The 71259-nt window shown below is 39.4% G+C and overlaps 3 protein-coding genes and 1 non-coding gene across 8 annotated transcripts; 3 read left to right on the top strand and 1 right to left on the bottom strand.

Moving 5' to 3' along the window:
* Window positions 1-31695: 31695 nt before the first annotated feature.
* Window positions 31696-33509, top strand: LOC126695986 (PR5-like receptor kinase). The gene is made up of 2 exons (XM_050392775.1): window positions 31696-31708; window positions 32248-33509. The coding sequence occupies exons 1-2, from the start codon at window positions 31696-31698 to the stop codon at window positions 33357-33359; spliced, it is 1125 nt and encodes a 374-aa protein (XP_050248732.1). The 3' UTR covers window positions 33360-33509.
* Window positions 33510-35493: 1984 nt separating this feature from the next.
* Window positions 35494-46356, bottom strand: LOC126694897 (2-methoxy-6-polyprenyl-1,4-benzoquinol methylase, mitochondrial-like). 4 transcript variants are annotated; one of them, XM_050391432.1, is made up of 9 exons: window positions 46176-46356; window positions 44155-44258; window positions 41772-41898; window positions 41614-41675; window positions 39390-39548; window positions 39115-39259; window positions 37765-37836; window positions 36969-37021; window positions 35494-35815 (listed from the first exon to the last, which is right to left on the bottom strand). In XM_050391432.1, the coding sequence occupies exons 2-9, from the start codon at window positions 44246-44248 to the stop codon at window positions 35769-35771; spliced, it is 759 nt and encodes a 252-aa protein (XP_050247389.1). In that variant the 5' UTR covers window positions 44249-44258; window positions 46176-46356; the 3' UTR covers window positions 35494-35768. The 4 variants fall into 4 exon arrangements, with proteins under 4 accessions (XP_050247389.1, XP_050247391.1, XP_050247387.1 ...); XM_050391434.1 differs by having other exon boundaries at window positions 36969-36989; XM_050391430.1 differs by having other exon boundaries at window positions 36913-37021; window positions 46176-46355.
* Window positions 46357-51177: 4821 nt separating this feature from the next.
* LOC126694895 (6,7-dimethyl-8-ribityllumazine synthase, chloroplastic-like) lies at window positions 51178-58595 on the top strand. 2 transcript variants are annotated; one of them, XM_050391429.1, is made up of 9 exons: window positions 51178-51484; window positions 52102-52285; window positions 52373-52488; window positions 52625-52720; window positions 54466-54561; window positions 54705-54783; window positions 56855-56901; window positions 56997-57056; window positions 58226-58595. In XM_050391429.1, exons 2-9 carry the CDS (start codon window positions 52120-52122, stop codon window positions 58262-58264), a joined length of 699 nt encoding a protein of 232 aa, XP_050247386.1. In that variant the 5' UTR covers window positions 51178-51484; window positions 52102-52119; the 3' UTR covers window positions 58265-58595. The 2 variants fall into 2 exon arrangements, with proteins under 2 accessions (XP_050247386.1, XP_050247385.1); XM_050391428.1 differs by having other exon boundaries at window positions 51179-51484; window positions 52099-52285.
* LOC126697996 (U6 spliceosomal RNA) lies at window positions 51180-51282 on the top strand. The gene has a single exon (XR_007646361.1). It is a non-coding gene; the product is annotated as a U6 spliceosomal RNA (small nuclear RNA).
* Window positions 58596-71259: the final 12664 nt, after the last annotated feature.

Raw genomic sequence — 71259 nt, 5'->3', positions numbered from 1 at the left:
TACTAAAATGAATTCTTTATAGGACGAATTTTGCATTTTAGCCAAGTTAATACTTGTTATTCATATGTATTTTCAACAAAACTCGTATAAATGCATGGAAATTGTGAATCTAAGTCACGATTTTAAATTTTAAAATGTGACTTCGAGTGTGTTTGGATACCGTTAATTTTGCTAAAACTAAAAACTTATTGTTGAAAATACTGTAGAGAAAAGTAAAAATTAGTTGAAATAGTACAGTGGGGCCCATGAATAGTGTCAAAAAGTGCAATGGGACCCATAAATAGTAGAAAAAATAAACTGAATATTGAAATAATTTTCATTTTTTAATCTCTTCCCAAATGCACACTTAGGGTGTGTTTGGTTGGGGTGAAAACAGGGAGGATGGAAAATAGGGAGAGAAAAATAGGGTGAAAAATGTTGTTTTTCAATGTTTGGTTGAGGAAAGAAAATAGGAGAAACAGAAAATAGGGGAGAAAGGTTTCCCTCTTGGGTCCACTTTTTTTATCCACCCAAATTGGAAGGAAAATGAGGAGGAAAAAGTTATGAGAAATGCATTTTACACAAATACTCCTTCTTTATTACACTCACCTACCCCTCTCACTTTCCCAATATTATATAGTAAGGACATAATAGTCAATTTATATAAACTAAATTTTCCATCCTCCCCTTTTTCTCTCCAACCAAACAAAAAAAAATTTCACCCTCCCACTTTTCCATCCCTCCAACCAAACACACATGAAGAAAAACCAAATCTTTTCCATCTTCCCACTAATTTTCCATCCTCCAACCAAACGGACCCTTAGAGCCACAATTTCAATTCATTTACATACTTGAATATGTACATATTAGTGTGTAGACAATGTCCGATATTTTAACTATGAAATAATTTTTTATTAATTTTTATTGAACTTCTGTAAAACTTCTACTTAATAATGCATGTTGTATATTTTTATTTATATAAAAAAAAAAAGCTTTATTAATAATTTTTTATAAAAAAAAAATTAATTTTCAATGTGGAACAAATTCTATGAATTAAAATTCTATTATAGTTACTAGCCTTTGAACATGAGGCTCTTCTATTTTTGGGGTAAAAGTTAATAATTTGCATAAATTATAATTTAGGATTAATATATTTTACAATCACAAAAAAAAAAAAAAAAAAAAAAAAAAAAAAAACCCTAGGGGTGTGAATAAGTGTGATAAGTGTTAAGTGTTTATGGGTGAAATAATTTTTTCATCACACCCCAGGTTTTTTTATAATTGAAAAATATATTAATCTCAAATTATAATTTATGCAAATTATTAACCTCTACCCAAAAAATAGAAGAGCCTAGCCTCTGTGCATGCACTCACACGCATGCTCAAAGGCTAGTTTGTAAAATAATATTGCAGAATTGAAGGTGGACAGCAGACATTCCACTGTTGTCCACGTTTTTTTATTTATATTCAAAATATACACTTGATGAAAATGTACATGAGTTACAACTAAAAGATAATTACTACCTTTAAAGCTAAGTATAAACTCAAATAAAAACCATAATTAGAGTTTAGGAGAAGTTTTCTCAAAAAAAAAAAAAAAAAAAGAGTTCAGGAGAAGTTGTTGTTGGGCTATTAGAATCCTCAAGTAAAAAAATGGTAAAAAGAAAAGATTTTAAAAGTTGAGTATTTTAAATTTTAAATTTTGAAGAGGTATGCTAAATTTTAGAAAAATGGGTGAATGTGGGATTTGATTTTTTTTTTTTTTTTTTTTTACTTAGATAAGTGAGATATGTTGGTGGATAATAATTATAAAAAAAGGGATAAAGATAATAATTATTTTTTTTAAAAAAAAAGGGATAAGGTTAAGGGTTTTTCCCAATTAAAAAAAATAAGGGTTTTAAAAAAATTATTAAAAAAAAAAAAACCAACTTCACGCGAAGGAGAGGGGAAAATAGGAGATCTCGCAAAAGGGATTTTTTTTTTTTTTTTTTTATGATGAGATAATGATAATAATTTAAAATGTTTTGAACATAATATTTCTTTTTTAAAAAAAGGTCAATACCTTCCATTAATCATAATTCAGGATTACTACATTTTTTCAATCACAAAAATACGTAGATATGTAATAAGATTTATGTGAGTTAAATAATTTTTTTGTATATAAATCTTATCATACCACATTTCACTTATTTGAAATTGGGTATTGTACATTTCAAAAGTATAAACATTTTTGATGAAGTAACGACCTAAAAATTTTCATAAATATTCCATGAAAAGACCCATCAACCCCAATTGAAAGCATAATTTTCTTATGTAAAGTTTACCCATCTAAAAAGGGCCAAACACTACAAAAGAGATAAAACTACAACTACAATATACAAATCACGTGAATGAATACAAATCTTTTGTGTTCCACTTCATAGTCTACCAATCATAATGTTCTTTGTGTTTGATTTTTTTTTTTTTTTTTTTTTCCATTTTAAACTTGACATATCTATCTTCTAGACCAACAAACTCTCTACCTAAATTAAAACATTAGCATTCCATGCCTCAAAATCTTTATAGCCGAACCTGCATCAAATTTTGTATTTGTTGGCACTACCACCTCCATCTACATTGAATCTCCCTCACCACCATAATACTGGGGAAAAAGAACCACAATAGGATTACCAAATCAGAAAATATATAATAAAACATTACTTAAGTGGAAAAATAATTCAGATATAGGATTAGGCTAGTGAATTTATTGAAATAAATAAATTCATTAATACATACACACCTGGTAAATTCTTTTGTGGACGCCCATCATAAGTAAGTCAATTCCTACAAATCATATATAGCCTTAGGTGAAGGATCCTTATACCACCAATTAATATGACCGCAGTGAATTAGTAATAACATAAAAAATTTTAAAATGTTTTCTCAAGAGCCAAAGTTTGTGCCAAGTATCAATTCAACGCAATTTGGGTATATAGATGAAGTGGTTTCAACACCATTTATTTCATTTTGCTTCTGAAAAAAGAAAATGAAAAGGAAAAAACATTTTATAATACATACTTCCAAATCTAAAATTACATTCAATTGGCAGTGGTACTAACCATTAATAACAAAGTATAACTTTCTGTGTCTAGTTTAATGCTCACCCCTCATTAAAATAAAATATAAATTGATGATACCGAAAACAATACCACCAATGAGTCACACGCTCCTCGTTTGATCGCCAATGGCACCTGCACAACGAAAAGGAGTAACCTAACAGAGAGCGTACCGGTGTGGTACCGGCCGAATACCCTCCGAAGGTCAAGTTAGAACTATTCTCACTGCTCTAGAGTGCTAGAGAGGGTAAAATTATGCGTACCTTGGATCACGAGGGTGTTAAGGTTTTTATAGTAGCAAGGGTCATCCCCTTTTCCCTTGGAGTAGAAGTCTTTTCCTTATAGGAGTCCTTTTTGGGCGTATTTTTCGGGATCCTTTCCTTATAGGGGTTTCTTGAATATTCTATAGCGTGGGAAACAAGTCAATCCCTTACTTGTAGCGTGGGGAGCAAGTCATATTACATTGTCCGTCATCCTCAATTCATTTCCTTCAGCTTTTAGACCGTCAGCTATTAAGACCGTCACACTTAGAGACCGTCTGCTATGGCTCCGTCAGCTTATGTATGGAAGGTCGCACAGAACCGTCGGTCCGAGGCCAGACTCCTTTTATCCTTATCAGTTGCCCCCTACTCTACATGTTCGACGCTTACAACCGTCAGCATGTTGAGTTATTTTTGAAACAGAAAAAGAACTATGAATGCCTCCTCGAGCTGCGAGCTATTTAATGCAAGGTTACGTGGCGAGTGGTCGTTGGCCTCGTTTCTGGGCACGGACGTCGCCTCGCATTCCGTGCGTTTTTTCCCTTATATAAATATCACGCTTTGCTTCATTTTGTCATTTTAACTTTGCAGATCTTTTTAACAGAGAAACCGTCACTCTCGCTCACGTTTTGCTCCGTCAGCTCTTACCAGTACCGTCACACTTTGTTCCATTTATTCAAGATCTATTTCACCTGTAAGTTCCTCTTCCTCTCTTTTTGCTTCCTTTTTATTTTTATTTTTTGCCCAAGAATTTTTCTTTTATTGAGAACGTCAGTCTAGGAACTTAGGGTGTATCCGTCACTTGTAGGTAGTCAGATGTCAAGTGACGCGTCGAGTGATCAGTCGTCAATCCGCGACGGAGCGGGCTACGACGAAGTCTTTGGCTCAAGTCAAGAGTCCGACGGCTTTTTGGAGTCGTCAGGAAAAGAAGCGTCCACCCAATCCTTTAGTGTTGATGTAGAGGACCGTGTTGAGGGAGTTAAGGGAAAGGTGTTAAGTGAGGTTGAGGTCGAGGGGATCGATGAGGAGGTTGTTGATGACGGGAACTGGGAGGAAGGTGACGAAGAGATCTATAGTGACGGAGCTAGGGATGACGGTAGCGAGGTTAGTAGTGACGGTAATGAGGATGAGGATGACGAAGAGTCCAGTGAGGGAACTTCAGGGAGTTCCGGAGGTAATCGTCCCTTCATCCTTCCAGAGGAGTGGGCCGTCAATAAATTTCTCCCCAAGATGAGCAACAGAGTTTTTTCTGAGTTGCGTATTCGCTTCCAGATCCCAGATCACATTCCCCTCCGTCTCCCTAAAAAGAATGAGAAGTGTTATACAGGGAGGACGGCTGATGTGGGGATGTATGATGCCATGTTCGCAGCTGGCCTTAGACTTCCACTGACGGCTTTACACCGTCAGCTGGCGGATTTCTTAGGATTGTCCGTCAGCCAGATCTCTCCGAATGCCTGGAGGATTTTTATTGGAGCTGAAGTTCTTTGGGGTCGCTTGAGTGGAGGGAACCGTCAACTTTCGATAGACGAGTTCTTTTACTGCTACCGACCTCAGCATAAAGTATCCGCCAAGGGGACATATCACTTTGCACCTCGTGAAAAGAACTTAAGATTAGTGTTTGATATGCCGGATTCGAATAGGAACTGGAAGAATAGATTTTTCTTCGTTAAAGGGACGGACTGGGTGTGTCGCCCAGATGAATGGGATAAGTTGCCCGGGGGTTATTTTGATAACACCTGGGCTTATATTAAGGAGTTAGGTTGCCCCAGTCTCTTTCTTTTTACCGTCGCTTTTCATTTTTCAGGAAATTTTAACCGTCTCTTTTCTTTTGTTCCAGCCGTCGCTCGTCCGGAGGTGTCTGACGAACAAAAAGAATTCATCCGTCGGATACTCACCATCCCACTTGAGCAACGTAAGTGCAGGGATTTAATAACCCTAGACACTCTACATTTGTATTGTGGTGGTCCTGAGCCGACGGTCGAAGCCCGGAAGTTGGAATAATTTTCAAGAAAGCGTAAGTAAATGTATTATTTTAATCCGTCGGTATTTTATTCCGTCTGCTATTACTTATCCGTCACCTTACTTTGTGCAGAGATGGAAGCTGCAAAGCAGAGGGTGAGGGCCGCTGTTGCCCGTAAGAAGGAAGAAGACAAGGCTAAGGGGAAAGAGGGAACGTCAACCCCTCATTCTTCTTTGAAGGGTCCGATCAAGAGAAAGGCTGACGGAAAAGATGATCCTCCAGCCAAGAAGGCAACCGTCAGCCCTATGGACGTCCCTTCCAAGAAGTCGCCCCCCAAATCTGGCCATGGTGCTGGGAAAGGGGTGATGACCTCTTCTGGCCCCGTCATTGAGGGGCCCCGTTTCTTGCTGACTCACAAGGATTACGCTGTCGAGAGCCTGGAATCTCTTATCAAACAGACGGATCTGGATCCTTGTGCTCAGCTTGGGACGGATGACCTGGGGGCGTCAGCCTTCTTTGATATTGCACGGGTATGCTTCCTTATTTTGATTAATCTGATCTTTACCTTGCTCAATAGCTGACGGTTGTGTTTCCTTCAGGCCTTGGTTCGTGTTAAAGCACTTCAAGATCGATGCGTGGCCAAAGAAGGCGTCGTCTCTCGGGTGAGGAGGCACAATTCCACCCTGATGGATCAGCAGGCGCAATACAAGGAGGCCGTCCGTCTCTTAAACACAGATTTGAAGGACGTGAAGGAGAAGTTAGGGAAGCAGAGGGTGAGCAGAAGAAACTTGAGGAGGAGGTTTCATCTTTGCGTGCGCAAGTGGTGACGGCTGGGACTGATGCAGTTGAAAAATTTAAGACAACTCAGTCCTTCATCGACTCCTGTGCTGATTACTATGGCGCAGGTTTCGATGATTGTCTGAAGCAAGTGTCGTTAGCTTATCCGGAGCTGGATCTGTCTGGAATCACCATGGATACTTCCGTTCCGATGACTCCTGCCGCTGATAGAGATGACGAACCCCTCAGCTTGGATTCTTTGCTTAACGATGCTGGGGTTGTTTTGGCCCAGCCTGCCGTCGCTACCCCTGCTGGGCCTTCAGATCAGATTGTGAAGGATAAAGCTGACGGGGTCTCCAAGGACGCTCCTGCCGCTTAATTTGTAATTTTTGAACAATGTCTTCAAGTGCCCGTATGTTTGTTGGGCTTTTTGCTTGTAATTCCATCTACTCCCTGTTGTCCGTTACTTTGAACATATACACTGACTTTTATTGTTTGACTAATTTTAATGAGATCGCCTATTATTTTTATATTTAGCCTTTTTGATTAGCTCGTCATCTTTACAGGCTTGTTGGTTGGAGAAACTTATTTGTAAGAAGTCTCATTTTTTGGTAAGACCGTCAATAATTTGACCGTCTACCATATAAATTTTTCATCCATTGGACCGTCAGTTTTGAGGGCCCGATCCATATGATAACTCTATTTATTGGACCGTCAGCTTTTAGCTTTAGCCTTTTCGGTCCGTTATTTTGATGGCCATTGGCCTCGATGTCTTTTGACATCTCCGTTGGTCCGTTGGTTTTGAAGGCTCGATCCATATGATAACTCTATCTATTGGACCGTCAGCTTTTAGCTTTAGCCTTTTCGGACCGTTGTCTTTATGGCCATTAGCCTCGATGTCTTTTGACATCTCCGTTGGTCCGTCGGTTTTGAAGACTCGATCCATATGATAACTCTATCTATTGGACCGTCAGCGTTTAGCTTTAGCCTTCTCGGACCATTGTTTTCTTTGGCTTTTTTAGCCTTGATGCCTTGACATCTTTCATTAGTCCGTCAGGTTTTTCCTTAGTCCGTGAGTTATGGACTTAGTCGTTTTTGGGTCGTAAACTTAGTGGACCGTCGGAGGAAAAATATACTTCAGCGATTTCTGAATAAAACTCCTCTTATTGCCATGCATTTAAATAAAAGTAATTAAAACCAAATCCTGCCCCTTGGGCTAAAAAAAGTATTGTTGCGAAAAAACTAAAGTAAACGATAAATCTGAGGAGTTAAACTATAATTTGCTGAAAAATAAAAGAAGTTGGTCTTCATGCTGCTGCTTCTATTGGTAGTACTTCCGTAGGTGCTCGGTGTTCCATGGATGTGGTAGTTTCTGTCCCTCCAATGTTTCAAGGTGATAAGTACCTTTTCTCTGCCACGACGAGACTCGGTAAGGACCTTCCCAATTGGGGCCGAGTTTCCCTTGGGTAGGGTCCCTAGCGGCGCCCATGACCTTCCTAAGAACAAGGTCTCCGACTTGGAAGTCTCTGTGTCGGACCTGAGAGTTGTAGTATTTGGCCATGCGATCCTGGTACCTAGCGAGCCTTTGTTCTGCTGCTGCCCTGATCTCATCCACTAGGTCGAGCTGTAGTCGCATAGCTTCATCGTTTTTGTCCTCATCATGGTTGTGTACCCTATAGCTTGCGAGTCCGACTTTTGCCGGGATGACTGCTTCGGCTCCGTACGCCAGGCGGAACGGTGTCTCTCCTGTGGGTGTTCTTGTCGTCGTCCTGTATGCCCATAGTATACTCGGCAATTCTTCAGGCCATATACCCTTCGCCCCCTCGAGCCGAGTCTTGATGATCTTGAGCAAGGATCGGTTTGTGACTTCGACCTGTCCATTAGCTTGAGGGTGGGCGGGGGAGGAGTAGTGATTCTTTATTCCTAACTGGGAGCAAAAATCCCGGAAATGGTCGTTGTCGAACTGCCTCCCGTTGTCCGAGACAAGGACCCTAGGAATGCCAAACCTGCATATGATGCATCTCCAGACGAAGCTCCTTACGTTCTTCTCTGTGATTGTGGCCAAAGCTTCAGCTTCCACCCATTTCGTGAAATAGTCGATACCTACTACCAGGAATTTCAGCTGTCGTACGGCTGTAGGGAATGGTCCCATAATGTCTAATCCCCACTGTGCGAACGGCCACGGGGCCGTCATTGGGGTCAGTTCTTCGGTCGGTTGTCTAATAATGTTGCTGAACCTTTGGCATTTGTCACAGGCTCTAACGTAGGTTTCGGCGTCCTTCTGCATGGTGGGCCAATAGTAACCTGCTCGGACAAGCTTGTGTACCAATGATCTGGATCCTGAGTGGTTTCCACAGATTCCTTCATGCACTTCTCTCATAATGTAGTCCGCCTCTTCCGTACCCAAGCATCTTAGATATGGTCGGGAGAAACCTCTCTTGTACAGGACGTCTTTTATCAGGACGAACCTCGCCGCCTGGACTTTAAGTTTTCTTGCGGCTTCCTTCTCGTCCGGCAAGATGCCGTCTTTTAGGTACGAGACTAACGGCGCTGTCCAGCTGCTGTCGGAGCATATTTCCTGCATGTCACTGATATCTGTCAGCGGGGAAAGCTGTACAAAGGAGAGTACATTACCAGGGACGACCATTCGTTCTGCTGAGGCGGCCTTCGCGAGACGGTCTGCTCGCTCGTTTTCCCCTCTGGGAATCTGGATGATTTTCGCTTCTAAGTCGCCCACTCTTGCCCTTACTTCATCAAGGTACTTCTTCATCTTTTCGCTCTTGCACTCGTAGTCTCCATTTATCTGGTTGGTGACGACCTGCGAATCGCAGTAGACGACTACCCTTGCAGCTCCTGCTGCTTTGGCGAGGTCGAGTCCTGCTATCAGAGCCTCATATTCTGATTCATTGTTGGTGGCGGGAAAGTTCAGACGGACCATACATTCAATGGTGTCTCCTTCAGGCGATAGCAATACAATGCCGGCCCCTGCGGCTTGCCTGTTGGATGATCCGTCCGTATGTATGCTCCATTGAGGGGACTCTGCTGCCCCCTGGTCCTCGTCGTGGGTGAATTCAGCTATAAAGTCGGCAACAGCCTGTCCCTTGATGGCGGTCCGTGGACGATACTGAATGTCAAATTCGCTCAGCTCGATTGCCCATAATGCCAGTCGTCCCGCGGCCTCGGGGCTGCTCATTGCTCACCGTAAAGGCTTGTCAGTCAGGACGTTTACCGTATGAGCTTGGAAGTACGGTTTGAGCTTTCGGGCTGCCGTGACCAATGCGAAGGCAAGTTTTTCCATCGGCGGGTATCTTTCCTCGGCACCGCGAAGCGCTCGGCTTGCGTAGTATACGGGTTTTTGCACTCTTTCTTCTTCTCTCATCAAGGCTGAGCTAACAGCTGCGGAGGAGACGGCCAGATAGAGAAAAAGCTCTTCTCCCGGCTGCGACGGGCTCAACAATGGTGGAGAGGAGAGGTAAATCTTCAATTCTTCGAACGCTTGCTGGCATTCGTTGGTCCATTCAAAGGATTTTTTCAATGTTCGGAAGAAGGGCAAACACTTGTCCGTTGCTCTCGACACAAACCTGTTAAGTGCCGCTATTTTTCCATTTAGGCTCTGTACCTCCTTTACACTTCTTGGCGGTGTCATTTCCATAATGGCTCGGATCTTATCCGGGTTCGCCTCGATTCCCCTTTGAGACACCATGAATCCCAAGAATTTTCCTGCCGTTACTCCAAAGGCGCACTTCCCTGGGTTGAGCTTCATATTGTAGGAGCGGAGTGTATCAAATGTTTCTTTGAGATCTTCTAGATGCTCTTCCTCCCTCCGGCTCTTAACTAGCATGTCGTCCACGTAGACCTGGACATTCCTCCCAATCTGTTGCGCGAACATTTTGTTCATGAGCCTTTGGTACGTTGCGCCTGCGTTCTTCAGGCCGAAGGGCATGACCTTGTAACAGAATAGGCCTTGGCTGGTTACGAACTACGTTTTCTCCTGGTCGGCTTCGTGCATTCGGATTTGGTTGTACCCCGAGAAAGCGTCCATGAAGCTCAGCAACTGGTGTCGGGCCGTGGAGTCTACTAGGACATCGACCCTCGGTAGGGGGTAGCTGTCCTTGGGACAGGCTTTGTTAAGGTCGGTGAAGTCCACACACATCCGCCATTTCCCGCTCGCTTTCTTCACCATTACTACATTTGCTAACCAGTCGGGATAGTACACTTCCCTGATGAAGCTTGCTTCCCGTAGCTTTCTGACTTCCTCTGCTATGGCCCGGTCTCGCTCCGGGGCAAACACCCTCTTTTTCTGTCTGACGGGTGAAAAGGCGGGCGACACATTCAGCTTATGCACCATGATTGAAGGATCTATTCCTGGCATATCCTCATGACCCCATGCGAATACGTCTTGATTGCGTCTAAGGAAGGTTATGAGCTCCTGACGGATGGTGGGGTTAGCGAGCGTTCCGATTTTGGTCGTTCGGCCAGAATCGGAACTGTCAAGGGGTACCTCTTCTAACTTCTCAACCGGCTCCGTTACCGTCCGGTGCTCTTCTATACTCAAAGCCTGAACCTGATCCTCCATTTCCATCATTGCTATGTAGCACTCGCGCGCGGCCATCTGGCTCCCGCGCAGCTCCCCTACTCCGTAGTCAGTTGGGAACTTTATCATCAGGTGGTAGGTGGAGGTTACTGCCTTCCATGAGTTGAGCGTGGGTCGCCCGAGGATAGCGTTGTAGGCGGATGAGCAATCAACAACCAAGAATGTCACGTCCCTGGCTATCTGTTGGGGGTAATCACCTACAATTACGGGTAAGGTGACCGCACCCAGTGGGAATACTCGGCTCCCGCCGAAGCCAACAAGCGGGGCATTTGTTGGGATCAGTCGCTCCCTCTCGATCCTCATCTACTGGAACGCGGTGTAGTATAAGATATCTGCTGAACTGCCATTATCGACCAGCACCCGGTGCATATTGTAATCTCCTACACGTAAGCTGACGACGAGTGCGTCGTCATGTGGGTGGTGAAGGCGTCGCGCGTCTTCTTCCGAGAATCCGATTACGGGACCTTCTCTTCGTGTTATCTTCGGCACGGCTCCCGTCAGTTGAACATTTTGTACCATCCGAAGATAGGTCTTGCGGGCCTTCTTGGATGACCCGGCAGCGGTCATTCCTCCTACGATCATCCTTATATCTCCAATTGGGGGCCTTGGTCGCTCATTGTCCCGTCGGGGTTGTTGGTGTTGCGCGGGGGGATCCGCTCTCTCTTTGCTAACGAATCTCTGCAGCTTTCCTTGTCTGATAAGGGCTTCAATCTGCTGCTTGAGGTCATAGCAATCAGCTGTGTCGTGGCCGTGGTCGCGATGGAATCGGCAGTATTTATCTCGGGAGCGCTTGCTGGGGTCACTCTTCAGCTTTCCTGGGAATGTCAGCGATTCCTCGTCCTTGATCTGCATAAGGACTTGGTCTATCGGGGCTGTTAGCGGAGTGAAGCTCGTGAACCTTCCACCCAGGGGCTTAGGGCGTCTCTCGTCCCTTCGGTCTGCGGTTCTTGCCTTCTTTCGGCTTTGGTCCTGCCGATTGTCTTCCTGCCGTTCCCTTTTCCTAGGCCTCTCTTCCCGGGCTAACAGTGCATCTTCGGCGTTCATATACTTTGTGGCGCGATAAAGTACTTCTGACATGGTTTTTGGGTCGTTTTTGTATATGGAGAACAAAAACTTGCCCTTCTTCAAGCCATTGGTAAAGGCCGCGACAAGTATCTTGTCGTCAGCTTCGTCGATCGAGAGTGCCTCTTTGTTGAAGCGGGAGATGTAGGCTCTAAGAGTTTCGTCTTCCCGCTGCTTCATACTCATCAAGCAAGCCGTAGACTTCTTGTACCGATGGCCTCCAATAAAGTGTGCGGTAAACTGAGCGCTGAGTTCTTTGAAGGTGCTGATGGAGTTTGGTGCCAGTCGACTGAACCAAATTCTTGCTGCGCCCTTCAGCGTTGTAGGGAAGGCCCTACACATGATGGCGTCCGCTACTCCTTGAAGGTGCATTAGGGTTTTGAAGGTCTCCAGGTGGTCCAACGGGTCCTTGATCCCGTCATAACTGTCTATCTGCGGCATGCGGAATTTACTTGGTAAGGGGTAGGAGTTGACGGCGGCGGTGAACGGCGAGTCAGTTCGGTTGACAAGGTCGTCAAGGTCGCTTGATACTCGTCCCTTAAGAGCATTCATCATGACCTCCATTTGTTCCTTCATGGCTTGCATCTCTGCGAGAACGAGTGGCGGAGTGGTTTCCGCGAGGGAAGGGATGCTCGTGTTCTGTCGTTCAGGTTTGCTCGGGGCGTTGCTGGCCTGGGGTCCTTCCTGGTTTCTCCTGTCGGCGCTGGTTCCTTCCTGCTCTGCTCCTTGGTTGTTGGGAGCCGCATTCTTCTGTCTCAGTTGCTCTTCTAAGTCGTGGTTTTGTTTTGTGAGGCGCTCCACGGCGGCGACGAGCGTCCTCACCTGTCTTTCAAGCGCAGTTGTCGGAGTTTCTTCTTTTTGAACGTCGTTGATGGTTGCCATTGAGCGAGTGAGTACCATGTAACTCTTTTGCCTTGGAAGCGAGAACGTGTTAAAGCGCTTCCCACAGACGGCGCCAACTGATGATACCGAAAACAATACCACCAATGAGTCACACGCTCCTCGTTTGATCGCCAATGGCACCTGCACAACGAAAAGGAGTAACCTAATAGAGAGCGTACCGGTGTGGTACCGGCCGAATACCCTCCGAAGGTCAAGTTAGAACTATTCTCACTGCTCTAGAGTGCTAGAGAGGGTAAAATTATGCGTACCTTGGATCACGAGGGTGTTAAGGTTTTTATAGTAGCAAGGGTCATCCCCTTTTCCCTTGGAGTAGAAGTCTTTTCCTTATAGGAGTCCTTTTTGGGCGTATTTTTCGGGATCCTTTCCTTATAGGGGTTTCTTGAATATTCTATAGCGTGGGAAACAAGTCAATCCCTTACTTGTAGCGTGGGGAGCAAGTCATATTACATTGTCCGTCATCCTCAATTCATTTCCTTCAGCTTTTAGACCGTCAGCTATTAAGACCGTCACACTTAGAGACCGTCTGCTATGGCTCCGTCTGCTTATGTATGGAAGGTCGCACAGAACCGTCGGTCCGAGGCCAGACTCCTTTTATCCTTATCATAAATAAAGAAGAAGAAAGAAAGAAAGATTGATGCTCACCCATTGAAGAATAACTAATTGATGCCTACCGCTGGTTAATCTAGTCAAATGTTCTAAACATGCACAGTTTGATTTTTATAGCAATATCTATCCACTCAAGTAAAATGTGGATGAAAGAGAAAAAAAAAAAAAAAAGGTTCATCAATCCTTCAAGAGAAATTGGCGTTACATACAGGTATTGCAGCCTTTGATCTATCCATCCTTGAACAACTTTTTATTGCTACACTTAGTATTGGGCTTTCATTCCAATCAACGATATTTGCTCCATTTCCTAGGTTTTGTTTTGATTTGGTTCGATCAAAACAATCACAAAATATGTGGTAATACTAATAGAGGCCAGGTAATAACTTAAAATTTAAGCATATCTTCAAATTTCCTCAGCCAATAGCGCACATAGTTAAGACTCTTAGTAGTCATCAAATGAGGAGAAGAAGGAATAAAGATTGCAGAATAGGGGAGTGATGAACAAAGAAGAAGGAAAAGTTTTTTTTGAAAAGACTCAAACTGAAGATGTTTCTGATAAGGGGGAAAAAACTAAAAGGCAAGTGGCAAGTAATTTGAGAACGTGAATATATCTATTTAGTTTAGGTTTTTTTTTTTTTAATATAAATTTTAGTTTTTTTTATAACTATTTAGTTTTTTTAGTTTTTTTTTTTTTTTAGCTTTGTTTTTGGATAAATGTGGGGTGTTTTTTTATAGGAAAAAAAACAATGTTGCTGGGTTGTTTAACTTGTTTTTCTATTTTAAAAAAAATAAAATAAAATAAACGTGTAGTTGCTTTGAAGAAGTGGGTTAGTGGAAGAGTGTTTCTATTTTATAGGCAATGTTTTAGTGCAAGTTAGACATGTATTTTTACCAGACTATCATTTAGTTTTATCTTTACTTAAACCTAGAGGTGTAGAGGTATTTTGAAACAAAAAACAAAATCTAGTCCAAACAGGGGAAACCTATTAAATAGTACGGAGTAGTATAAATAAAAAGGGAAAAATTTAAATAGTATAAATAAAAAGGGAAAATTTTAAATAATATTACTTTTCATCTCCTTATGAGTATCAAGGTGATAGGTTCATTAGTTATTACTTTTCATGCCATTAATTTCCTTTCCTACATTCAAATAAGGGAGATATAAATTAATATGGTTAAAGTTTTTCTCCAACTAAACCCATTACTTGGCTATTCATTACACTATAGACATGTATTATTTAAACTAGTATGTAACTCATGCTTACGCATGAGAATGATGAATTGTAGTGGTGCTATTGATGTTATCTTAGGTTATAAAACATATAAGATATTAGTTCAACTAGGATATTTGGAGGTACTAAAATATTTTTTTATTGCAATTTTCATGATATTAGTTAGGGTAAAATTCTCATTACATTGTTATTATGTATATAATTTTGAAAATTACTACTGGATATTACATATACAATATCAATTCATAATCACTAACAATGAAATTATACTAAATACAACATAAAATATGTAAGGTCCAGTTTTGGCTTTCTAGCCCAACGTTAGGATGAACTTAGGCCCAAAACAATAAATTTATAGAGAATGGGTTAGAAAATTGGGCTTTAGTCGATCACACGATGAATAAGATAGGTTTGATGACAAAAAGATGAAAATAGACAACAGTAATATGAAGAAGATACATCCTCGGCGAAGTCTGAGGACACTAATTCTTGTATATAGTTCTTGAGTAATGTTACAGATTTGATTATAGATTGCTACAGTGTTTCTTTCCTCAATTTTTTGATCCCTTTATCTTATTGCCTCCCCTCTCTTTTATACTGTCTTTCCTTTTCACATGTTCCCTTCACGTGCTTGTTAAACCGTTGGTCTGGATACTTGTCCCATCGGCACTACCGATAAGTCCTCATATAGTAGCTGTAAGACTGAAATACAATGTTCAGGTATCACTTCCACATTAATACCGCTAGGGAGTTAGCTAGAGTACATTTAATGCGAAGATAGCAACTTTCTCCCTAGATATTTTAAGGTTCCTCCTTATCTGATATCTCTGCATACTTGTCCGCTCCAACTTAATTTCCGAGGTAATCACCCTTGTTGTCCAACTATCTTCCAAGACCTCAGCTTAGCCTGGCCGAGGACGTTTTCATCCTCGGTACAATTTCCAGGGCTATTACGACCAAACCCCACCTTTTTATTTTTCAACAGTCTCATCTGACGTAGGCCTCCCCTCCTCAGACGGGTCCTTATCCTCGGCCTGAGCCACAGGCCCAGTATTCGGGTAGATAATGTACCTCAGGGCCCAAGGACCCTACAATAGCCCCTTGAAATTCTTCTTTCTAGCTCCTTGGGAAGAAAAAAAGGATTTCGAAGACTCTACACGAGCTCTGTGCCCAATTCGCCCTTCCTCTGCTTGTAAAACGCCTTTTTAACTACCCGAGGCACACGTTTTAACATTCGAAGCACGCCTGCAATGAATGCCTGTGGCTTCTTGTCCCCTACGTTTGATGGTGTGATGCGAATCTGATGGCTGAGAACTCCGTTGGGACTTGGGCGGGAATTTTCCTACTCTGTAGCCCTCTCTTTGGTATAAATATCACTCAAATCGAACTTTCTCTTCATTTTAGCAATCATTTGACTCCTAGCACTCATACACTGAACCTGTCAACTCTCCCATCTTTCTCGTGCTTCTACAAATACTAAAAGCTTGTCCGAGGAGACACTCGTTATTTTTGTAAGTCTTCACGAACCTTCGCACTCTATTTTTTTGTACATTCATCAATTCTTTATACTTTTTCTCTTCGGCCCCAATTTTTCTTTTTTCTCTTTTTCTAATCTCTATTATTTTTACCCCACTCTTCCAAAGATGGGTAGGTTTAAGTGTCTGGTAGACTTCAAGGAGAGAATAGAGAATTTTAGGACTACGTATAGGATCCTTCCTGGGGTAGGAATTAGATACTGTGAGGAGGGGCAATGGCATGAAGAGAGGCATGAGGGGGAAGTAGTAATCCCAAAGATTGCTTTCATAGAGGGAGGGATGACAATCTTGATGGGTAGTGTCACCAGAAATTACCTTAGGGCCTTTAGGTTAGCCCCGACCTAGTGTGCCCCCAATATGTTCAGAATACTAGGGTGTGTAGATGCCCTTAACGAAAAAATGGGTTTAGGGTTTACCTACCACGACGTCAACTAGATCTACAATCTCCACCACCTAAAGGGGCAAGGGTATTACCTGAAGTCCAGGTACCCTAAAGTCAGGCTTATTCAGTGCCTACCTGAATCCAACAAAGGTCTGAAGAAAGACTTTCTTATCGTGACGGGGAACTGGGTTGATGATCTCCCTTGCCTAACAAGAGAGGGGCAGCCAGGTGGGGTTTTAGACTTAGGATTGCTATTTTAAAGTTATGTTTTCTACATTTTTCTTCCTTTCATACCATTGCTGACCCTTATAGCTTTTCGTTCTTTAATGATTTTGCAGATAGACATGCTGCCGCACCGAACTTCAATGTGGTCAACAAGGATAGTCTAGACAAAATCCTTAAGGTCGAGGTATTTGTGAACTCGGACGGCCAGTTACGAGCGGCTCACTTGATCTTGGGATACACGCCAATCTCATCAAGCTTCCAAGCTCCCAAGTGCATCATAAAGGCTAGAGACCCCCGCCTTCACTGGATAAGCGTAGCTGCGCTAGGTTTCCTTCTTCCTGTTCCTAAACTAGAGGGTGTAGAAATCACTACCCCAATTCCTGAAGGCATACTAAAAGTAGGGGCCTCGTTGCTACAACAAACAAACAGTGCGGCCACTTCATCTCATTCCTCCAACATACAAGAAGAAGAAGTGGTAGAAGTAGCTGATTCCGAAGACAAGTTTGAAGTTTTCAACCGAGCCTTTTCCCCAAAAATTTCAAATCCTGATCTCGGCCCTCTATTCTTACCAATAATCGATGAGATGGGGATACAGCGCACACCAAAGTCCAGTTTGATGGACTTGATAGAGTCCCAGCCAGGGAAGGCTGCACTGGTAAAGATTGTCCAGACCAAGCTCCCCATTCCTCCACCTACTTTGCCTCTCCCTCCTGGACCTGCTAACCTAAAGAGGAAAAGGGAGAGTAAAGGCAAGGAGGTGGTAGATGCTAGTAAATCCCTCCCCTCTCAGGAGGATAAGGCCCTAAGGGTGGTCGAGCAGGCCAAAGTAGGGCAGAGGGGTGCTAAAAGGAGAGGCAACCTTCAGGCCGAGCCTTCAGCTTGGCTTCCCACGCCAATGCTATATGGGGCCCCTCTTTTAGCCGACACCTCCATCAGGGACTTTCAAGGAGGAAAAGCTAGTTATATAGCCAACGCAGTGGAGCAGGATTTATTGCTTCCTGGGGACATGGTCGAGCTTCGGTCCATGAGAAGGCATGAGGTCTTTCTGCCATGGTATAATCTCCTATTTTCCTTTCCTTTTCAGTTTGTTTCCTTAACTTTCTTTTCTCAACTATTGTTTCTCTCTTTGGTAGGCCGTTCAAGCCATCTTCCGGGCAGAAGAGATGACCAATTACTGTCATCGGTAGATGAAAGAAGAGGAAGGAAGGCGTATCGCCACTGTGGAGGCTTTTCAAGTGGCTGACAAGAGCATCCAAGAGCTCAAGAAGAAGCTACAGGAGGAGGAGAAAGAAAGAAAGTATGCAGCGGTAGCCTTAAATAATGTTGAGAAACAAGTTGAAAGCCAAAGGCTGCTGCTGCGTACTACTGTAGACAACCTGGCCTCCTCCAAAACTCAGATTGCCACACTAAAAAAGAAATTGGAGGAGACTGAGAAGGCTAGAGTTCTCGCCGAGAAGGCCCAAAAGGAGGCAGAGAGTGTCAGAGATGAAGCAAAGCAGCATGGCTATGACGTAGGCGTGGCTGAGACCGAGGATGCCCTTACGGCTGAGGTCCCTACTGTTTGCAAAACTTGCTGTGCCTTGACATGGGACGAAACCCTCAATCAGGCTAGGGTTGAGGCCTTTTCCATGCTTAGAAGGGCAAAAAATGTCTACTATTCGCTAGCCATACACCTTGTGAGCTCTTCGGATTCTAAGACTGACCCAGCACTCTTGAAAGCATTTGAAGCCTAAGGGAGCCCACCCAAAGCCCTTCCCGTAACTAATACTTCTTCTGAGGGTGAGGAGCAAGTCGAGGACATTGCAAGAGCTGAGGATGCCAATAAAAGCACAGTCCAAGGCGCTGACTTAGCTCCAACTGTTCCAGGGGATCTTTTCAAAGAAAAAGAGACTTCCCAGAGTATGGAGCTGGTGTTGGCAACTCTTACCATACCCCCAAAAGTGGACCCAAAGGGTAAGGCCCAAGTACCCCCCACAGCAGCGGATATCCAGCCTCCCAAAGATGCAAAGGAAAAACTTGTAATAAAGATGAAGAAATAGTTATATTTATTTATTTATATATATTTTTTTCTTGTTATCTAGCTGCCTTTGTTAGAGGCCTAATTAATGGAAGTTGCAGATTTTCTTCTTATGATTTTGGTTTTTATGTTTCCCCTACTTTAAACTTTGCTTGTTGTGAGGGGATATACCTTGAGTGACCAATCCGTCTAAGTAACAACACATACCTTACGCAAAAATATGATCAGTATTAAAACAAATTGAATCTACTAAGTTAATCACCTCGGCCATGCCTAATTATAACTTGAAAAACCTATACAACATTGTGACGTGAACATAGGTCTTAAAGTTACAATCTGCCTTACTTAAAAACAACTTTATAAAACCTGAGAGGCAGACCACTTTCATATAAACATGGGCATGCTTGCAAATGATTTAAGTGATGCTCATGAACATCTGATTGAGACCATTGTTGCAATGACACTTACTGCCACCCATTGTAACTATACCCAAAGTACGTCATACTTAGACACTTAGGTAATGATCATGATGTGTTAATTTTTCTTAGGCAGATGGTTCAGGGACACAGGCTTAGCTAAGGTTTTGTTTAATACATAGAATAATAAACAAAGTTATCAATTTTTCCAAGGCATGTGGTCCGAGGAGCCAGGCATGGCCAAGGTTCAGTTTGATACTTAGATAGATGCCAAGGAGTATTAATTTTCCGAAAGCAAGTAGTCTGAGGAACCATGCATAGCTAAGGTTCTATTTAATACTTAGAATAATGAATAAAGTTATCAATTTTCCCAAGGCATGTGGTCCAAGGAGCCAAGCATGGCCAAGGTTCAATTTGATACTTAGATAGATGCCAAAGAGTATTAATTTTCTCAAAGCAGGTGGTTCGAGGAACCAGACATAGCTAAGGTTCTGTTTAATACTTAGAATAATAAGTAAAGTTATCAATTTTTCCAAGGCATGTGGTCCAAGGAGCCAAGCATGGCCAATGTTCAATTTGATACTTAGATAGATGCCAAGGAGTATTAATTTTCCCAAAGCAAGTGGTCCGAAGAATCAGGCATAACTGAGGTTCTGTTTAATACTTAGAATAATGAATAAAGTTATCAATTTCCCAAGGCATGTGGTACGAGGAGCCAAGCATGGCCAATGTTCAGTTTGATACTTAGATAGATGTCCAGAACATATGACAAGCAATATAACAAACCCAAAATAGGGTGCAGAGAATCTCCATTAATAATAATATCTCCTTAGGTTGTATACATTCCAGGGGCGTGGTACTGCCCTTTCCTCTAGATCTTCTAGGTAATATGCATCAATCCCAGCCACTGATGTAATACGATAGGGCCCTTTCCCAGTTGGATCCCAACTTTCCCCATGTTGGGTTTTTGGCAGTCTCCATAACCTTTCTTAGAACCAAATCTCCAAGTGCCAGTGGCCTTAACTTCACGTTGGCATCGTATCCTTGTTTAAGCTTGTGTTGATAGTAAGCCAATTGGACCTTGGCATTTTCTCTCCGTTCTTCAATTAAATCTAGGCTCTTTTCCAATAACCCATCGTTACTGCCCGGAGAGAAAGAACTTGTTCTGAGTGTGGGGAACCCAATTTCCAAACAAATGACAGCCTCGGTACCATAGGTCATTGAGAAAGGCATCTCTCCAGTGGATATACGAGATGTAGTCCGATAGGTCCACAGGACGTTTGGCAGTTCTTCCACCCACTTCCCCTTTGCGTCATCTAGTCTTTTCTTGAGTCTACTCATTATAACCTTGTTGATAGCCTCGGCCTGCCCATTTCCTTGCCGATAGGCCGAAGTGGAATACCTATTCTTTATTCCCAGATCGCAGTAGTACCTCCTAAAGGTTTTACTATCAAATTGAAGTCTATTATCCGAGATGAGGGTATGAGAAATTCCAAACCGTGTGACAATATTCTTCCAAACAAATTTCTTGGCGTCCATGTCTCTAATGTTTGCAAGGGGTTTAGCTTTGACCCATTTAGTGAAGTAATCCGTGCCGACCAGCAAATACCTCTTATTTCCTGCTGCCTTAGGGAAAGGCCCCACAATATCCAAGCCCCATTGAGCAAAAGGCCAAGGACTGGTCAAGGGATTAAGGACTCCTCCAGGTTGGTGGATATTTGGCGCAAATCTTTGGCATTAGTCACACTTCTTCACATAGTCTTGTGTTTCCCTTTGCATGTTTGGCCACCAGTAGCCTTGTGTAAGGGCCCTGTGAGACAGAGATCTGCCTCCCGTGTGGCTTCCAAAAATTCCTTTCATGCAATTCTTCCAGGAGCAATTCCACTGCTTCAGGGTGCACGCACAATAGATACGGGACAGAAAAAGATCTCTTATACAGTTTCTGGTCCTTGGATAGCCAAAACCGAAGAACTTTTCTTCGTACCACGTCTGCCTTGGATTTATTCTCGGGCAAAACATCTTCTTTAAGGAATAGCGCAATAAGGTCCATCCAGCTAGGCCCTACCCTTATTTGGTGAACATGAACCACATTCCTCCCTACCTCAGAAGGCTTACATAAGTCCTCCACAAGGATTACCCGCGGTAAGTCCTGTGCCGAGAAGGTTGCCAATGTGGTGAGAGAGTCCGCATATGCATTCTTACTTCTAGGAACTTGTGATAAAACAAAATATTCAAATCCAGATTGCAAGTGTCTAACCTGGCTCAAATACTCCTGCATTCGGGGATCTCTTACCTACAACTCCCCTTGGACTTGGCCTACTACCAGCCTTGAATCAGAGAATATTTCCACTGCTTTTCCACTCATTTTTTGAACCGTGGTCATCCCTACTAAGAGAGCTTCGTATTCGGCCTCATTGTTTGTAGCTGAGAATCCCAATCTCAAGGATTTCTCGATTGTGATCCTTTCTGGGGATACTAGGACCAGCCCCAATCTAGATCCTCTATGATTAGCTGCACCATCAACGTAAACTTTCCAAGACAAAGGCTCTTGCAAGGAGATTGTGTCAACCGATTTTTCATCTATGTTTTGCTTTTCTATTTTATCTTCTGATGGGGTCTTGGCGAACTCAGCTACCAAATCGACGAGGACCTGACCTTTGACCGAGGTGTGAGGCATATACTTAATATCAAAAGGCCCTAAGATCGTGTCCTACTTTGCAATTCTCCCTGTATAGTCAGCACTGCGAAGTAGGGATCTAAGCGGGAGCTGAGTCAAGACAACAACCGTATGTGATTGGAAATAATGGGAGAGCTTGCGTATGCCATGTACTACCGCCAAAATGGCATTTTCAAGTGATAAGTACCGGACCTCAGCTTCATGTAATGACTTGCTTATGTAGTAGACCGGTCTCTACACGCCACTGTTAACACGGATCAAAACTAGACTTACTGCGTGGGAAGCCACAGCGAGGTAAGCAAACGGAACCTCGTCCACCTCGGGCCTTGACATAATTGGTGGCTAAAAAAGGTATTCTTTCAACTTCTGGAAAGCCAGGGCACATTCATCGGTTCATTCGAACCCTTTTCACTTATTTAACAACTTAAAGAAAGGTCTACACCTATCTGCTGACCGAGAGATGAACCGGTTTAGAGCAGCAGTCATTCCCGTAAGCTTCTGGACCTCTTTTGGGTTCCGAGGTGGTTATAGGTTGTTGATCACCTTAATCTGGTCGGGATTGACTTCAATTCCGCGATGTGTGACCATGTAGCCTAAAAACTTGCCCGACCCGACACCAAAAGAACACTTGGAAGCATTAAGTCGTAGTTTGTGTTTTCTCAAGATATAAAAAATATTCCCGAGATCATTAACATGCTAGAACTCTACCTTGCTTTTTACTACCATATCATCGATATAAATTTCAATATTTTTCCCTAATTGTGGTTCAAACATCCTGGTCATCATCCTTTGGTAGGTAACCCCTACATTCTTCAATCCAAATGGCATCACTTTATAATGGTAATTTCCTATAGGAGTGATAAAAGCTGTCATTTCTTGGTATCCAAGGCTAAAGGTATCTGATGGTACCCTTGAAAGGCATCCAAAAAGCTCATTCGAGGATGGCCCACAGTTGCGTCCACCAACTGGTCAATCCGAGATATAGGGAAAGGATCTTTTGGGCAGGCTTTGTTCAAATCTGTAAAATCTACACATACACGCCACTTACCCATCTTCTTCTTTACCACTACAGTGTTAGCCAGCCATTCAGGGTAAAAAACCTCTTTAATAGCCCTAGCCCGCTTAAGTTTCGTTACCTCATCCTTAATAGCATCTGAATGCTCTTTGGACGAACGCCGAGGTGGTTGTTTCTTGGGTGTGACAAATGGATTGACATTCAGATGATGGCAAATGAAGCTCGGATCTACTCTCGGAGCCTCATAGGCATCCCAAGCGAAAATGTCAACATTCTTCTTAAGAAAGACCACTAATCCTCCTTCTCACGAGGGGGTAGCTGAGCTCCGACCTGAAAAAACCTTTCCGGATCATCACATATAGTGAATTTTTCAAAGTCTGCACATTTGGCCTCCTCGGGTAATTCCGAAGACTATGACTACTATAATCCTTCCTTGACTATGGCTGAGGACTCAGTTGCTGGCTGATGCGAGATTGCAGACACGAGGCACTGCATAGCCATAGATTGGTTCCCTACTAGCTCCTCAACCCGGTCTCTGAACAGATACTTAACCTTCTGATATGGGGTTAAAGAAACAGCCCCCAAGGTGTGAAGCCAGGGTCTGGCGATAATGGCTGTGTAGGGTGTAAGGGTAGTATGCATCTACCACTATGAAGTCCACCTTAACCACTTCTGAGTCGGCCTGCACAGGCAACCTAATTTGGCCCTTTGGGGCAACAAGCTTCCCATTAAAGCTTACCAGAGGTGAATCGTTGGTTGTGAGATCTTTAGGTTTTAAATTTAGCCCTCTATACAGGTCAGGATACATGACTTCCATACAACTACCCTGGTCCACCATTACTCTCTTCACATCATACCCCCTATTCTAAGGGTGACCACTAAAGTGTCTTCATGTGGTTGGATAGTTCCGATCTTATCTTTGTTAGAGAAACTCAACGAAGGTCAGATTTTCAACCTAGCTCTCTTCGGCTCGGAAATGGGGTCCTTGGCCGGTGAGCTGGCCATAGACATCATCCTGGCAGGCCGAGAACCAGTCCTCCCAGGCGCAGCAAATATGACATTGATTGTACCTAACAGGGGCATTGAAGAGGCATTCCTTTGAGCTCTTGATCTTGACTGGTCTTCTCGTCCATTGGGTTGATATAGAAATTGTTGCAACTTCCCCTCCTTAACCAGTTGCTCTAGATGGTTCCACAATGTTTGGCAACCCTCGGTGGTATGTCCCCGATCTTGGTGGTACTGGTAAGGGAGGCTCTGGTTGCGCCTTAAAGGATCTCCACTCATCTTGTTCGGCCATTTGAAATACGGCTCGTTCTTGATCTTCTCTAAAACCTGATGCACCGGTTCTCGAAACACGGTGTTTACCACTTGAGGATCCGCAGGCCCAGATTGTCCGGCAAAATCTCTCCGGGGTCTGTTATTATTATAGCGGTCCGACCTGAAATCCCTCCTCTCCTGAGGGATAACCTTGCCTTTACCCTTGTCATGCTACTGGTCTTCCTCCACCATCTTATACTTGTCAATCCGATCCATAAGCTGACGTATACTAGTAACAGGTTTCCCCATCAAAGATTTCATTGGGCCGTGTTCGGCAGACAGGTCGAGCTTGAAAGTGCTAACGGCTACGTCTTCAAAATTACCGTCTATCTTGTTGAACATCTCCCAATATCTGTCCGAGTATGTTTTCAAAGTTTCCCCTTCTCTCATGGATAGAGATAGCAAGGAAGCCAAGGGGCGAGGGGCTCTGCTACACGTAATAAAACAGGACCCAAACGTTTGGGTGAGTTCCTTAAAGGAGTCAATGGAACTTGCCTTCAAGCCGTCAAACCACCTCATCGCCACAGGCCCCAGATTGGATGGAAAAACTCTGCACATCAGGGCTTCGTTCTTGGAATGTACAGCCATCTTCTGATTAAAATGGCTAACATGTTCAACAGGGTTTGTTCTGCCATTATACAAGGTGAATGTGGGTTGGGTAAACCGCTGAGGGAGTCTCCCTTCCTCGATCCAATGGGTGAAGGGCGATTTGGAAATTTGGTTGAGTGCTTTTCTTAGGGCGTCATTTACCAGGCCTCTCGAGGACGAGCTACTGTTCCTGCGCTCATGGCGGTAATCTTCATCATACGAGAAAGATTCGTTGGGGGGAGTTCTTGACCTCTGTCTGTAGTCTTCGTCTTTTTCATCAGTAGTCAGAGTTGGAATGAGCTCGCCTTTTGCACTCGTGGCGTAAGCTTCTCTTTAGGTGATCAATCTCCTTTTGTATGTTTCTAGCATTCTCCTCATGAGAGACATGATTTTTTCCCCGAGACTGACTTTTACTGGTGTGGGTAGTGCGTACACTTCCCTCCCGGTCTCTCCTTCGCTCAAGTTCACGGAAATGATCCGGACATTGAGACCCCATAGATTCTGCTTGATTTGGACCTGAACCAACCATTGTTCAATGTCTAATCCATTATCACCTTAGTCTTCCCCACATGCGGTGCCAATTGTAAGGTCTGGTTTTGGCTTTCTAGCCCAACGTTAGGATGAACTTAGGCCCAAAAGGCCCAAAACAATAAATTTATAGAGAATGGGTTAGAAAATTGGGCTTTAGTCGATCACACGATGAATAAGATAGGTTTGATGACAAAAAGATGAAAATAGACAACAGTAATATGAAGAAGATACATCCTCGGCGAAGTCTGAGGACACTAATTCTTGTATATAGTTCTTGAGTTATGTTACAGATTTAATTATAAATTGTTACAGTGTTTCTTTCCTCAATTTTTCGATCCCTTTATCTTATCACCTCCCCTCTCTTTTATATTGTCTTTCCTTTTCACATGTTCCCTCCACGTGCTTGCCAGACCGTTGGTCTGGATACTTGTCCCATCGGCACTACCGATAAGTCCTCATGTAGTAGCTATAAGGCTGAAATACACTGTTCAGGTATCACTTCCACATTAATGCGGCCAGGGAGTTATCTGGAGTGCATTTAATGCAGAGGTAGCAACTTTCTCCCTAGATATTTTGAGGTTCCTCCTTAACTGATATCTCTGCAATACTTGTCTGCTCCAACTTAATATCCGGGGTCGTCACCCTTGCTGTCCAACTATCTTCTAGGACCTCAGCTTAACCTGACCGAGGACGTTTTCATCCTCGGCACAATTTCCGAGGCTATTACGACCAAACCCCACCTTTCTATTTTTCAACAGTCTCATCTAACGCAGGCCTCCCCTCCTCGGATGGGTCCTTGTCCTCGGCCTGAGCCACATGCTTAGTATTTGGGTAGATATTGTACCTCAGGGCCCAAGGACCCTACAAAATAAATTAAAAAAAAAAAAATTTGGTCTAATAGTATCTCTTAAATTGAATGGGGATAGGTGCATGAGATCGTTCAGCTCAATTACGATATATTATATTCAAGATCCTGACATACAAAATATCTGAATGGAAATAGTATAAAAAAATATGCTCATTAGTTCAGAGAAAAAATAACAGTAAAAATCCAAACAATTTAATTTGTATGGAAAGCTAACAAAAGCAAAATTCAATTTTGAATGTATATATATAAATATATATATATATATATATAATTAGATTTTTTATGGTTTATTTATATTAAATTCCTCATCTACATTAAATTAAACTCAATTGGTACAAAAATTTAAAAACTTACATTAGATGAGACACGTGGCATAAAATTAAACTCTAATTGAATTCCAATTTTTACACTAAATTAAATAATTTGGCACAAAAATTTAAAAATTTAGATTAGATGGGACACGTGGCGCAAAATAAGACTCTAATTGAATTTCAATTTGAAATCTAATGGAATTTTCTATCTACTTTTCCTATTAATATATATATATAGATAGGCACATAACTCCCAAAAAAAATATAATAAATAAGGCACATAACTCGTCAAACAGGTCCTACAACAAAAAATACACTTGAATTTTTTGGTTTATAGAACTTTTCTCTAGAAGTAAATTTTTTCCTAAATATTTAATTCAATTTTTTTTCATTTCTATTTTTTTCATTACTATCCATTTCATTAAAAATTTCAATTATAAGGAACTACTTAGCCCATATTTAAAGACCTTTTTTCATTTAAATTTTAATATATAATTAAAAAAATTATTGGATAAATGTGAGCGAGTTTCTATTCTCGAAAGTTTACCTAAGTTATGAATTTAAGAGTTTATTTTTAAGAACACTAATATTAATATAAAAGCAAAAAGTAATGGGTCCCACATATCATCTACTAGTTTGGCAAATTGTTTTTAGAAAATTGCTTTCAATTTTATTGTGCAAAACAGTTTCAAAAAATACTTGTCTTTTTGTATTTTTTATTTTTGTTCTAAAAATTATTGTTAGTATATCAATATGTTTTCCTCATTTTTGTTCAATCATCTCTATCTCTAAAATATGGGTTTTTGGCCCTCTATGCTCAATCGGGTTTGTTTTGGATATTTTGGTTGGTTTGTTGTTTTGGTTGATTTGGTGCTGTGGTCATGGGTGAGGATGGATTGTGGGTTGAGGATGGGGTGGAAAGAATAAAAATATTGCCTAACAAGTTTTGAAGGTTTAAAAATATTAGATAGTCATGGTTGAAGTTCCCTTTAAAAAAAAAAATATATATATATATATATAATCAATAATCTTATGATAATAATTGGGTTTTGAAAAAATTGTTGTACAATATTTCCCACCTTTAATAATGCATCCACAATATTAGACCAATAGGAATACTAAATTGTTTTTTTTTTTTTTTTTTTTTTATAAATATTATAAATATGTTGAATCAATATTCTACCCGACAGATTCTCAACATTAGCTACCTAATCTCTCACATGGTTACACAATAAATGATTTCTATATTTCTATTAAAACCAAAGTTGAAATTGAAAATTAAATTACAATTTTATTTAGCCATGCATTGCCTTATATATCCATCGTAAAATAAACTTCCATTTTAAAATTATAATATATTTATATTTATATTTGTAAAATTGTATGCTTAAACTGGGATATTTAATTTTTCTATATAAAATAATAAATGTTCCTCTTTCTTTCCTTGGATAGGAATAAATAAAAGGGTAAATTCCATTAACCTCCTTGAGGTTTGGGCAAATACCACCCTAAGTCCAAAACATTTCAAAATGGACCCATTAGGTCTCTAAAAGACATATTAGTCCCTAACACCGTTATCCCTTCGTCATTTTTCTTTCCCTCACTCAGAACTCTCTTAGGCTGCATTTGGTTGGGTGTAAAATATTTTCCGAGCGTAAAATATTTTCAGGTGTAAAATATTTTCGGGAAAGGAAAATATTTTCAAGTGTTTGGCTGCATTATGAAAATTGTTCTAGAAAATGTTTTCATGTGTTTGGTTGCATTCTGAAAATGCTATTTTCCTACTAGTTTCTCATATTTTCTCACCAATTTTCTCAGCTACTAAACAAATTTTATAATAGAAAATTGTAATATGTAAACTTTTAAAGAAACAAAAATCAAAACAAAACCATTCTCAATACACAAAACCATTCGGTCAAAATGAGAGAGGGAGGAGGGTGATGAGACCGGTCATGGGTGGGTCATGGGCGACGAGACCGGTCCAGCGGCGGCAGGCTTTAGGCGGCGCCGAGATTGAGACAAAAAGAGTTCGATCTAGAAGGTGGCGGGACGATCTCATGGTACGATCTAGAGGGGTGCGATCTCACGGTGCAATCTCAGTGGAATGATCCCCCCAGCACGATCTCACGGCGCGAGCTCTGTGGCGCGATCTCGCGACTAGATCTCGTCGGCGCGAGCTCGACGGCACGTTTAGGCGTGGGGCAGTGGTCTGAGCTCGACGGTGCGAGCCCGATCTCACTCTCTCTAGTCTCTCTACGTGCTCTTTCTCTCTCCCTTTCTTTGCGTGTCTGAGTCCGGAAATCATTTGTAGTGAAAATAGAAGTGTAAAATATTTTCCAGGTCAAAGCCATAAAACACACGGTCAACTGAAATCGTTTTCCAAAAAATTCTATTTTCCATGCGCAACCAAACACGCGGTGAGGTGTAAAATCATTTCCTGAAATGGTTTTACACCAAAACAAATGCAGCCTAGTCTCTTCTCTCTGGTTCCTGTTCCTCTTTCAATCCCAGCCAAAGCCATAACAAAAAAACCCAAATCTGACCACAAAACTCAAATAATAGATGGCTCTTGCTTTTCGTTTCTCGCTTATAAATTCCCCACACAACAAACGATTCTCTCTCTTTCTGTGGAGGAAAAAACACTGAAAGCTAAAATAAAAGGCTGAAAGGAAAAACAGAGTGCTGAGAGAGAACCCCAAAAAACAATGGCTCTGAAACCTAGTCTTTTCACCTCTCAACCTCCAAAGCTACCATCTTTTGCTCTCCAGCAAAAGTCCACTTTCAGATCTCCTAAGATCTTCACGGCTTCCACCCTCAGCTCTGCCTCTAAGTGAGTCTCTTTTTCCAGAGCCATTCAATTTTTTTTTCTTGAATAATCAGTGGATCTTTGTGTTGTTTCTTGTTTTTGAGCTGTTTTTGGATTTGGGTTTTTGTTTTTACGTCTTATTTTTGGCTTTTGGGTGTGCAAATGATTGATATTTGAATTGTGTCAAATGGGTTTTCTTCTTTTCCTTCAAAGGGTTTCTATATCTTTTTGGCTTTGGCTTTGAGTTTTGTGGTGAGATTTGGGTTTTTTTGTTATGGCTTTGGCTGGGATTGAAAGTGGAAGAGGAACCAGAGAGAAGAGACTGGAGAGAGTTCTGAGCATGGGAAAGAAAAATGACGGAGGGGTAACGATATTAAGGGTGTTAGGGACTAATATGTTTTTGAGGACCTAATTGGCCAATTTTGAAATGTTTTCAACCTAAGTGGTATTTGCCCGTAGCTCAGGTGAGGTTAATGGAATTTATTCTAAATAAAATTCTTATCAACTGAAATTATCACTAGATCCTAAGAGCATTTGTGATAAGACTTTTAAAAACTAAAAAGTTAAATTTTAGCATCCCATTCTACAAAAAACACCTACAACAAAGATGCTATTTCTATAAATGCGTAAATACACTTTTAGTTCCTACATTTTAACTTTTTTCATTTTAGTCCATACATTTTATTTTTACAACTTTTAGTCTTTAAACCAATTAATGCAGGACATTTAAGTCATTGAAGCACCATTCTGTCACCAAACTAACGGAGAATGCTAACGTGGCTGACGGATCAATAAAATAATAATTTTTTTTACACATGGATCAATAAAATAACGGGAAGAAATCAGACTCATCAAGCAATAAAATAATAAACTCATGTGAAGAAGAGCCAAGCAATCTGTCATCCAACATTGCGCCATTGCATAACAGCCTCCAGACTTGCTCTTTCCCCTGACAATGCAAAACCTTTGTTCAACACTGCCAAGTCAGTCACATTTTCAATAACTTTAAATACTTTTTTTTGGAACTCCTTTCGAATGTACACATCTTTGCTAACATTTGTGGGCAGGCTACACTTCATGTAGTCATGCTTTTCATTGAGGGACTTTTTGAAGAAGTTATAGGTATCATAACGAAAGAAACAACCATCAAGATAAATGCGAGCCGAGTTTGAAGGAAGGCATTTAGGAAGCCTTGTCGTGGTCTCAGAGTAGCAGGATAAGCAACCCTTGTGTGAGAGGAAACCATAGCATTGAGCATATGTGAAGATCTTAGGCTTTGTCGAAAGCACAACATTGGCTCCCCAGTGCTCATCATTAATTTTTCTAAATACTTCTTCCATTGAAGATATGAAATTAGGAATGAAGTTTGGGCTGGATTTCAGCTTTATGGAACCACAAAATTCGCCAACTAAAGAGGCTTGAGGGTCAGAGAGGGAGACATCGAAGAAGAAGAGGTAGATGAAGCAAATGAGGAACACCATTTGGTGCTCTGTTTGATGCTCTGTTTCCTCTGTTTCATATGTTTTAGAATTGGTAAGAAACAGAGCAAATGGATGTTTATCTCCTTCTTTTTCCCTCTCTCTTGTCATGTGAGAATTGGGAGATGGAGAGAAGTTGAACCCAACAAGGGAATGGTGTGGTTTTGTGTAAATTGCTTTTTGTTTCTTCTTCTTCTTTACCTGAGCGCCAGATTGCTTGGCTCTTCTTCACGTGAGTTTATTATTTTATTTCTTGGTGAGTCTGGTTTCTTCCTGTTATTTTATTGATCCATGTGTAAGAAAAATTATTATTTTATTGATCTGTCGGTCACATCAGCGTTCCCCGTTAGTTTGGTGACTGAATGGTTCTCCAAAGACTTAAATGTCCCGCGTTAATTGGTTTAGGGACTAAAATGGTAAAAAGTCAAAATGTAGAGACTAAAAGTACATTTACGCATTCTATAAATTTTGGCATATGAGCTACAGTAAATAGCAGTCTACTGTAGTTCAAATCTTATAACAAGAAATATTATTATATTCCTTAGATAAGTGGCGTTGCTTTTAATGTTTGTAGAGGTAGTTTTTTATTATTATTTTAATAAGTTGTTTATATTGTTTTAAATGAAGCGGTAAAAAAAAAAAGAACTTTTGATATAGGATGTATTGTAAAATAAGATGTTAAAATTGATAAAGTGACTTTTGAGATGCTAGATGCTAAAATTTTTGAAAGCTTTGATGGGAATGCTCTAATGATTCTTCATACCACACAAAAGCCTCTACTTCGATTGACTATAGGAACTTCAAAGAAACTCAAAGCTATACCCCGTACCTATCAAAATCACATCAAAATGTGCATTATCTATCCCTTGGATTCTAATCAACTCTAAGCTATGATCATGATCCTAAAACACAGGTATGTACTCACATATACATCTAGACACGTAATGTTGACATGAATCCTGGGAGAAAGTACAAAACTTGGACACCAAATCATCTTACCTTCACCTTCATGCCATTTTACTTTAGCTCGACCACCGATGCCCTTTTAGACTGAATCAATCATGGTCACTGGCAGTACACTAAAGTAGCAGTCACAAACCTCTGCCTCGTTATATAGTCTAAGGTCACATAGGCAATCTGACCCAAATGCTAACGAAGTTGGACACTTGTAATTTATACATATTTGATAGTGTATTTATTATGGACATAGGCCATTGACCGAACCACATTAGAATGTTATGCCTTGTGATACTTGTAATTTGATTGTTTTATGTCCAAATGATAGATTTATAATTATGAAGAAAGTAGGTTTAAGCCATAACAATTACTTATATATATAAAAAAAAAAAAAAAAAAAAAAAAAAAAAAAAAAAAAAAACCTAACTCAATTTGTTTCCTTGTTGCAGAACCATCTCCAAAGCACAATTGGCGGCTTGAAATTATCATTGGTATTTTTATCATTAAAAATCGTTCTAAATTTTCTGATTCTCTCTCTTGCCCAAGCATATAATGGAAAGCCTCCCTCTCTTTCTATTGGTTGGAAGAGTGCTACTATTTCATTTTTAATTTTTTTTTTTGTTGTCTACATGACTTAATCTGTTCTTCACATACAGGTATTTCGGCAGGTGGGACTGCAATTATAGTAATCATTTTTTTGATTATCTGCACCCTAAGGAGAAAACATTTATCAAGTAATGCAATTGTCTGCTGGAAGAAACATGCAAGAAAAGATCAGGATGCTGAGGAAATCATTAAAAATTATGAATCTCTAGCCCCAAAGCGATACACTTATTCAGATGTGAAGAAACTTACCAACTCATTCAAAGATAAAATAGGACAAGGAGGATATGGTGCTGTATACAAAGGGAAGCTACCTAATGGCCATATCGAGGCAGTGAAAGTCCTAACCAACTCCAAAGGTAACGGGGAAGAATTTATTAACGAGGTGGCTAGCATTAGCAAAACATCTCATGTTAATATAGTTACTCTATTGGGTTTCTGCCATGAGGGGACTAAAAGAGCTCTAATCTATGAATTCATGCCCAAAGGATCTCTTGATACATATATATACAATCAAGGATTGCCAGATATAAATTGCCACTTAGAATGGAATACAATACACCAAATTGCAATTGGCATTGCTCGAGGACTAGAGTACTTACATCGTGGTTGTAGCACGAGGATTCTACATTTTGACATAAAACCTCACAATATACTTTTGGATGAAGATTTTTGTCCCAAAATATCAGATTTTGGTCTTGCTAAACTCTGCCAAAGAAAAGAGAGTATTGTGTCCATGACGGGTGTGAGAGGAACTGCAGGATATATGGCCCCAGAAGTATTTAGTCGAAATTTTGGAGGAGTTTCTCATAAGTCTGATGTCTATAGCTATGGAATGTTGGTTTTTGAAATGGTTGGAGGAAGAAAAAATTTCGATGCTGGTGTTTCTCATACCAGTGAAATATATTTTCCACACTGGATTTATAAAAAACTTGAACTAAAAGAAAATGTTAGTATTTGCGAGGAAATGTCAGAGCAAGAAGAAGAGACAACAAAGAAGATGATGATAGTGAGTTTATGGTGCATTCAGACTAATCCTTTGGATCGGCCATCCATGGGCAAGGTCATAGAGATGTTAGAAGGTACCCTTCAATCATTAGAATTTCCACCAAAGCCATTCTTGGATTCACCAAGAAGATCACCTCAAGATTCATCTAAAATGTAATCATAAAATTTTGGCCACTAGCATGTTTGCCCCCCAAAAAAACTCATTTTGGATTGAATAGGAAAAACAATATATGCCCACCATGGTAAACTGAAATTTTATTCATTGTTTTGCCTTTGAATGTGTGTCCCCCCTAATTGTCTCAGGACTTATGAACTGCCGCATGATCTTCATTGTTTTAAGTGGAACAAATATGGAGAAATGGATCAACACAGGCAATCATGTTAAAGTTCACTTGCTAATGTCCATATGAATTTCATACTTCTATATATCTAACATTTATTATTATTACTTTTCCACAATAGGTGAATAAGAAGTTACATACTCATGAGCTTAGTTATGAACCACCCTCTGTATTTTTTTTTTTCCCTTATATTCATTGTCAACATTTTTTTTTTCCATTTAAAAGTGTAATCAATCCTATTGCGACTCACCATATTGCAACTCACTTATTAAGTAGTCTTAATTTTATACTACTTAATAATTTTTTTATTATTTTTTATAAAATAAATTTTTAGTTGATATATATTTTGATGAATTTATTGGTGGATTATATTATCTCTTTATAAATATTATGCTTGTAAAATATCAAGATGACCAGAAATCAATAATTATATATGATTAACACAAAATTTGATATGCATTCTAAGAATAAAGAGAACATATAATCCAACGACATAATTTTCAAAATGTTAGTCCACCAAATATTATTAAATGGTGTAGAAATTCTAGAAGAAGTCTTTGAGGAATTTGCAAGATTGAAATTTAAGAAGACATTTCAATTTAAGATAATAGGAAGTTGTGGAAGTCCATACAATAAATGAAAACCAGAAATTGGAATTTCTAATATGGTTTTGCGTTTAGCATAAATCAGACATTTATTTCTTTGCAACAGCGTTTATGAAAAGCATCTTCAGATTTTGTAGTGCCATGCAAAAATCGAAACACTCCTTGTCTACGGTTTTGCTACAGGATCATATTTCAGGATAAACTTTCTGAATCATATCTTTGAGACACCATCACTAGCCAAACCGGTAGGTTGAAAGTCTTCCAACCTGAACCTTATTTGTTTTGATCCCAATTTCACCGGAACCCATCTGTTTTCTAAATCTCAGTGAAACTGAAATTGAAGAGGCCACCCCTGCTTTTTTAATTTCGGCACACATATATAAAGCTTTTAAGCTTCAAATCCAAAACAAATACAATTTTTTTTTTAGAGAACACGAGTACATTATATATAACAAACTTATTATCAAGCCTATTTGTTTTGAACGAAAGGTCCTAACTCCTAATGATTTAAGTCTTAATAAGATACGAGTTTATTTGTCAAACTCATATCAAGTTTATAATCAAACCTATTAACAAGCCTAGGCTTACCTCTTTTTCTTTTTGTTTGTTTGTTTGTTTGTTTTTTTTTTTTTTTTTTTTTTTTTTTTTTTTTCCGAGCCCTATTGTTTGCTTGGATTTGATTAAATGAGCCTAAAACTAAGGCTTGAACTAGGGTCTTTTATCAAATTAAGCCCTAATCGTTTACAAACAACTTGGTTCATTTACTGCTCTAGACTGGCATTCTATAAAGAGAAAAGAGTAGCTCAAGCTGTACTTAAAAATGGGCACTCAGTAAAGAGAAACGAGTGAAAGAATAAAAGAAGACGGAAGAATAGAAGAATAGGAGGAATGAAAAAGTGATGAACTGAATGTAAACAGAACTTTTTCCCCCCTTTGGCCGTAGGTTTACAAACTCGACATATCAATTGCTCCTTACTCTTCACTGTTATTTGCTGATGATATTGTGCAATTCTGATTCAGATATCTTTTCGTAATTCAATAGGCAAGGATTAATCTCTTTCTTTGCTTCATATTGGCTGGGTATTGACTATTGAACAAGGCTGTCAAAAATCTTTCTTAGGCTTGAATTTTAACAACAGGAGATAGGAGCACAAAGTGACAGACTCCTTGCCTCCTTTGGTGGAAGGAGAGTGAGCAAAATTTAGAAATATAACATCTTCTACGCACAATGTTGTTCTTCTAAAGCCTCTCTCTCTTGGTTTTTCCCCAATTTTTAATCGAAGGACAACCTTCAAAAAACAAATTATGAAACGAACAAAATATCATGTAAAAGAATATCAAATAATTTCTTTCTCAACTACCATACCAAGTAAAAAGCCTTTTTTACTCCCCAAGTGGAAAAGCAGTATTATGAAACAAACAAATATTGTAGAAAAAACTTGAAACCTAATTATTTTTCTTATTTCACAAACTAAAATGCTTTACGTAGGATTTCATGCAGGACAACACAAAACTTCAATGCCCAAGATTCTTTAAGAGTTTCAACCCAAAGTTGATATATACATTTAAAACTTCAACCCGGAATGGATGGCGACCACTCCACCAACAAGATTTTCATACTCAACCTTCTGAAACCCTGCAGCTGCTATCATCGAGGCAAATGTCTCCTGCATTCATCAATAATGATAATTATAATGGAGATACCAGCATAATCCAAATAAAAAACGTAGCAACTCTTCTCAAATTATATATTTTCTTCAAGGTACAAGTAGGTTCTGTACGTTTTACTAGGAACTATAATTCTTGAGAGCCCTAGGTCATATAGGCTTTTTTCTCAAAAATAGCTCATCATCAAGAATTATTTTTACACATAAGAAGTTCAAAAAACGCTCAGGCACAATGCATATGTAGGTACCTCTATTTTTGCTCCTATATAAAATACCACCATGCAATGATATGTGAACCAATGCAGTCAAGATAGCTTAAACTTTAGCTTTTAGCTTTTAGTTTTTGAGTACAACTTTTTAAAACCTCACTTTTTTCCCTTTTTTTCTCACTTTTTCAAATTTTTTCAAGGTACAAATATACTTTAGTACACTTTAAGCAAAAAGCTTAATAAGTTGTTCCCAAACAAACACGAAGTAGCATTACCAAGTCAGGTTACTGAAAGCATGCATTTGGCTCCAAGCAAGTGCTAGAAGCAACCATGAAGGTGCATATAATACTCCCAAATTCATCTAAATATTCTTAGTCAATAAATTTCCTCCCATTACTAAACAGTAGAAGATTCCATTTAGGGTAAAAAACGGATTCTAATTTAACTTGCTGCTAAGTGATAATAAGTCAGAAATTGGGACCAGAACTTATAATATAATCTCATCAATGACTTCAAACAATGTTCCTTGAATTCCACATTCGTTTTCTGTGTAGCATTAAATTCATCTTCTCCTCTTGGAGGGTACACGATGTCAATGCAAGCAACTCACTTTATTCAATTTTTTTTCCAACACCTCTTTGATTATTACTCGCAGTATTATGAATTGTACACTCACACAGAACCACTTTGAGTTAGTTGAAAGAACAGGAGTCAGGGAAATAAATAATCCAATATTTTTAAAAAGAAGTAAAAAATAACCCCTTTGTTTTTGGCTTATAGTTGCTACCTAGCACCCAATGCATAGACAGCCCCAGTTGTATTGGTACCACTAAGTTTCAATCAAACTGTAAACAGTGGATAGTGGAATATAGTATAAGACAGCAGAACCTGGGAGGGAAAACGGCGAATACTCTCAACTAAGTACTGATATGAATTTCGATCACCTGCAACTAGCTCTCCCACAGCTGGAATGACGGAAAATGAGTAATAATCATACCTGCATGAGCAGTACTAAATTAAGGCAAAAGTGCAAAATAGCAAACAAAATATAAGAGAGAGAGAGAGAGAGAGAGAGAGAGAGAGAGAGAGAGGGGGGGGGGGGGGGGGAACTAGGTTCCAGTAAGGACTGGATCTATCATCCACAAAACTGTAGATGAGTTTTTTTTTTTTTGACGAGTGAAAAAAGCTGCAGAAGAGTAATGACAAACTTGTTCTTCATAAAACATGAACATAATTTTCTCCAATGTGCGATATCTTTTTTTTTTTGGCTGAATAAATATACTCCAATGTGAGATATCTGTCATAAAAAAACGGAATGGCACTAATCTTTGTTCTTCATATGAATTAGTAAACATGTTATTGGGAGTGTGGAACATGAAAACCCAACAAGGCGAGTTTAAGGATGTTAGCAATTTAAGTTGGCCGCTGGAAAAATCCATGAAAATCTCCAAGGATCCTGGTCAGGTTGATTTCAAGATTATCAAAATTTCATGACAGCAGGATAACCTTAAGGGATAAGTTCATTGAATTTAAGATAAAGGCTCATGTGGCAAAGTCCTACACAATTGTGTTAGTGCTTGCACGATGATGTTGATGATAAATAATTTTTCCATTTCGTTTTTCCCAAGTGGTGTGATGTTGATACTAATGAGAACTAAATACAAGTTTTAGAATAGCTACTAATAAAGTTTATCAGATACAAGTTTTGTGATCAGTAAAAGGTGTTTATCAGATACTCACAATTCCTTAAATACAGGAACTTCCACATGGCTCAATTCAAGGCATAGGAATCTTCCTCCCCGTTTGAGTACCCTGATAAATAAAGTCAAAAAAAGCCGGCATACCAAATAAATACCAGAACAATGAGCTTCCTTTATAGCATTGTGTTTGGTTGAGCTTATTTTCATTGGCTTATTCTGTTTAAAAAGTAAGTTGAGCAAGTGCAGGTGTAACAAAAAAAAGTGAAGCTTTAAAAAATGTACATAAGTTGGCAAAGAAATAAGCCAACATTTTAAGCTAAAACAAACATACCCTGCACACTTTCATTGAAAGATGCCATTTAATTTTAGTTCTGAAGCAGAAAAAATGTCAACTTAGCTTCATACATCATTACATATTTCAATCACTTTTCATAGCAATCACAAATTTCCTTCTGATATTAGGGTTTGATTCTTGCTCTCTACCTCAAATTTGCTATGCATATTGGTTATTTAGGTATAAGAAAACATTTGTAGAAGATCAGCTCCAGTGACAAGTGACAATTATCTGATCTAGCCTGTGCTTTTCCCCCCTCTTTTTTTATTTTTTCATTTTTTTTATCTGATAATAACATGTGTTTTTCTTTAATATAATCCAAAGAGCATATGTCCAAACATTAGTTTCTTTACCAAGTTAAACTGCACCGCAGAGTTCACACTTCAGACTTGTTAATTGAGTAAGTAACAAGCAATCTCACTTGAGCTTAGCATACCACACGCAAATGATTGAAAAAAAAAAAATTAAATTAAATGATGGTAATTTCATCTCTTAATCCATAATAAGACAAGCACTTTACCAAGTTAAACTGCACCGCACAGTTCACACTTCAGACTTGTTAATTGAGTAAGTAACAAGCAATCTCACTTGAGCTTAGCATACCACACACAAATGATTGAAAAAAAAAAAAATTAAATGATGGTAATTTCATCTCTTAATCCATAATAAGACAAGCACTTTAAACCCAATGAGCTTTAGTTCAAATGGCGCCTTCCTTTGTAAGAGCAAAGTGAGGGTGAGGTTTATTCAAAACCCACTAGGTGCATGTGTAACTCATCAATCAAAAACGAAAATAAGACAAGCACTTTAATAAGTTTATATTAATATAAAAATCAAGAACATAATCAATCCCTATGAGATAATTTAAAGTCATGACTCATGATGAATATCAAAAAGTTTTATTAAAAAAAAAAAAAAAAACTGTCCAAATAAAGGGAATTAAACCTTATTTAAATTAGATTATTAACCAGTTTGACATGATGAAACATTATGGTGTATCCATACTATATATTACAGGCAGTCATGGTCAACAACCATGCTAAGGTGTAAGCTTACCTGTAAGCTTCAGCAAGAACTTTCTCTATGTGTGTAACATTCCTAATCCCAAATGCAATTGTGTAACCATCCAATGAATTAGCTTTGAATTTCAAGGCTTCGGCATCCCCCTCCACCCATATTAGGGATTTGTCTTCACCAAGACCTAAAAATTTAGGAGAAAATGTTCATTCCTAAATAGCAATGCAATATTTCTGATACAAATTTCATATGCAACCCTCTGCACATAACACATAATTTGTCTAATGTTAGTTTACTAACTCCTTTTATTTTACCTCTCTCCATGGCTCGCTTTTTACCAACATTTAACATGTTTGGGTTGATCTCACATACAAATATTTGAGTTTCTTCGTGTAAATTATCTTCAAGAACATCTTGTGTTGCTCTGCGTTTGACACTGTTTAAGGTTTCCAGGATCCGGAAAGCTACATCCCCTGCAAAACTTCAAATTCAAGATCAACAAATTTTATTCATTATAAGAATTCATGACAATAAATCTGGATTGCACGGTAGAAAATAAAATTCATTTTTGTACAAGAAAAGGATTCTTATATGGTACCAATTTTCATGATATAGTTTTCCTGCAGAAAAATAAATCAAATTTACAAAGATTATATCCAGAGCATAGAAATTGAACAGCCTTTGGACCTTTCAAAAAGACAAACTTTCTTCTACAATGTAACTTCAACTGCTCTACAATGAAGCATCTGTGGCCACAGATTATTAAAGTTTTTTGCTTGGCAACCTGGATGGATGGTATGATTATAAATGTCACAATCTAAGGAAAAGCACAGTTAAAATTAGGGCTCCATGTAATTGCTTATATAGCAAAGTTTGACCTAGAAAACACTTGATGTGAGACACACGCACATACTAATCCAGTCCAATCCACAATCTGGACTATCACCATAAAGAATAAAAGCATTGAGAGTATGAAGTCTCCAACAAATTGCAGTTGGATAAGGAGGAAAATTATGAAATTGAGAAATAAGGCAATACTCTAGGCAAACACGCATGACTGGGGACAATACACCAGCTGTTTCTGATATGACATTGGAAAATAATTTATAGAAGGTCCTGCTATTCACAACCTAAGTAGCAACACAGAAGGAATGGGTAACTCCTTCCTGGTGTTGTTTATGATGAAGCTCTTTAGGTTTGGCACATAATTGAAAGTAGCGTTACCATTGAAGTGATGAAACCTGTTTGATTTGAAAAATGGTGATGGGAAATCCTCGATCAAAAACGCTTAGCAGAGCATACAAGAGAAACCTCCTCAAGTTCCTAGGAATGCATGGTTTGGATAGGGTTAGGGATACCAAGACAAAGTTTTATACAATGATCCGCTCTAAAAGGTGATTGCAGAAACAAGATTTGGTAATGGAAAATGGGATAAGGAATAACTCTCTCTCATCAAAGACTTAGCAAAACATATGTGCTGGATGTCGGTTATGGTGTACTGATATGTTTATGACAATGGATACTGCAGAAACAGGGGCTTTCTTGATGCTTGGTAAATTGATGTTAAGTATAAGCTGCAAAGTTGGCGGGACACAGAGCTATCAGATGAAAGACTATAGCTTTCTAGGTTTTCTTTTTTTTTTTTTTTTTTTTTTTTTTGAGGGAAATTATGTTCAAGTGAGGCAGATTCAAGGTAAGTTTATTTATTAAGTTTTGAGTAGTGCTACAATTTTGTTGGCTGGGTCTTCCTTGTTGATGTTTTTGGTTTTCTTCTTTCCTTTTCAATCAAATACTTTTTAATGTTTAACAACAATTTTTTTCTTGAATAACTGTCTCAGTGTCAGAACTATTCCAATTGTCAACTGTTCCTATTTTTCATCCAAAAATCGACCCCAAAAAAAAAATGGCAAAAATATCCCTTGCTCCAAATTCCTCCTCTCCCTTCTCAACCTTGACCTAATTCAAGAGGTCAACAAGTTGAGCTTTTGAGTCAACCCAACAAGGTCTTGGCTGTGAACTTCATGCTCTAAATACAGATCCTATCAGACAAAACTTTAATTGTGGTTGAAAAGGCTCTCCAGTTGGCCAAGTAACTGAATTTTGAATTCGTTACTTTTTTTTGCAAATGGTGATGCCAATGGATTTGGTCACAAGCTTTTGGATGGATTGTCTTAGAGAGAGAAAAGGGAAGAAGGCTGAAAAGGGAGGGTGGGATTTGGAACAAGGGTACTAACATATATTATTATTTTCTATCAATTTGTATGGAAAGTGTGATTTTGTAATTTTGTGTAGATTTAGTGTCAATTTCTAAAAGAGAGGGAGGCAAAATGAAAATCCACCAAACCATAAAGAGTTAATTTGTAACTGACCATTACTCTCTCTCTCTCTCTCTCTCTCTCTCTCTCTCTAAGTCTAAGGTTTCCCTCTCATTATTTACATTTTTGTTGCCTTCTTTTTGCAGCACTTCTAGTGTTCTCCAGATTTTCATCCCACTCATAAACAAATCTTAGATATAATCATTGCACATGTTATGCTGACCTGTCCCACCAGCAACATCAAGATGCTTCATTCCAGGAAATGGATTCAGTTTGGAGACCAGTCTGAAATTTTGACAAGAAAAGATGCAACAGCATGAAGGCAAGAGCAATAGATTGTGAATACAAAATGAAGACATGCTTGCACTATCGAGGTGTTACCTGTCCTTCCATAATCTATGTAATCCAACACTCATGATATCATTCATGAGATCATAACTTGAAGCAACACTGCTGAAGACATTACCAACCAAGCGACTTTTTTCTTCTTCATGTACTTCTTTAAATCCTGAAAAGATGCAATGAATAAAAGACTAATGAATTTTACTACTGGATACCTACAATTATTCTTTCTGAATTCTGCTAGCATTTAAATCATATAGTCTTAAGGAATTTTTATTTACTTCTTAATGTTATTCTATAATATATCGTTTTTCTCCAATCTGTTTATAATAAATAACAGATTTGTATTAAAAGAGAAACCAGGTACACCAGGGGTGTACATGAAAAACAGTACATCAAACACTAAAATTACAAAGATCAAGCATTTCTAAAAAAATAGAACAAGGAAAAAGATTAAAGGACAAACTCCACTCCAGCAAGGCATGAAAAAAGAGAGATTTTAGATCAGAAATAGACTATATACACAAACACATTATAATAAAAAGATTAATAACCTATGTCTTGAGGTTGCCTCAAGAGTAAAACATGTGGCATAATGCCTTTACATTTCACCAAAAAAGAAAGAAACAATAAAAAAAATATTTTGGAAAATGTGATGAAAAATTGGTTAACGACTAGGGCATTAAACAAGCTAAAGCCAAGCTGAATTCAAAAATTAAAAGTTCAAGATTGTTTAGTTAATTTTATTTTGAACATGAACAGAGCTTGAGCTTATCACCAAAATAGATTACATGTTCAAGCTTGATTCATTATCTTGTCAAACAAGCCCAAGCTTGTTCATGAATTACTTAATTAACTTTTTTTTTCTTTTTCAATATATAGTAACACTACAAGTAAAACTTTTTACTCCACAAATTTATACTTGTGGGTACACGACTCACACCAATCGGTATTTGTCCGCTTTGAGGAGCCAGTCCCTCACGGTTTTGTCACGAAGGGGTAGTGGTACACTCATGGTCGCTCCAGAAGCTTATAAACCATGAGTGGGAGGGTTACTTAGGCGATGTGGCCCATGTGGGACTGGGGTGAGCCTAGGTGTCAATCACTTCATGGCAAAAATCCTTAGCTCCCACCCCTTCGTGACAAAACCGTGAGGGACTGGCTCCCCAAAGCGGACAAATACCGATTGGTGTGAGTCGTGTACCCACAATACTAATAATTTTTTTTTTGGTAAGTAGTTGTATTTAGTTAAAGCGCGCACGCACACACACGCATATATATTACTTCATGTTCACGATGATGAACAAAAATTTAAACACACACACACATATATATATTACTTCATGTTCACGATGATGAACAAAAATTCAAAATTATATTAACAACAAAATTTTAATTGAAATTATATTATTTGACTAATTTGGTAGAATGGTTTTCGTTTATGATCACATAAAAATTATATTTGCCAACCTTGTATTGTTAAAATTATATATAATTTTTACTACAAGATGGTTTATATCATCAATAAATTAAAATATCATTTGAAATCTTTTGAACTTATTTACAAATGTACACAATTCAATCTCAAGTGTTGCTAAGTATATTTTTATACACGTATACATATAAACATATAATATTGTATATACTTAAAAATTAAATCAAGCCTCATATTCATGAACTTGTTCACAAACACATTATTATGTTTAAGCTCATCTTGTTTTAATAGCCAAGCCTAGATTAGGCTTGAACTGATGCAGCCACCCTCTATCCTTAGGACTGACAACCAGCCAGCCAACCTTTTGACCTCTTAGGACTGCCAGCAGCCCCTTATTTTGACTTCTCATATCTGCCATGTATCCTCATTAATTACAACTTTGACTTATGTAACTATTAGCTACTTTATTTCCTAATAGTTAAAGATTATAAATAGGCTAGCTATGTAAAGAGTACAATCAGTTTTTAATGTGAATATAATTCAGTTTCAGACCTGGACAGAAACTTGTTTCTCCAGGCATTATGTTTTATATTTCACTAAAAAAAAAAAAAAAAAAAAATGTTATGAAGAATTAGTTAACAACCAATAAATCTGAATGGCTCCATATAGATAATCTGTAATCTTAATTGAAGACTAATCTTCTGCTTTTAAGTCTCATTGTTTTCATTCCAAGCTCTAGTCAATAAAGGCATTTAACAATAAAAAGTTCAAATAAAAATGTTAGTTCCAACAGTAAAACAATTTTCTCAGCATTGGAAGGAAGTATTCAAGAATAAGGTCACCTCACTATTCTGAAAAAATCCGATTCATTGAGGGAAAAGAGAATATGTGATCCATATATCTATTTTCTGAATATAACAATTAGACACATACACTGATACACACCACATGAAAATATGTGAGAGAGAGAGAGAGAGAAGGACAAACCAAAACTGGTGGCATGTGAATGCAGTAGAGAAGTAGAAGAGAACCTGGGCAACAGTTTACTCCCTAATTTCCTGGTCACCATTCTCAAGGCCATGGCTGTTAACCTGAGAAAAAGAAAACAGATGAAGAAGAGTCACATCGCAATCAGATGTCCATTCAGATATTAAAACAACATTTTTTTTTTCTCCTGATTTTTCCATTTATGCATTCAATAAGAGCACGTAATTGAAGTATTAAGACTTAACAAAATTACTGAGGATGTAGTTTGACTGCTATAAACTAAATATATTAAACGCAGATAAAAGCATTTGTTTGGTTGGTGCAAAATATATTATGTAGCCTGTCATTCCTGTTTCATGTGAACATCAAAATCAGCAAAATGAACTCATATAAACATAAAATAGCCATATGCTCCAAACACAAGAAAAGCTTGACACACTGAGCAAACCAATAAAAACATAAATAATTAGTAGTAAGAGAACGTTCATATAGAAAAAATAATGATAACAATAACAAATAGCCCATTAGGCCTAGTAAAATATTATTATGTTTAAAAAAAAAAAAAAAAAAAAAAAAAAACAACCATAAGAAGAAAGCAATTAACATTGCAAAATGTACAGTTTTACCAGCTAAGGTGAGACTTAAAGACTTAAAACCAGATTCTAGCAGCCTATTGATTTGGAGGCTATGGATCACAAATTCGAAGCATCTATGAATCCCATCTCAAGTTTGACATACATATAATTTTTTTGATAGTTCAAACAATAGGAAAGGAGGGGATTTGAACCATGGATGTCTCCATTGAAAACATCAGGAGATGTGTTAATTGGGCTACAAGGCTCTTGGCAAGTTTAACATACATATAATTATAATTACAAAGCATGTGAAAGAAATTATTTTGCACAATTAATATTTGTGCATGAATGTGGTTCACCCCACACCTTTTAAAATGGAACTTTTATGGATTTAAAAAAAAAAAAGATATTTAGGGATCTATGAGATCAAGACACCATAGGAATACCAAGCTTTTGGAGGTTTACATCCAAAAAATGAGAAAAGTAAAAGGGGGGGGGGGGGGGGGGGGGGAGGGGGGGGTTGTGTTTGGCAGCATTGAATATGTGAAGCTAGAGTTCAAATGCAAAATCCACAATATCATATATTCACTTTAGGCATATGCATTTCGAATTCCAAGGTTAGACTGCAACTTAATAATTTCTATGTACCATTATAATGCCAAAACAATAGAATTGCCTTTTGCCCCTGAATTCCATGCTCCAAAATATGCTAAAAACTCATTTTTCTCCCTTCTCTTATAGGTAAGTTACATACACTCATTGAAATTTGAACCCATGATCTCACCCTCCACCTATTCTCATTGTGATGCCCCTGATTGATTGGATATTGATTGAGTGTGTGTTGAGTGGGTATGTGATGAGATCCACATCGAGCATATTAACAAAAACAAACAGCATATTAACAAAAACAAACAGCATATTAACAAAAACAAACAACCTCCATTGTGAATAGAGTCATAGACTACTTTTATATGGCTAGTGCTATTCCTTGGGTTGTTACACTCGTATCGTGGAAGCGACCTTCGAGCCATAAGCCATAGCTCATTGGCATGCTAATAACTCTATATTCACTGTTCAGTACATTCAATTCAAATTTAAAATTTTTTACTTTTCATATTAATACATTAGAACTAATATTTAATATAAAGAATGCACAGAACAAGTACAGTTCAAAATGATCTTTTGGCAAATAGCAATAGAAATAGTGGCTTATTTCCACGTGGCACAATGCTGGCCCTCAAACACTCAATGAGCATATATAAATGTCAAAAGTTCTACAATTACAAATTAAACAAGCGGTGCAAAAAAAAATGATCAAATCAGAAAATTAAGCAACAAACCACAAATAGTGTTATCGAACTAGTAAATGACAAAGTGTAGGAGTGAAATTGGAGTCGAAAATCAGAGGCAAATGAAAGGTCAAAGGAGTGGTAAAGTAAATCATACCTTGAGCAATTTAAGGAATGAATGTTGTTGTGGTGGCCGAGCGCGAGAGGAGAAGCGTTTGGCTTTGGTGACGACGATGATGATGAAGTTTCGGTGAGTAGTGAACACGACGAAAAGAGAGTAACAGAGGAGTGAGGGGTTTGGCGCCTTGCTGCCGATTCGGTTATATTGGGGTTCAATGTTTTTTTGTCTTTTTGTTTTTGTTTTTTTGTTTTTTTATTATTTATTTTATAAATTACAATATCTAATTTTCTTTTTCAAATTCATTAAGGCTTTATTTAGAATCGGGTTATTGTTGAAAACTGAAAATTAAAAATATTGTAACGAAATAATTTTTAGATGTGTAAATAATTCTGTGGGACTCAATTTTAAAGGTTTTTTTGCTAATTCCGTATTTGTAGATCCCGTGAACAGTGCACGGGACCCACCATTTTTCAACAAAACGCAGAAATGCATTCAACATGCATTCCAAATGCACACTAAATTACTACCAGTTCTCAAAAAACTTTCATTCATTTCTAGTGTCTGTTTCGCTAACTTATTTTTTGCCAACTTATTTTACTATCTAACTTATTTTTGTAACTATTCATAAATCTCACTGCATTTTTTGGTACTATTTATGAGTCCCACTATATTATTTCAACTAATATTTACCTTTATCTACAGTACTTTCAATAAAAAGTTTTCATTTCAGTAAAATAAGCGAATCCCAAACAAACTCCTAATATAATAATTTCTCCTCCACTTCAAGCCAATGTGAATACTAAAGTCCACCAAAATTACTAAATTGAAAACATATTAAAATAATTAAAAAAATTAAATTGAAAAAAAAAAAATCAAATGACTAAATTGAAACAACATTTCCGACACATTTCCCCATACTATAAGGTCCTTGGCAGAGTGTGTACACATTTTAATATTTGTATATATATACTTAAAATATTTTTATAAATATAATAAGATTTGAATTTATGATATTAGAGATGACAATTTCTCCCCACCCTATCTTGACCCGTCTCATCCCGCTTTGCCCCGCAAAAGTAGTAGGGTGGGAATGAGTCCCACTATATTATTTCAACTAATATTTACCTTTATCTACCGTACTTTCAATAAAAAATTTTCATTTCAGCAAAATAAGCGAATCCCAAACAAACTCCTAATATAATAATTTCTCCTCCACTTCAAGCCAATGTGAATACTAAAGTCCACCAAAATTACTAAATTGAAAACATATTAAAATAATTAAAAAAATTAAATTGAAAAAAAAAATCAAATGACTAAATTGAAACAACATTTCCGACACATTTCCCCATACTATAAGGTCCTTGGCAGAGTGTGTACACATTTTAATATTTGTATATATATACTTAAAATATTTTTATAAATATAATAAGATTTGAATTTATGATATTAGAGATGACAATTTCTCCCCACCCTATCTTGACCCGTCTCATCCCACTTTGCCCCGCAAAAGTAGTAGGGTGGGAATAAGGCAAGATTTTTTCCTTGCATTCTAGAGTGGGGCAAGGATGACTTTAGCCTTTGTATTACTAAGTAGTTTTATGCATTAATATTCAATTTTTTTGTTTTATGGTGATAGTTTCTTTATAAATACTTCGGATAATATTATTCAATCTTTATTAAAAATTATTTTGATTTGATATAATAAATATAAATATAATTTTAGATATATTTTATTAATGAAGCATGTTTAAAAAATTGTAATAGGTGTGAGGTAGAGTATGACAAATTAACATGAAGTAAAGTTTTGTCGAGCGGGGTGCGGTAGGGCAAAGATGGGGCAAGGCAATTTGCCTCGCCATGCAAAGCTGGGATAGGGTAAGATAAAACCATAAGGGGCAGGGGTGAAAACCCCCATCCTTGGCCTTGCTCCGCTCCATTACCATCCTTATATGGTATTGTCAAAACACTAATCGATTTTTGGTATGTGCATAATCTATACTTAAGTCTCTAATGCAACAACGCGATATTTTATTAGTAAAATTGATTATAATTTATTTGTAATACATTATGCACCTTTTTTTTAAAATTAAAATGAAAAATATTTATTAATTCAATAAATAATTGTGTACAATGTGTTGAGTGCAATTAGGATTTTTGTTGTTGTTGCTATTTACTTAATTACATTTTTTATTTGGACTAAGTTTTGCTTTACTAGTTTAGAGGAATTTCCTCCAATCCACTATGTTTTGATTTATAAGATTATTAATGTGTATTATTTAAGCAAGTCACATGATATATTAAAAAAGTCATTTGACTAAAGAAACATATAGATATTTTTTTCAACTGTCACAAAGTGGGTCGGAAGAAAATAACTACAATAAAAATTATCCTTATAAACTAGGATCGGTCCCTCTTTTGTCATGTTATTGGCACTTCGCCCTCTGCCCCAAAAATGCTACCAGCCTGTTGAAAAGCTTATAATATGGGAGAGACCAAGTAATGGTTAACTGAAATTGAACACAAATGGATCGTCTCTAGGGAACCTGGGCATGTCGGTGGTGGCAGTATCTTGTGAGATAAACCTTTCTCTAGTAAAATTGGGAGAACTTCTAGCTACATAGCTAAATTATGGGCTTTATGGGATGGGCTTAACATTTGTCTTTCAAAAAATTTTCTTGATGTGGAAGATGAGTTAGATGCTAAGATTATTGTTGATGCTCTAATAAATCCTCACCTGTCTAACTCGAATTAGTCTTCTCTCATGGATGATTGCAGGCAATTGGCCGCTAGATTTAGCCACATCCGCTTCAAACACTACTACAGTGAAGTCAATTGATATGTGGATGGTCTTGCCAGGAAGGGTGCAACTTAAAGTGCTGATTTTCTTTTGTTTGATAGTCCGCCTGTGGACTTAGAAACTAATTTTAACTAGTCGCTAACCCGTGCTATGCACGAGAACCTACCTATTTGTGAGGTAGACTAAAATAATTTTATAAAATCTTAAATTGATTAAGAAACTACACTATTTCATGATTTGTTCTTGTATGACTTCAATTTGTGTTACAATTTGATGAAGAAGTCATTGCTTGAACGTGCAATGATTTACAAAAAATTTGTCAGACAATTTTAGATATTGAAAAAAATAACTTAAAAATTTAGATATTAAAACTTTTGAAAGACAAAAAAATATTAAAGAATCAAATGATTCACTGCTTATTAATTATTGAAACAAACAAAATATATATGATTAAAGAATATAGAAATATAAGAGAAATATGGGTTACATTCAAAAGAATAATCCATGGTTATAACTATTGAAATGAATCAAAAGATCCAGATCCTACAAATTATAGATAATATATATATATATATATATACATATGTGACTATACAACAGAGAAATATAAGAGAAAGATGTGTTACCATCAAAAGAACAATTCAGATACTAAAACTTTTGAATGGCTAAAAAATATTAAAGAATTATAAGATTTACTTCCTATAAATTTTTGAAATAAAACAAAATGTATATGATTACAATATAAAAGAAAAATTGATTACCTTCAATAGAATAATACATGGCATAGTTATTGAAATCTGCTAAACAAGTTCAAATATTGCAAAAACTAACGCAAATTCAAATGTTAAGGGTCCGTTTGGTAGGGCATTTCAAACACCCATTTTCAGTTTTTAAACAATATTACACACATTTCCACACACTTTTTCACCCATATGTATTTCAAAAAATTACAAACAACACTATTCAAACTCTTCTACCAAACGGGCCCTAAAACTGTCAAAATGCCAAAAAAGATATATAATTAAAGAATAAGTTATTGAAACAATTCAAAAAATATATGACTATTTAAAAGAGAAATATAAGAGAAAGAAAAAAGTACATGAACCCATAAAGCAATAGGTTTTAATTTTAACGTATTTAAACTTAAAAAAAGAAAAGAAAAAGAAAAAAAGAAAAAAAAGAGTTTGCCGCAAACCTATTTATTATATTAGCTTATTGCTTTACGTGAAGAGAACTACATTCACCCAAACCTGTTGTAACCATCTTAGGCTTCTTAACATCTTTGATGATTTGTCCTGTCCATGAGATGTTCTCTGTAGGTTCCTATGGTGCTATTACGACATAGAGTAAGAAATCTCCTTGAAAGAAAAAACAAAATAACATAGGGTTTCAAAAAGAAAGGAGGCAGCTACAAATAGTTTGAGAACTATCGAGTGTTTACAATTGGGTGTTTTCTCCTTTAAAAAGAAATTGGTTTGTAAATTTTAAGAAAATAAATTAATTCTTAAATGAAACCTCACAAATTTGGGGATAAATTATCAATATTTAAGTTTAAGTTAGACTTTTAAAAAAAATAGAGTTTCACTCTTTGTTAATTTGGACTTTATGAAGATAAAGTAGGCAAGCACACATTTTTATATTCATTTCGGTTTGATTTATCAATAAAGAGAAAAAAAAATAGCGTGGACAGAATGTGAAGCTATTACTTTTACAAGTGATTTTCTAAACAAATTAATAACACATATGGGTTTGAGCTTGGCGTAGTTAGAATGAAAAAAAAAAAAAAAAATTCATGTAAATAAGAGTACCTTTTTCATTATTAAATATAGTACATAAACTATTTCATACATGTATTATATTTTTAAAAATATTTCATATATGTACATGTCCGTTTGACAAAAATTATTTTTGCCAACTTATTTTATTATTCAGTTTATTTTTGATACTATTTATAGGTCTTATTATATTATTTCAACTAATTTTTATTTTTATCTATAATATTTTTAGTAAAATAATTTTAATTTCAAAATAATAAATGGATTCCAAATATTCCAAGTATTATTTCGGTTAAAAACACTTTTAACACGGATGATATTTGGATTTGTGTTTGATTAGTGTCTCCAAAGAAAGCCCACAAGCCCACAAAGCCCCTAACTTTACAAGGGAACCGTGGACGACTCCCACATCGCAAAGAAACAGTAATGAAAAAGCATTTATATTCAAAGACAACAGTACACTGGAGCGTCCCTTCGGGGACATCCGATAAAATTGGAACGATACAGAGAAGATTAGCATGGCCCCTGCGCAAGGATGACACGCATAAATCGAGAAATGGTCCAAATTTTTTCTTGCCTCTTTTTGCCCTTGATCTAGCCACTTAGTTTTACCAAAATACCCTCAGAATAAATTATTTTCCCACAAACAACCCTGTCCTCAACGAAGTAGCTTTTCGCAGTGACTGCTAGACGTCTCTCTCTCTCTCTCTCTCTTCGGAAGCATTGCCGCCGGAACCGCCAGGTGTCCCCGAAACTCCGTTCTCTATTTTCAGGTACTAATCTCTCTCGCTCTCTCTCTCTCTCTCTCTCTCTCTTGTTTCCTTTGTTTGGTTACTCGGAAACCGTGAGAAAATCAGTGGGAAAGCTTCCAGGCTTCGATTCTCGAGGTTTTGAGCAAGAACCAGTTCAATTTTAGTTAATTCTTAAGCTACTTCTCGGAACTCGTACACAAGTTAAATTAGTTCCTCACAAAACATATTTCTAATCATTCAATTTGTGTTCTTTTCTCTTCCGCATAATCATTAGGCATAGAACAATAATTAAGCGAAATGTATGAGTTACTGTGTAGTTTTTTTTTAGCTTTATTTGCCACCATTTCTCTAATTTTGAGAGGAATGAAAAAGGATCAATCAAACTTACTTACTTTTGGTCTAAACCATTCCTCACTCTCTTAGGTCTTAGCCCTTTGTGTTTGTAAGATATATATATATATACAAGTAAAACCTATGGGCAATCGACCCCGCCCACCTGAACTAATTGCCAAGTATTCACTCCTGACAGGCGAAGTAGTTTATGCTCATGCCCAATTGCAGCCATTTGTTTATAGATCTGCCCCTGCTGTTATTTTGTTTTGAGCACTGACTAGTGACTACTATTGTGTACACAGTAGAGTTTGAATTCTAATTTGATGAAAATGGCATCGTTTGCTTCCACTGAATGCTTCCTTCCTCTGTACCAATCGCGTCTTGCACCCGCACATTATCAACAAAATGGAACAAGTGCCATCCTGCACCTTAACTGCAAGTCAAAAAAGTCTCTCTCGTTTTCTTCTTCCTCTTCTTTTTCCACACAAGGTACCTTCTTCTTTTCCTTCACTAATTCATTCAAAAACCCAAAATCCACTATTTCGCAAATGTACAATTAATTTAAATCATTTGCAGGAACCAGTCTTTGCTATGCTGTTGAGAGGAAGGAGCGGTCGTTGTTTGCACAAACGGCTGCTGTTCGGCATCTGATGGGTTCTGTCACCAGAACTCAGGGTCTTCGCTTTGCTGTGGTCAGTTACTCATATTGTATATGTAATTTTGAGAGTTAGTTTCAATTATGGAATGGTGTATGGTAATGGTATGTTCTGTTCTGTTCTGGTGAGCGAAAACTTCTCTTTGTTTAATTGAAATTTTTGATTGTTGAAGGTTGTGGCCCGGTTTAATGAAATTATCACAAAGCAGCTGTTAGAGGGAGCTTTGTCAACTTTCAAAAATTACTCCGTTTCAGAAGAGAATGTCGATGTATGTCATGTTCCTGTAGCCACCTTACATTAGAACCAACTATTATATAACAGCTTTTATTATCTTTGTGTCCTTGTGCAACTATGCATGTGTTTGTATTCCTCCTCCTCACCCTCCTCCTCCTGCTGCTGCTGCTGATGTTTTACTCATTGCTGTGATATATTATTTCTGACACTTGTGGAAGTGACCTTTGTATATTTATCTTAATTTATGTGGCTAATTTCTGTGACCTTTGTAACTCAATTCTGAATAGGGTTTTATGTTGTAAATGGGGTATTTATATCTATACTCAATACGTAATCTGACTAGTAGATTTGGTTCTTGGCTATCAAGTTGATGAATTCTTGGTGGCTTAGCCTGTCATTCTAGTTTTGTTCTGATTGTATGGTGGTACTTTGTGTGTGCAGCAGCCTGGGGCCTGGAACTAGGGGTGGCAATGTTTGACACAACTTGTGAACATGACAATTTTTTGTGGATTAGTGTTTGGTGTAAATGGGTTTGTGTCAAAGTGAGTCAACATGCTTTGACATGATTTATAAATAGGTCGATTCCATGTTGATCTGTTTGACCCGAAATGACCTGATTCTTATAAATAAATTTGATTTTTATCTAACATAAATTTGAATTCTAAATATAATCAAGTAATTAAAAAATTTTTAATGGTTATATTGATAAATTCTTCAATTAAAGTTCTAAAGTTCCTAACCCTTTTACCCAAAACAAAAGGTAAAAAGCTCTCTTTCACTTTATTTTTCTTTGACGGTGTATTAAATGGGTTGAAATAGGTCATGTCCTGTCAACCCCCTTAATAAATGGGTCAAGTTAGGGCTGAGCAGGAACCTGAGGAATCTGACCCACCTGCTAACACCAATTGCCACCCTTACCTAAGACTATGTATTCAAATACCCTTGTCTTGACACGAACATGACCTACTAACACCAAGTGCCACCCTTACCTGGGACTGTGTTCCTTGTAATTGTTTCTTTCTTTTTTTGTACAAGTATTCTATTCCTCCCCCCTTCCCCCCACACCCCCAAATTTTTTTTTTTTAATTTTTTTATGAAGGAAGTAGTTTTGATAATAATAGTTATTGTTTTGCTAGCAAAGATTTATATATATATTTTAAGGTTAAGATGAGAAGCAAATATCAACAGAACAGCCACATTCTACTATTCTAGTTATAATGAAAAATCTTTGTTGAGGTTTGAGAATATTCTCCTCTAAACCTCTGTGTTATCTTACTGCACAATTAAATGCTCATGGGTAAGTACCTTTGCTTGTAAGCAAACCTTTCATTCGTACTCTATTTCAATTTCAATGTTCTGATGCATTGCTGATCATAATACTTTAATTTCTTATTCTTTGGATGCTGAATCTCTTTTGTGGGCTTCACAATAGATGCCAATCCATTTCCTTTTGGTCAGTTTCAATCCTAAAAACATGGTTCAGCTTTGCTCTTCCTGAAATATTAAAGTTAGATAACTTTTTATTTTTATTTTTAAAAGTGAAGATCTCTTGTGCCATATCTTAGCATTGCACATTTTAGACGCATTTCATGATATTTTTATTTAGGTACATTGCTCACCTATTTGATTACTTATGATAAATTGTTCCTGGCTTTGTGTATAAATGCATCAAAGCTTACAGGGGTCTTATGCCCTGTGATTGTTAGCTTGGTCAATAGTTTTGATTTTGCACGAGCAAACTTAACAAGGCACGATTATTTTCTTCACTTTCTCCATCAGGTTGTCTGGGTTCCTGGTAGTTTTGAAATTGGTGTTGTTGCAGAAAGGCTAGGGAAGTCACAAAAATATCATGCAATTTTATGTATTGGAGCTGTGGTATGATTTCTTTTCACGCTACATGTTAAAATCTTTTGATGAGATATATATATATCTCTTCATGAGAGGATTCTTTAACTTGATCTGTTGGGGGCATGCTTGTAACTGGTGCCTAATCTATGAACCATGTTTATTTTCAGTAGATTAGAGGTGATACATCCCACTATGATGCCGTTGCTAATTCGGCTGCATCTGGAGTACTTTCAGCTGGTTTAAATTCAGGTTGTTCTTTCTGTTAGTGGATGAATTGATTTCAATTAATGGCAATACATGAAAATAAAAGAATCATGATCAATTATTGCATTCATCTTCCTTATTTATCCCGAAATTTTATATATATATATATATATTAGGGATGGACCCAGGATTTTAGTATAAAGAAAAAAAAAAAAATCCAAATAGGCATCCATATAATATTAAAAAAATTATAAATACTCAAAATCATTGTTTCTAAATACATTAAGGTGTAATCATTTATCAACAAAGACAAACAAAAATAAAATAATGTCTTTTTTTAATACTAGGCTGGCTAGATTTTTTGTTTTTTTGTTTTTTGTTGTTGTTGTTGAAGTCAGAGCATTCACATTGGTGGTGCTGAAAATTTTAGCTTTTAACACCTCAAAAAATTACTTTATCTATTTTACCACCTCACTTTACAATACACCTAATATCAAATATTCTATTTTTTTTTTTATAACTTCATTTAAAATAATATAAACAATTCATTAAAATAATAAAGAAAGTGAGAGAATTTGAGTTTTTTAATTGATGGAAAAGATATAATTTTAATGAAATATTATATTTTATTTTTAACAACTTGCTACAGTCAACTGGTATTTATACCAATTTACTATAGTTGCAAAAAATTTAGCTTTAGCTTCTCCAATAACACATGATTTTTTGGTTCTTTGGTGGTAAAATAGTTTTTTTTTTTTTTTGCTAAAATACAATCGCCATTGTGAATATTTTTATTGTTTTTGTTTAGTTTTTTGGTTGGATAGTTACTATTTGGGTGAGGCTAATTAAGCTTATTGTGGAGAAAGGGGGTCTAAAGTTTTGGAAGGGGCCTAACAAAAAAAAATGAAAAATATTATAACTAAAAAAAGAAATTTTTTTTGGACCCAGGGGGGGTCCAGGCCCCCACCTGGGTCTGTCCCTGATATATATATATATATATATATGAAAAATATTATAACTAAAAAAAATTTTTTTTTGGACCCAGGGGGGGTCCGGGCCCCCACCTAGGTCCGTCCCTGATATATATATATATATATATATATAGCTATAGTGTTTTGTATATTGTAGCAATATTTTGGAATTAGTTTGCTTGTGCTAATGAGCTCTAGCTTCAATGTTACCTCCTCCACCCGTACGAATAGGATGGAGGGTTGTTCATGGCCCACTGAATGCATGTGTAACATATGAATTTTGAGTGGTGTGTGGGACTTTAGTTTGCTTGCAGAAATATACATTTTTTTTTTTGAATGGTTCTCTCATGGGTACATAGACTGCCTTGGATATGCATGTATGTATCTTTTTCATATTGGAAATAGACTTGATCCTTTTGTCTCTCTTGGTTACACAGTCTTGGGCTTGGAAATTTGACTTTGCTGACTGTTAACACAGGAAAGAAAGAATTTGTTCTAAATGTTATTGTAGAGAAAAGATTGAAAATCTACCCGGTACCCTGTTATCTAAAGACTGTAATATACTATTCTATTGGATTAGTTGAGAGACAATTTCTTAAATCATTAAACTGCTCACTCTTTTAAAGTTTGTTCATCACCTTTTTAGAGTTTAATCTTAATATATTTCTATTGAGAGTAGAATAAATCATTAGTTATGTGGATGCTGGTTTGACTGTACTATAGAGTTTGAGCTATTATTATGAAGTCACAGCTAAAGGTTGGGGAAGGTCATGACTTGAGTTAGGTGGCTCAAAGGTCTAGAATGTGTAATAATTTCCCAACTTTGTATGACATTTTTATGTTTCATGCATAAGTATGTAGATAACTTCATCCGCAGACATCCACATACTGTTGATTTGTTAATTAGAAAGAAGAAAAGATTTAGCTATACGTCAATTTTCGATCTTTTTTATTTTTCACTATGTTGTGAAGCAACCTACATTTCAATTTATAAAGCGCATACGAACAATTTATCGAGAAAATGTGTTCATCTGCTATTAAATTGGTGAACTTGTCCCAACTGTCACTCTATTGTTGCTGTCTAAATAAATTATCTTATATTTAACTCCTACTAATAGACTGAAGCATTATCTATGACTTTATAGGAGTTCCATGCATATTTGGCGTCCTGACTTGTGAGGACATGGAGCAGGTAATCTGTCAAATCTCTCTATAGTTGTCCCTTATTTTTTGGTGCTCACTAGATGAGATGGGGTGTTTGACTGTAGCCTATTACAATTACTGTAGGCATTAAATCGTGCTGGTGGTAAATCTGGCAATAAGGGTTCTGAGACTGCTCTGACAGCTGTAAGTTGATGTTAAAGTTACATTACAAGAGAATGAAGGCAGTAGTGTTGTGTGTTTTGGCCAATTAATTGCTACTTATTTTATTTATGATATCATTTCTTTTCTTTTCTTTCTTTTTATCTTTTCACCACTGATCTTTCTCTCTTCGTTTCCTTTTTCATTTGCTTACAGATGTGCATGCAAGTGCAACTTCTTCCTACTTCTTTTTTATTTTTTTATTATTATTTTTATTTTGTTTTTTGGGGGGGGGGGGGGGGGGGGGGTGGGCTTAGCAAAGATTACTTTACTTCTTATTCACTAGAAGGCTATAAATGAAGGTTTCTTATTCACTCAAAAGGCACATCCGATGCATAAAACCATATCAAAGAGAAGAGAGGTAATCAGGGACTGAATTGTAGAGAGCCTCTCTACAATTCAGTCCCTGATTACCTCTCTTCTCTTTGATATGGTTTTATGCATCGGATGTGCCTTTTGAGTTTTGTTTGTGTATTCCATCATACATCACATTCTAGAAGAGATCTTCTCTACAATTCAGTCCCTGATTACCTCTCTTCTCTTTGATATGGTTTTATGCATCAGATGTGCCTTTTGAGTTTTGTTTGTGTATTCCATCATACATCACATTCTAGAAGAGATATTGTGGTTGAATCCGGATCATGTAGATTTATGTAATAATGACAATCACATATGGAGCCAAAACATTGAAACATATGCATGAGCATTGTTCACTGAACATATTGCGAGTTAATAATGTCTCAAAGTCATAATTTTGCTACCAATGCCCAATGTATTTCTGAGTACAAAAATCTTACTATATTTAACATGCAATTTCACATAGTTGTGCGGTTGCCTAAAGCATAGGGTTTAAGTTTTGCCTTTGACAGTCCTTGTATCAATGTTTGATTTTAGTTCTGAACTGCACTCTCAATTTAATCATTATAATATTGTCTCATTTTTTAAATATTTTGTAATGTGTTTATTCCATCTTTTTCCCTAATGTTGAAGAAATGACTGAATTATCATTTGGAAGGTAAATTAGTTGTTTCATGCATCTTCCTTATTGATATTATACTCCCTCAACTATTAATTAGTTATGGATGTCTATTATTGAGTTTGTTCTTTAGGTGATTCAGCTCCCTCATTACTTATCAAATCTGGTTTTTCTATAGATTGAGATGGCATCTTTGTTCGAGCATCATCTGAAGTAAGAGAAATTTTAGTCTCTGTTGGACTTCATCCATTTGTCAACTACCAGAATATTTGCATGTTGAGAGTTGGGGAACTTCCAAATGGTTGCCATATCATCCTAAAGAATAATGGGTTTATTTGTCGATTGCTTTGTGATACCTTGAAAAGGTCTTGAGTATTGTAACTGCGCAGAGACAGGAAGAGCGACCTTCTTGATGTTAATTTCTTTTTTGCAAGCGCACAATATTTCAGAGGTACAAGTGCAAATAATGACAGTTTTCTTAATGAAAAACAATTACATTTACTGTCCCACCTGGATGGCGTGGTGGCAAATGTGCTTGATTGCAATTTTGTACTTGTGTTCACTAATTTGCTTGGTGCCATAGCTAAACTTTTTTTTTTTTTTTTTTGGCATTTTGTCATCTTTAATTCTTTATGCCCAAAACGCTTTTATGATTTACTGCTCATGAGTTTGGGCAATGTTTCATTGTGAATTAGGTCACTGCACTTTTGGTTTTGAAAACAGTAGTTTCTTCTTTTTTTTTTTTTTGGTAATCAAAAAATGGGTAAAGGAGGGGGCAACCAGTGTGACTTCTTTACTTGGGCGTGACCATAATAGCATCCTATTTGCTCATGGGCGAGCCCCCATACTAATAGTTACTATTTTGAAAATAGTAGTTACTAATGTATTAATTGTGGATTTGGTTGTGAAAAACAGTAGTCAATTAAAAAAACTCATTAATCACGTTCTTCCCTGGCCATCATAGGCACAAGTTCTTTTCAACGTGTACAATTATGGAGTGCAGTTCCACATAGTTTGTAACTTGGTTTCTTACTGCGTTATATGTTGAATTGTTGATTCTTTGGTTTTTACAATTTTGGTGCTGTTTTATTTAAAGTTCTGAGACTTAAGGATGTGTTTGGTTGGAGGTGGAAAAGTGGGATGATAGAAAATGGTGGGAGGATAGAAAAGATTTCAATTTCCTTTCTTTTTGTTTGGTTGGGAGTGAAAAAGTGGAATGGTGGAAAAAATGAGTTTGTATAAATTTACTCATATACCCTTTATTAAAAAATGATGTCTAATTAAAACAAAAAAGTGATAGGCAAAAAAAAAAAAAAAAAAATCACCCAAATTTATTAAAAAAAAAATCATTTCCAAAAAAAAATAAAAAATCATTTCTAGTTTTTTTTTTTTTTTTAAAAACACACACACACACAAAGCACCATGCCCAGGAAATCAAAAGAAAAAAAATAATAATAAAAAAAGAGGAGGCAGCGTTGCCCAGGAAACCATAAGGAAAAAAAAAAAAAAAAAACCACAAAGCATCACACTCAGAAAATCAAAAGAAAAAAAAAATATAAAAAGAGGAGGCAACGTTGCCCAGGAAACCATAAGAAAAAAAATATAAAAAAATAATAATAAAAAAAGAGTAGGCAACGTTGCCCAAGAAATCATAAGAAAAAGAAAAAAAAGAAAAAAAAATAGGCAATTGGAGTGCACATGGGCAATTTTGTCATTTTGCCATCAAACTCTCCTGACCCAATTTTCTCTCCATTTTGGGAGATAAATTTTGTGTGAGCCTGGGTGGAAAATGCTTGGACCCCACATAAAAGTTTTCTTTCCCCCCCCCCCCTCTCAACCAAACAACACATAAACCTATTTTCTATCTAAAATTTTCCATTCACCCTATTTTAGCTCCAAACAAACACACCCTAAAGTGAGATACCTAATGAAACTTAAAGACAAGAACAGTAAGATCAGCTTCTTAGGACTATAGACATGCACTCTAATGTCACTTTGGAGGCTCTTCTTCTTCTTCTTAAGTTCTTCAAAAAACAACAACAACTACAATAACTCTTTAGGCTAGAATCCATTGCGTGTTACCGAAACTATGATAGAAAGATAATGACTTCTTAAGTAACTAAGAAATTGGTTTGCAATTGGCTCGGTGCTCGGTTATTTAAAAGACAAGGATAATATATATATATCATAAAAATTAGGCTAAAACTAATTACACACAAGTACACGTGTTTTAAAACTACAAAGTTTGCAAAATACAATGTTTACAAACGATTTCAAACTTAAAAAAAAAATGTTTGATAACTTGAATACAAAAATTTAATTAATAGTTTTGCATCTAAACAAACAAACAAGTAGAGTAGATTTTATATATAAAAAAATATTATTATTTAATTGATATTTAAATAAATGAAAGATCTCAATTTAGTTCTCGCCTTAAGTCCAAAAATATATGGAGTCGGCCTTGTGTTTATGAAACCTATTTTATTAATAGAAAATAAAATACAAAGGGTAACAGGCTCAAAAGATTTGATGTCTACCTTATGACACTAATTTCCACCCAATAATGTTATTAACACAATAAATTTCGTAATTTTTTCATAATGTATTAAGATTTCAAATTGTGATTAATGTAATATCATTGTCGCAATAGTCCAAAACCAACATCACTTTTCTTGTACACTAATTAAAGCCCGTCACTTCAGTGGTTGTAAAAAAAAATGACTTTAGACTTATTGAGTTTTCACCTTAATTACCAATTAATTTAAGTGAAAGATCTTCTAAAAAAAAAAAAAAAGTGCAAGACGAGAAAAACAAAATCACATTAGGTACCCTAGATATGCAGTCGAGCTGTTGCGTGTCAGCGAAAATTTAATCAATCGATTAGCTTCTAAGTAGTTAGGAAATCGGTTAGCATATATTGCCTGGTGCTCGGTTATTTAAAAGCCGAGGTCTTGGATTTGATAGTATTATGAGGCTGTGGCAAGGTACTATAGATCATAAGAAATGTATATATAGTCCTATAATACATTTTCTTACATATAATTGTAGATTTATGCATGTGTCTATGAAACCTATTTAATTAATAGAATATATATAATATATAAAAGAGATGCAATAAGCTTAAAATTCGAGAGTACCTTGGAATACCATTTCCACATTACCAAGTAAGTTAAGTGAAATACAGAAGATTATAAGTCCAACAATTTTAGACTTTTTAGTGTTTCTATGTACATTGTATGCAATTCATGACATCTAGAGATTGCATGGAGGGAAAGTGGATTCAAAGATTCTCCCTAAATCTATTATAGTAACCACAAGCAATCAAGAGGAATTATGGGTAGTTGTAATCTCCAAATAGCTTGAAATATGGGATACCGAACGAATTGTTGTATTAGAAATACTTAAAATCAAACTCCACTTTGGTGGTTTCTATGATATGTTGTAGTTGTTTATGTTCCTTTATTTTGTGACTACTATAATTATGTTGTAAGAACCAAGTACAAGAGTTCTGGGCCTTAGATCCCTTGGGCTCACAATTTATTTGTAGTGGGTTTAAGGATTTCCTACAATGGGTCGTTCTCGGCAGAGAGACTCAAAGCAACACTCAGTTGAAATGCTCTCTCCTTGACTATTTTCTCTCAATTTTTCTGAACCCCTTCTTCTTCCAACTTTCCTCTATTTATAGCCAAGGTTAGTGGGGAGATCATGATTACATTCACCGTTAGTGCTATTGAAGGTCCAGTATTATCTGGTTAAAGTGGTTGTTTAGGTGAAAGGGCGGTGCGGCATTTATGATCTTGGAACTTGGCTCCATTTTCACCGATTGTGTTCGGCAACTCACGTTCCCGTGCATATCATGACCTTCCCGGGTATTGACTCATGCGCTCTACCGGGAAATATTAACCGGTCAACCCCGGGAACTTAATACCCAAAACTTGTTTTAGGCTCTAAGGCAGTTTCAAGAAGGGCATAAGGTAACTGGAACTTTCTGCTGGGCTTGCGCCCAAGGCCGGTATGGGCTTGGGCCCGGGGCCTAGATGGGTCTGGGCCCAAGGCCAGTATGGGCTTTGGGAGCTCGGGGCCTAGATGGGTCTGGGCCCAAGGCCAGTATGGGCTTTGGGAGCTCGGTGCCGTACAATAGCCCCCCCTTGATTCATACTCGGTCGCCGAGGAGAATCAAGGAGCTGCCTGGGCCTTTTGACCTCGGGAATCTTTTAGTCTGGGACTTCTGGCTGTCACTTCTCATTAATAGTCATCTCAAAAGACGCGCCGTTTCGCGGCGCCAGGCGCAGTCGTCATTATTGCCTGACGGTTCGTGAACCGAAGCGGCGCGCAAATCGGTTACGCTTGGCATTTGCTGGGTCGCTCGTTCGCTGTGCCCATTTATTGCTTGATCAAGCGTTTCTTCTTTCCCCATTTCTTCTGGCTCTATAAATAGTTCTTCTCCAAACGTCACTCCATTTTTCCTTCGCCTTTGATCTTTAGTGCCTACTCTCTGCCGACCACATTTCTGTGTGCTTGCTTGCTCAGCGTTCTTTTCCTCCTTAGAACCCAAAGTAAGTCTTTCTTCCCCTTCCTGTTCCTTCAGCTTTGTTTCTTTGAGTTTATTCTTGTAGTTTTAGGCTTTATAGATGGGTTATTCTTACCTTCTAGATACCCCGGCTGCTTTGGCCACCTTTAGGAGTAAATTTAGTATCCCCAGTGACGTGGACGTGGCTTACTGCCATGAGAGTGATATGGAACTCCACCGAGGGCAGGGTACAGCCTTCTTTCCTTTGATGTCCATCTTAGAAGGTGGGGTTAGGTTCCCGGTAGATCCCCTCCTGATAAGCACACTCACCTACTATGGGCTGTGCCCCGACCAGCTTCCCCCCAATTTTTACCGGGTAGTTAGTTGTGTCGGCCAGTTGAACCATACCTTTAACTTACAACTAGACCACCATGATATTAACCAAATGTACAGCCTCTGTGGGAGCAAATCCACAAATTACTACTTAAAGACAAGGGATGCTCGGGTACGGCTGATATCGTGCCTACCCGATTCGAACAGGAACTCCGCCGGGGAGTTCGTCAGGGTGCGCGGCAATTGGTTTGCCGGGGAGATCCCTTGCCCCCTCACACGGCGTGAAGTGGGTTCGTACCCTCCCCCTTCTTATAGTTGTTTGAGTAAAAGAAAATCTTTTATTGTTAAAAGCTAACGCGTTATCTGTTCTTTTGCAGACGGCAAAGTGTTTGCTCAGGACCTCAGAGCCGTCCACGTCAGGGACCTAAACTTCGTCCTTCGTTCCGAGATCTACGTGCATTGGGACGGGCAACTCCGGGCCTCACACCTGATCCTCGGCGTGGAACCGGTTTACTCTACTTGGCAACCTTTCAAGCAGGCGTTGATAGTTGACAGCCCCCTGCTCTCGTACATAGACGTCTGGTACGTGAATTTCTTGCCGCCGAAGCTTACAACCGGGGAAGCGAGGGAATTTGGTCGGCGGTTCACTGCCGCGGACGAACTAGTTCCCCTTCGAGACGATTCCGCGGAACAGGTATCCCGGCGCCTTAGAGAGAGAGCTCACGAAGCTATACAACAAGGGGACCAAGCCCAAGAGCAGCCCCATCCCGAGGATCCACCCGCCGAGCATCAACAACAAGTGACAGACGCGGCTAACCTGCTAGCTGAAGCGATCCAGCCCGGTGCAAGAATGGTGGCAAGGAGAGTAATGACCCTTGACAGGTTCGTGCCTGGTGCCCGGCCGACCAGCCAGCCCCCGCCTACTCAGGGTCGGGGTCCAGTTTCTCAACCTCCTCCCCCCTCGCAGTCCGGACGTGCCCGGAAGAAACAGAAAGTAACCGAGCAACATTCCACGGCCCCGGGGGACGCCGCTGCCAAGACTCCTCCCCAACCAACAGGGGGGGTTGTCATCCGCGAGCCGCCGACCGAAGCCGGCACGGGGGGCGCGTCCTCCTCCCAAGTGGCTCCAGCGTGGGAGCCAAAGTTCCTTCTGGACGGCAAGCCATTACCATCGACGGCCTCTGTTCGGATGTGGGATAAGGGCGAGGGCGGCCGTATTGCCCAAACCTTGGCCGGAGCTCTCCAACTTCCCGAGGACGTGCACGCCTTTGATGATGGGTCCGAGGAGTCCGTGGGGCGCCGGTTAGAGTGGCACGCCATTGCGGTAATTCTTTTGTCTATTTGCTCCATGTAGATTTCCTTTTGTCACCTGTAGATTTCCTTTTGTCACTTTGCTAACCTTCGCGCTTGCTAGGCCGCTCAACTGGCTCACATTGTGGCTGCCCGGGCACGGGAGCTTGATGAGGAAAATGAGCGCGAGAAGAGGGCGCGGGAGGCAGCAGTAAAAACGGCTAAGGAAAAGGCCAAGATTGCTGAGGCTGCCGAGAAGAAGGCTGCTGCCGCGGAGAAGTTCCGAGCATCGGCCGAATAGAGGTGTACTAACCTCCTGGCCAGGAAAAATGAGACGGAACTCAAACCTGCCGAAGCCCTCAGCCTCAACACTTCTCATGCCGACGAGATAGCTGATCTCAGGGCAGGCTTGGCGGCCGCGGAGCAAAAGTGGTACGACGTAGGCTTCGCCGATGTCGAGAACTCCGTGGAGCCGGTGGTGGCTCGGGCTCGGCATATGGGTTTCGAGGCCGGGTGGTTTGCCGCTCTTCAGGCAATGGGAGTTCCTGAAGACTCGCCGCTGAGAGACCCTGGCCAGATTCCATTTCCGAACCCTGTACCTGCCGTCCAGAACGCCCCGGCTTCTCCAGACGAGGAGGAGACGGCCAGTATGAGGGAGTTGGTTGAGCAAATCGACTCTCATGCCGAGCCCGAGGAACTGGAGGCCACGAGCATACCTACTGTGCAGGAACTTCTTGACGAGGCCCAGCCTTTCTCCGTGATCGTCCAACAGGAAGTGCCACCGCCGACTCAACCTCCTAGTTGATTTTATTTTAGCTTATTTTTATTTCATCTTTATTTGCCTATGTCACCGGGATGTGGTGATTGAACCGTTGTTTTAATTTTATTGGTTTTATTTGCCCATGTCACCGGGATGTGGTGATTGAACAATTGCTTTTACTTGTTTAATTGGTAGTCCGTTTTCTTTTCCTGTTTCAATTTGTTGAATGAAATTATATCCGTTTGTGCTTTGCTTGAATTATACCTGTGCTATGGCCGCTTAATAGAATGGTACCCCCGAGAACCTGTTGTGCGGAGCTGTGGGTAGTTTTGAGAGCGCTATTTGGACTTAGTTTTTGTAAAAAGGGTTAGGTTTTTATCAGGTTTTGGTTTGACCGAGAATTGAGTTTCCGTCCTTCGAGCATTTGTTTGCAAAGTTTCCGTTTGTCCGGATATTCGATTTTAACCGAGAATCAAGTTTTTGTCTTCATAGATTTAATTGCAAGGTTCACACATGCTCGGTGATTTTGACCGAGCCGAGGGTCAGGTTCCTGCCCTTAAGATTTATTTGTCAGGTTTTCACCTGCTCGGCGATATTGATCGAGCCGAGAGTCAGGTTTCTGGCCTTAGAATTTTGTTTGTAAGGTTTTCACCTGCTCGGCGATATTGATCGAGCCGAGAGTCAGGTTTCTGTCCTTAGGATTTTGTTTGTAAGGTTTTCACCTGCTCGGCGATATTGATCGAGCCGAGAGTCAGGTTTCTGTCCTTAGGATTTTGTTTGTAAGGTTTTCACCTGCTCGGCGATATTGATCGAGCCGAGAGTCAGGTTTCTGTCCTTAGGATTTTGTTTGTAAGGTTTTCACCTGCTCGGCGATATTGATCGAGCCGAGAGTCAGGTTTCTGTCCTTAGGTTCTGCTGGCGATTCTCTTGATGCGCGGCTACAGGGTCAAAAACAGCAAAGACAAAAAAGTTCATCATACTCTTAATCTTCATAGAATACAAGTTTCGGCTTACATCGATGGTTACGCGTAGAATTTCTTCAAGTTGTTGGCGTTCCATGGTCGGGGGAGCGGCCTCTCGTCCAGGTCCTCCAAGTAGTAAGCCCCTGCCCCTGCGACGGCTGTGACTCTGTATGGTCCCTCCCAACTCTGAGCAAGCTTCCCTGCAGCCACGTCCCGCATGTTCCCTACTACCCTTCTTAACACCAATTCCCCGGCACTGAATTCCCTGGTCCTTACATTTCGGTTGTACCTTTGCGCCAGCTTCTGCTGATACTCGGCAAGACGTACAGTCGCGGCCTCCCTGCATTCTTCTAGCCAATCCAACTGCTTCATCATAAGGTCGGCGTTCTGTACGGGGTCAAACCCGACGACCCGCGCACTGCACAAGCTCACCTCGGTTGGTATCACCGCTTCTGCTCCGTATGCCAGAGAAAATGGGGTTTCCCCCGTGGATCTCCTGGGGGTCGTGCGGTAGGCCCACAAAACACTGGGTAGTTCTTCTGCCCACCTTCCTTTCGCTCCATCCAACCTTCTCTTGAGCCCGTTCAAAATAGTCTTGTTTACTGCTTTAGCTTGGCCATTGCTCTGGGGGTATGCCGGGGTTGAATACTTGTTCTTGATGCCGAGCTCGCTGCAAAAGGTCCGAAAAGCGTTGCTGTCGAACTGTAGCCCGTTGTCTGTCACTAGTGAATTCGGCACCCCAAACCTTGTAACTATGTTTTTCCACACAAACTTTTTCACGTCGGTATCCCGGATATTGGCCAAGGCTTCGGCTTCAGCCCACTTTGTGAAGTAATCCACGGCCACTAGTACAAAACGGCGGTTCCCCGTTGCTCGGGGGAATGGCCCGAGGATGTCGAGCCCCCATTGTGCAAATGGCCACGGGCTGCTGACAGGGTTTAGATGTCCGGCCGGCTGATGGATCATTGGGGCGTGCCTTTGACATTGTTCGCAACTCCGAACGTATTCGGCGGCGTCCTTCTGCATCTGTGGCCACCAAAACCCCTGCGTCATTGCTCTATGTGCTAAAGATCGTCCCCCGGCATGCCCGCCGCATACTCCTTCATGCAGCTCGGTTAGAAGCTCCTTGAATTTTTCAGGATGCAGGCACAAGAGGTAAGGGCCAGCGAAGGACCTTCTGTACAACTTTCGGTCCGAAGACAACCAGTACCTGGGAGCCATTCGTCGAATCTTATTGGCCTCGGCCTCATCCTCTGGAACTTTATCTTCGGAAAGAAAGTCTATGATCGGGCTCATCCAGCATGGTCCGGCCACCGCCACCTGCGCAACCTCTACTCCGGCCCGGTCGAGGGCAGTCTTCACACAGATGCTTGGTTCCCTTACAAGTTCAATCGTGATAAGCCTCGGGGTGTCCTCGGTAGCCGATGAGGCTAACGTGGCAAGAGAGTCAGCATGCTTGTTTTGCGACCGGGCCACCTGGGATATCTTTACCGTTCCAAACTGACCGATAATCTGCTTTGCCGTACTCAGATAAGCTTTCATTCGGGGATCCCGAGCCTCGAAGTCCCCAGTGATCTGATAAACAACCAGCTGAGAGTCTGAGCAGATTTCCACGTCCCTGGCGCCCAGATGCAATACTGCCCTTAGTCCGGCCAACAGGGCCTCATATTCGGCTTCGTTGTTCGAGGCTTTGAACCCCAATCTGAAGGAACGTTCCAGTCGCATACCTTCAGGGGTGATTATGACAATACCAGCCCCGGCCCCCATAGCGTTTGATGCGCCGTCCACAAATAACCTCCACGGGCGAATCTCCGCACTACAGATTACCTGGCCTTCATTCTTAGGTGTAAATTCCGCGATGAAATCAGCGAGAATCTGCCCTTTCACCGAGCTTCTTGGTCGGTATCTTATGTCAAACGATCCCAACCGAGTCCCCCATTTAGCAATCCGTCCTGTGAAATCGGATCTCTTCAACAGTGATTGCAATGGATACTCGGTGAGGACGAACACTGTGTGTGCCTGGAAGTAGTGTGGTAACTTCCTCGTGGCGTGTACCAAGGCCAAAACCAACTTTTCAAGAGGCAAGTACCTCGTCTCGGCGTCGACCAAGGTCTTGCTTACGTAATACACCGGTATTTGCACTCCCCGGTCCCTTAGTAATACAGCACTTACGGCATGATTGGTGACTGCAAGGTACATAAACAGATCCTCCCCGGGCTCCTGGGCCGTCAACCTCAGCGCCTTTGCCAAATACTCCTTTAGTTCTCGAAAAGCTTCATCGCAGCTCTCGTCCCACTGAAACCCCTTCCACTTCTTCAGAAGTTGATAGAATGGCCGGCAGCGATCGGCAAACTTGGAGATGAATCGGTTCAGGGCGGCCAACATCCCGGTGAGCACCTACACCTCCTTAGGGTTGCTCGGTGGTTTTAGGCGATTGATTGCCTCTATTTGGTCGGGGTTAGCCTCTATTCCCCGAGTGGAGATCAGATAACCCAGGAACTTGCCAGCCCCCACTCCGAAAGTGCACTTTTCGGCATTGAGGCGCAGCCTGTGTCGTCGTAGTATCTCGAATACTCCCCGAAGGTCTTCAGTATGCAGCGACTCTTTTCTGCTCTTTACTACCATGTCGTCGATATAAACTTCAACCGTGCAACCAATTTTTTCCCGGAACATCCTTGTCATCATACGCTGGTAGGTGGCCCCGGCATTCTTCAATCCAAACGGCATGACCTCGTAGTGATAGTTTGCGTTCGGGGATATAAATGCTGTCTTCTCTCGGTCCTCGGGTGCTAAGGCAATCTGGTGGTAGCCTTGGAAGGCGTCCAGGAAACTCATTCTCGGGTGCCCGTACGTGGCATCCACCAACTGATCTATCTTGGGCATCGGGAACGGATCCTTGGGACACGCTCTGTTTAAATCGGTGAAGTCCACGCAAACTCTCCATTTACCGCTCTTCTTCTTTACTACGACAGTGTTTGCTAGCCATCTCGGGAAGAATATTTCTTTTATGACCCCGGCTTCCTTCAGTCGCTGGACCTCCAGGTTTACTGCATCGACGTGCTCCTTGGATGCTCTTCTCGGCTTCTGCTTTTTCGGAGGAAATGATGGGTCCACATTGAGTTTGTGAACAATGAACTCGGGGTCTACGCCGGGCACTTCATACGGGTTCCATGCGAAGACATCTATGTTCTGCAACAGGAACAACAACATCTCTACCCTTTCCCGGTCATTCATGCTTGTACCTATCTGGAAGTATTTGCCACTATCTGGGAGAATTCTTACCCTCAGTACCTCCTCGGCAACGTCCGCCCCCTTTTCCTGGGGTATCTGTAATTGCTATGCAGTCTCTTTCTCGGCGTGCTCAGCTTGGCCGAGCTGCTCCTTTTCCCACTGGACCGCGGCTACGAGGCATTGCTTCGCCACCTGCTGATTTCCCCTTACCTCTACAACTCCGTGTTCAGTAGGAAATTTTACTTTCACGTGAAGGGTGGACGGAACAGCTCCCATGGCGTGAATCCACGGCCTCCCCAGGATTGCGGTGTAAGGTGCGAACGATCGGACTACTATGAACGTAACTACAACTTCCTTGCCCTCCATGTCCACAGGGAGTGAGATTTGCCCCTCGGGAATCACAATTCTCCCGTCAAACGAGACCAATGGCGTGTTATACTTTGCCAAATCCTGGGTTTTTAACCCGAGCCCTTCGAAGAGGTCCGGGTACATGACGTCAGCCCCGCTACCCTGATCAATCATCACCCTCTTCACCAGGAATCCGCCTATCCGGGCGGTCACCACCAAAGCGTCGTCGTGAGGTTGGATGGTTCCTTCGAAATCATCTTCTCCGAACGAGATGTCTAGCCGTCCAACTCTCTTTTGCTTCTTGGATGATTCTCCCTCCGCGCAAGCCACTGTCATCACCATCCTTGCCGCTGCTGCCCCTCTCGGTGCGGCATGAATGACGTTGATTACCCCCCGGGGTGGTGGAAGTGGATTCCTTCTCTGTGGGGCGCCCTGCTCGGTCTCCCGGTCAGTGGAATCTGCTACAAACTCTTTCAGGTGCCCTGCCTTCACTAACTGCCCGAGATGATCTTTCAATACCCTACACTGCTCGGTGGTGTGCCCCTTGTCTCTGTGATAAGTGCAGTATAGGCTTTGGTTCCTCCGAGATGGGTCGCCCCCCATTTTGTTCGGCCATCTGAAGAATGGCTCGTTCCTTATCCGTTCCAGTATCTTGTGCACGGGCTCTTTAAACAACACATTAACCCCTTCGATCTGCACCTCTGGTTCCTGCATTCTGAAGTCCCTTTTCGGCTTTGGCGGTAAGATGCTTTGCCGAGATCTCCCCGTAAAAGGGGCTTTCCCCCTGCTTTGCAGCCGGTCATCCTCCAGGCGTTTGTACTCCTCTATGCGTCTCATCAGTTGCCTCATGTCCTCCGGGGGTCTTCTTGTCAGCGACTCCCGTAGTTCAGAATCCTCGGGAAGCCCCATCCTGAAGGTGCTAGCCGCAATTTTCTCGTTTCCCCCACCAATCTCATTGTAGAGTTCCCAGTATCGGCTGGCATAACTCCGAAGGGTTTCCCCGACCCTCATTTTCATGGAAAGCAACGCGTCGACCGGTTGTTGCACTCGGCTGCATGTTACGAACCTGCTGCCGAACTCCTGAATCAGCTCGGCGAAGCTGTGTATAGAACCTTTCCGCAACCCATTGAACCATCTCAATGCGGTAGAGCCGAGACTAGAGGGGAATACTTTACACATCAATGCATCGTTGTGCGCATGCAACGACATCATGTGGATGTAATGACTAACATGCTCTACGGGGTTTGTCCTCCCCTCATAGGAATTGAATGGTGGACGCGTGAATCTGCTCGGCATGGGTGCCCGTTCAATCTCATCAGAGAATGGAGACCGGGCCGCCATCCGCAAGGCCCTGCTCATGGCGTCCATCGCGGCGTTGTGGTGCTGCCGCTCCTCTGGCGACTCTGACCCTTGGTTATCATATCCATGCGACCGGGAACGGTCCCGTCTACGACGAATATCCCGGGAGTGACGACGTGACTCTTGAGAATGGGATCGGTCTCGGTGTTGTTGTGTAACAGATCGGCTGGAACCTTCCTCGCCGCGGTTCCTCCTGGGTTGGGGGTTGTGGTTCCTTTCGTGGCGCCGACCCCTTGCCTCCAGCTCCAAGTCCATTACCAATCTGCGCAACCGCTCCAGCTCCCGGTCTCTATCATCATGTTGCCGATGTGCTGAGACGTTTGAAATCGTCCGGTGCGTTTGGGCCGATCCTTCTCCCAATCCGGACCTTTCCTCTCCTCTTGAATGCTCCCTATCCTCCAGCCGCTTCTGCCTTCTCT

Source organism: Quercus robur, chromosome 8 (assembly GCF_932294415.1).
Source record: "Quercus robur chromosome 8, dhQueRobu3.1, whole genome shotgun sequence".
NCBI classification, from domain to species: domain Eukaryota; kingdom Viridiplantae; phylum Streptophyta; class Magnoliopsida; order Fagales; family Fagaceae; genus Quercus; species Quercus robur.
This window is presented reverse-complemented; position numbering and strand designations above follow the sequence as displayed.

Coding starts and splice junctions, on each gene's coding strand:
- LOC126694897 (XM_050391430.1), bottom strand. CDS start 44,248: ATGGCCTTGAGAATGGTGACCAGGAAATTAGGGAGTAAACTGTTGCCC. Junction 39,260..39,389: donor AAAGCGAGCCATGGAGAGAG/GTAAAATAAAAG, acceptor CTAAATTTTTAG/GTCTTGGTGAAGACAAATCC. Junction 37,837..39,114: donor GTTCTTGCTGAAGCTTACAG/GTAAGCTTACAC, acceptor TTTATTTATCAG/GGTACTCAAACGGGGAGGAA.
- LOC126694895 (XM_050391429.1), top strand. CDS start 52,120: ATGAAAATGGCATCGTTTGCTTCCACTGAATGCTTCCTTCCTCTGTAC. Junction 52,286..52,372: donor CTCTTCTTTTTCCACACAAG/GTACCTTCTTCT, acceptor AATCATTTGCAG/GAACCAGTCTTTGCTATGCT. Junction 57,057..58,225: donor CTGAGACTGCTCTGACAGCT/GTAAGTTGATGT, acceptor GTTTTTCTATAG/ATTGAGATGGCATCTTTGTT.